The sequence below is a fragment of the Martes martes genome (assembly GCF_963455335.1).
Source record: "Martes martes genome assembly, chromosome: 18".
NCBI lineage: Eukaryota > Metazoa > Chordata > Mammalia > Carnivora > Mustelidae > Martes > Martes martes.
The window spans coordinates 5806994-5876542 of NC_137906.1; the positions used below are offsets into that span (position 1 = coordinate 5806994).

General features: G+C 59.1%; 1 protein-coding gene across 1 annotated transcript; it reads right to left on the minus strand.

Moving 5' to 3' along the window:
- Positions 1–5242: 5242 nt before the first annotated feature.
- Positions 5243–36223, minus strand: ELN (elastin; the record flags this gene model as incomplete). The annotated part of the gene is given in 38 exon segments (XM_080831060.1): positions 5243–6487; positions 7709–7759; positions 8319–8348; positions 8751–8795; positions 9177–9230; positions 9437–9475; positions 10029–10100; positions 10349–10408; positions 10505–10558; positions 11965–12003; positions 12693–12824; positions 13260–13319; positions 13413–13496; positions 14367–14423; positions 15261–15347; positions 15703–15762; positions 16014–16130; positions 16676–16729; positions 17681–17872; positions 18410–18463; positions 18547–18636; positions 20193–20240; positions 20534–20593; positions 20972–21013; positions 21576–21647; positions 22155–22184; positions 22505–22576; positions 23437–23484; positions 24172–24240; positions 24325–24393; positions 24635–24733; positions 25088–25123; positions 26312–26341; positions 28466–28498; positions 28990–29019; positions 30129–30179; position 36087; positions 36089–36223. Coding segments are annotated over 38 exon segments (2400 nt in total). The 3' UTR covers positions 5243–6443.
- Positions 36224–69549: the final 33326 nt, after the last annotated feature.

Consider the following 69549-nt stretch of genomic DNA (forward strand, 5'->3'; position numbering starts at 1 on the left):
GCCCTGAGGCCAGAGCTCTTAACGAGTGCCTGGGGCTGTTGTCCCCAGCCACATTCTACCGCCTTTCTGCACAGCATGTATCCAGGATTCTACTACTTCTCCCTCCTCCCTGGTCTAGCCGGGAGCACCGGGCAGTAGTCCCAGGTCATGTCCTCCTACTACCCTTCGGAGCTTCTGAACACATGGGTCAAAGCGTGACGTGTTCTTGCTTTTAAACCCAAAGCCCTACTTCGATCTTTACAGGACTTAGCCCCTGGCTAGTTCTTTGCTTTTATGTCTTCTCTCTTTGCTCACTTTTGTTAACCATCGTGGGCCCCTTCTGCCGTTCCAGCTTCCCAAGCATGTGCTCATCACTGGCTCTTTGACTGGAGGTCGGGTGTCCCCACTCATCCCAATAACTTAACATTCTCCGTCACTCCCTGGCTTCTTCCCTGGCTTTTATGTCTTTCTAATTTTTAAAAATATTTTTTTAAGTTTATTTATTTAGTTTTTTCTTTTTTTTAAAAAGATTATATTTATTTATTAGACACAGAGAGAGATCACAAGTAGGCAAAGAGGCAGACAGAGAGAGAAGGGGAAGCAGGCCCCGCATTGAGCAGAGAGCCGGGGCTTGATCCCAGGACCCCGAGATCATGACCTGAGCCGAAGGCAGAGGCTTAACCCACTGAGCCACCCAGGCGCCCCGAGTTTATTTATTTTTTAAAGATTTTATTTATTTGAGAGAGAGAGAGAGACAGAGAGAGCAGGAGTGAGGGAGGAGCAAAGGGAGAGGGAGAAGCAGACTCCCTGCTGAGCAGGGAGCCCCATGTGGGGCTCGATCCTGGGACTCTGGGATCACGACCTGAGCCGAAGGCAGATGCTTAACTGAGTAAGCCACCCAGGCGCCCCCCCCAAGCCTATTTATTTATTTTCTTAATAATCTCTACCCCCAGCGTTGAGTGTGAACTCACAACTCTTCCCACTAAGCCAACCAGGTGCCCCTATCCCGGCTTTTAATCCTCGTGGAGCTGATTCCCCTGATATTAGAGGGGATCCTTTATCAACTGTTTCCTGGGGCTGCTCTAGAAAATTACCACAAACTCAGTTTAAGTGAATATGAGTATGTGTGTGGGGTGGGGGGCAAATTAAGAAACTACAGAAATTCATTTGCTCCCTGTTCTGGAGACCAGAAGTCCGAAATCAGTTTGAGCCCAAGTCAAAGGCAGTGCACCTTCTGGAAACTCTAGAGGAGAATCAGTGCCTTTCCTCTTCAAGCTTCTCCTTTTTTTTTTTTTTTTCTTCAAAGATTTTATTTATGTATTTGACAGAGAGAGAGAGAGAGATGATCACAAGTAGGCAGAGAGGCAGGCAGAAAGAGAGAGGGGGAAGCAGGCTCCCCACTGAGCAGAGAGCCCGATGTGGGACTCGATCCCAGGACCCCAAGACCACGACCTGAGCCGAAGGCAGAGGCCCAATCCTCTGAGCCACCTAGGTGCCCTTAAGCTCCTCCTTTTTTAAACTGCAGTTAAAAAGCACATAATATAAATATACCATCTTAGTAATTTTTTCTTTTAAGTAGGCTCCACACCTAGCACGGAGCTCCAGTGCGGGACCCGAACTCATGACCCTGAGATCACGACCTGAGCCGAGATCAAGAGCCGGACACCCAACCAAGAGAGCCACCCAGGTACCCCCATCTTAACCCCCCTTCTTTTTGTTTTTGAGAGAGAGCGAGAGAGCGTGCTAGCTCACACGTGCACGTGACCAGGGGAGAGGGGAAGAGAGAGAGAGAGAATCTTAAACAGGCCCCACGCCCAGTGTGGAGCCCGGTTTTAGGGCTCGATCCCAGGACCCCAAGATCGTGACCTGAGCTGAAATCAAGAGTCGGATGCTTCACCGACTGCGTCCCCCCTCCCCGGGGCGCCCCTGTTTGTTAGGCTTCGAATTTTGTTCACGTGTTCTATTCCTGATTTTGTTGAGTTGCGTATCCGTGTCCTCTCACGGTTCCCCGGGCTTCTCGGAGACAATTACTTTGCATTCTCTGCCAGGACGCTCATGGCTCTACATTTCTTCAGAGCTGGTTACTGGAGATTTGTTAGTTCCCTTTGGCACTGTCGTGTTTACCTGATTCTTGGTGATGTGTGGAGCCTTGCATGGGTGTCCGGGCCTTGAAGGAGTAGACGTGCCTTCCAGGCTTTGCAGACTCTTTTTTTTTTTTTTTTTTAAAGATTTTGTTTACAGGCTTTGCAGACTCGTTTTAATAGCTCAAGACCTTTCCCTGCCCGTTCCCCGGATTTGTGGGCCTGTCTTGGGGATCGTGTTAGAGTGGGGCTGGAGCTGGGCTCATCTGTTGGGCCCACAGTGGGGTCTGCAGTTGGCTGGCCCGGCACCAAGTGGGTGGGCATCGCTTCTGCTGGGTCCCTGAATGTGCTTCCGTTGCGATGCTGGGTGGTCCTTGGGTGGGCAGGCCTGCTTCCAGGCCATGGTACAGTGGGGCTGGAGCCAAGTCGGGGCTGTTTTAGGGACTGTAGTCGGGTCTGAGGCCAGCAGGGCTGTTTACTGGGGGCCGGATAGGACCTGCTGCTCCTGGATCTCGTAGTGGTGGCGGCGGGCGGGTGCCAGGATCATGGTCTCCCTTCAGCTTGGGTCATGATCCCAGGGTCCCGGGATCGAGCCCCTCATCAGGCTCCCCGTTCAGCGGGGACTCTGCTTCTCCCTCTGCCTCTGCCGCTCCCCCTGCTTGTGCCCTCTCTCGTTCTCTCTCGCAAAAATAAGTAAATAAAATCTGTAAAAAAAAAAAAAAAAAAAAAAAAATTACCAGAGAAGCCATCTGGTCCTGGGCTTTTCTTTGTTGGGAGGATTTTTTTTTTTTTTTTTTTTTTTTTTTGGTTGGGAGAATTTTGGTTATTGATTCAATCTCCTTGTTAGTCATCTTTTCAGATTTTCTGTTTCTTCATGATTCAGTCTCGCTTTGTTGTGTGTTTCTAGGAGTGTATCCCTTTCTTCTGGGTTGTCCCAATTTGTTGGCATACCGTCTGTCCCGACGGTTATGAGGATACTTGCGGTGGCATTTAGGGCCAGCTGGGAAAATCTGCCGCATCCCACGAGCCTTCGCTGAATCACACCTGCGAAGACTGCTTTCCCACGTAAGGTAACTGTCAGGGCTGACTTACAGCTCTGCAAACTTTGCATGTTGACGTCCTCCCCCCCAGTCTCTCCTATCGTGACTGTGTTTGGAGAGAGAGCCTTTAACGAGGCAATTAGGTTAAAATGAGGTCATCAGAATGGGCTCTGGTCCAGCCTGACTTCAAAGAACCGAGGAGATTAGGAACAGATACAGATCAGAGGCCACCGTGGGGAGCCACAGGGGGAACAGGCCGAGGAGGGGAGTCTCCGAAGAAACCAAGCCTGTCCACACCTTGATCTTGGGCTTCTGGTCTCCAGAACTGTGAGAAAATAAATTTCTGGGGTGCTTGGCTGTGGCCCCCTGAGCAGACGAACACAGTAATATTCACAGGGCTGCGGAGCCGGTATCTTTGAGGCTCTCATCAGCCCAACACATTCACTGACCATCTTTCTACCGGAGCCTATAACCGAGGAAAGCCGAGGTGTTTAAGGATTTTTGTTCTTCGGACAGTGTTTAAGCCTCAGGGGAATTTACATTCTGGGATGGGGCGTGGATGGATGAGGAACAAAGCGGGGAACTGTCCCGTGTCTCGTGGTGGTGGGCGCTCTGGAGAGGAGGCAGGCGGGGACAGGTGAGGGAGGAGGGGACAGTTTGTCATCTGAGACAGGGAGGCCGAGAAGGTGACATTGGAGTCACTGGAGGCAACGAGGGAGCCAAGCTCGTTGCTAGGCAGAGGGAAGGGCGCTCCAGGCAGGGGGAGACGGCAGATGCTGACCCGCAGCGGGGAGGCCTCCTCCCTGCCAGGCAAAGCGAGGGGGCCCGGCCTGGCAGCGGGCTGGGGAGCGGGAGGCGTGCGCAGAACAGCTGGTCCGACTCAGGTGGGGGCTCCGAGGCTGCGGGAAGGCCTCTGGCTCGGGCCCTGATGCGTACACTTGACTTGACTTGACTTGGGTTTTAAAAGGATTTGTTTTGGAGAGAAGGCTAAAGGGGGAGCTCCGGGGAGAAATTGCTTTTTTCACTCCACTGTGCTCTGGGGTATGCTCCCAGAGCATCAGCCCACCGGCTTCTCTTTCCATCCCAGCCCCTCCTGGCACCGCGTGGGTCTTTGTGGGCAAACGCACAGATATCCACGCTCCCAACAAACAGCTCCCTCTGCATCCTGCTGCGTTAGGGGGGCTCCCGCGGGGCCGTGGGGTTGGCTCTCCGGAGGTCGGTCGGATGCAGGCGTGAGGCCATGTGGGCCCTGGAAGTGGAATTGGTGGTTGGGGGAGGGGATTCTAGAATCTGGCACCCAGGGCATGGTCTGAAGGGGAGTCGTGGGGGCACCTGGGTGGCTCCATGGGTTAAAGCCTCTGCCTTCAGCTCAGGTCATGATCTCAGGGTCCTGGGATCGAGCCCCGCATCGGGCTCTCTGCTCAGCGGGGAGCCTGCTTCCCCCCCCTCTCTCTCTCTGCCTGCCTCTCTGCCTACTTGTGATCTCTGTCTGTCAAATAAATAAATAAAATAAAATAAAAAAAAATCAAGGGGAGTCGTGGGCTCCAGGTGGGCCTGGGCTCAGGCCCCGTGGATTTCTGGCCCCAAGGGGAGGGGAAGGGCCTTGGGAATGGGGGCCTCTGAGGCTCCCAGCGCCACCTGCAGGATCTCGTTTGTCGTCTTTTAGCAAGAACCGAATCAGGGCCACGTGGGTGAACAGCGCTTCCTTCCCGGGGATGTCTCACAGGGAGGTCTTCCGTTTCGCTTAAGTGGGGCCACTTCTCCCCTCTCCACATGGCTGTGCACCAAGGCCAAGGGTTTGGTCTGGTCCTCTACCCCTTCAGCACTGCGGTCAGCATCTGGAGGCCACCTGCCAGGCTCTGTGCTCAAGGTCTAGGGCCCAAGGGCTAGGCCTAGGGAAGGCGTGGCTGGCTGGGAGACCCACGTGGGTGGGTCTGGCCCCGCCAAGGGGTTTCCTTGTTAAAGGGCGAGCAGAACTTGGGGGAGGGGTTGGTACACCCGGGGCCGGAATCCGAGGGCAGGTGGTTTTGGTAAATAGCTACCCCTCCTTCCCACCCCAACACACCTTGAAGAACAGAAGTTCCCATTCCCGCCCCGGGGGCAGATGAGAGAGGACAAAGTAGGCCACAGCAGTTTCCTTCCGAAGATTTTCATTTATTAGTCTTGTCTCAAGCAGTTAATTCTCTTTTCGTATTTCAAAGAAAAAAAATATGTATTTCATCCAGAGTTATACCGAAGTAATTAAAATTAATCTTCTACTGGGGAATATATCTCCCCAGATCAGAAGAAAAAAAGAATTTTTTTTTCAATTAACCACAAAAATAAAACCAGGAGAACATCAACAATCAAAAATCATCCCCAAATATCCAGGACAAAAAATAAAATATTTATTGATCTATCACAGCGAGACACAAAGAGACGGGCGGGGCACGGGTGGGAAATGCTCCCAAAACAAGTGTTCGAGGGAGGGACGGGGGATACAGTACTGCATGGGGGGGACCCAGGTCGGGGAGGAGATTCCTGCCGCCCCAGCTGGCATGCTCCTCGCACCCTGGGTACTCAGGCCCCATCGTAGGGGTGTGTGGGGAGGGGTGGAGGAGGGGCCCGGGCCGTCCGGACTGGTTAAACAGGCTGATGGTGGGGGCCCCCAGCTAGCTAGCGGTGCTGGGCAGTCAGCTGGGGACAAGGATGGATGGACGGATGGACAGATGGCTGGATGAATTCCACAAGAGCAAGAGGGCTGTTCCCAATGTTGGGGGGGGGTCTTCCCATCCGCCGGTGTCCCAGACTTGGGGAATAAGTCAGGGGCTGGGGGCTGAGAGGTGGTATGACCGAATCCAGCTTGAGCCTTTAGGTGCTTGGGTACCAACTGGACCGCAGCCGGGGTGGGGGGTGGGGGTTCCTGATGGGCAGGGGGGAGGCGGGACTGCCCAGGGAGTGTCCGCACCATCTTCAGAGGAGCCCCGGGGAGGGGGTTCCCAAGGGGCTGCCCTTCCCTCCTCCCTCCCCCCAGGAAAATGAGAGCACCAGCACGTAGCACCAAGTTCCCCTGGAGATGGAGAGTGTGTGGAGGGGGAGCTCCCGGGTGGGAAGGGGGTGGGGGCAGGGGGCTAAGCCCACCCACCCCTGGCCTCTGAAGTCGGGGGGGCCTCCTGGGTCCCGCTTGGCCACCACTCTTGTTTCCTCGCTTTGTGGATTTCCAAGGCCACCCAGCCTGGCCTGTCCCCTCCCGGGGTGGGGACTGGGGAGGGGCGACGGGGGAAGGGGTCATAAGGGGTTTACATTCTCCACCAAGCAGTAGCACCAACGTTGATGAGGTCGTGAGTCAGGGGTCCTGGGACGCTCACTTTCTCTTCCGGCCACAGGATTTCCCCAGGCAGGCCCCAGCTGGGCGAGAGGAGGCACCCATGACGGTCTGACCCCTCCCAGGGCCTGCTCAAGCCCCTGCCCACTCAGATCAGCTCCAGACTCTTCTTGGACCCACATCAACGTGGTGGGGAACAAAGGCTCCAGAGCCATGAGAAGCCTGGCCACAACCTCCTGCCAAACTCTGAGCCATCGCGCTCTGCCCTAATTCCTATCAGGCAGGGGGGTAGGAGCAGGGCCCATGGGATGGTGGTAATCAAGGCTCAGGGAGGGGAAGGGGCCTGGCCCGGACAAGGTCTCTATATTCTGAGTCCACTGCGTTTGGGAAGCCTTCAGCAAGCACACTGATTGGCAAGCCTTGTTCTAAGCTGTCAGGGCACCACCGTAGGGCCTGGAGTCCTACTGTCCCTGATGGAACCCAGTGCAGCTCCTTACCGCCACCTGGTGGCAGTGAGCCGCCGAGTGGGGCCGGGACAGGCTACTCCCGGTGAAGCTGCTCCTGGGGGTCTGGAAACCGGTGGGCTCAGGCCACAGGCAACAAGTCGTGCCCGACGGAGAGGTGGGTACCCCGGAGAGGGTCAGGCTGCCCTTGCCTCTGCCTCTCCCCGCCCTGGCCCCAGCTGCCCCATCGAGGCGTGGGGAGCTGGTGCGGATGGAAAGGAATCTGCGGCCTGAGCAGACCAGGAGGGAGCTGGGCCTCTTTGGGTCTCCTTTGAGCATTGTTGGGAGGTTCCTTGAGGGGTGGTGACCATTACCTGCCCCCCCAACTTCCAGAGGCATGTCTGCATCTTTGAGCGAGGGGGGGCTCTGCCTGGGCCCCGGGGTGGCTTCTGCCCACCCTGCCTGGCTAGGGGCACCTTGGGTCCCCACCCACCCCTCCGATTCCCTGACTGTAGGGGTCCGTTGTCCCATGAACCGTCTCTCTCTCCTGTTCCTCCCTTCTCTTTCCCTTGGCTCCTCCTGGTGGGGGTGGGGTGAGCCGCCGGGAGGGAGAAACTGCCAGGGCTGGCTTAGGGCGAGCCAGGAGGGTCCCAGGCCCGCTAGTAGCTCTGGGTGTCTGTGTCAGACGTGGACACAGGGATGGGGATGAGGCGTCTGGCTCCCCCCGACCTCCCCACTCCCTCCCTGCTAGGCCTAGACCAAATGTCGTGCCCCTCTCCCAGGCTGATGGACCCCAGCGGTCTGTCTCTGTCTGGCCCCCTCCCTGCACTGCCCTCTCTCAGGGGCTGGGTCTCTACTCACCTTGGTATCCCAGGGCTCCCAGGGCCCCTCCATAGGGCTTGGGAGGTTTGCCTGTGGAGGTAAGGGTGGGGGTTGGGAAGGGGGCCCGGCTTTGCTGCGTCACCCAGAACCCCCACCATGTACCAGGCCTCCAGAAGGTCACAGAAGGTTCTGAACACCTTCCTGCCCCCAGCCTGGCCTTCAGTCTCACCCAGCTGGAACAATGCTGTGCTCCTTGTGGAGGGTATCCTCCCCATGGAGGTCTGAGCTGCTAGGAGGGCGCCCCCCACCCCCCAGCCAGACCCCGGGCCACGCAAACTGCCCCACCTAATATGCCTGAGGCTTTGGCCTCCGTGATCACCTTACGCATTTCCTTTCCTTTTCTGTGGGGCTTCAGGCTCTCCAGTTACACCAGAGACCTGGCTGGGCCGGGTCTCTGTTTCCTGGTGTCCCATCACATGCCAGGCTGGGAGCCCCAGGAATGGGATCCTTGCCTCCAGCCCTATATCCCATGGCTGAATTTCCTTGGCATCAGAGAGCCAGCCCCAGGCCGTGGCCGCGGTCACAGCTGCCGAGGTAGCACCTAACCCCTCCCATCCCCCCATGAAAGTAGCTCAGTGCCCTGACTCACCACCAATGCCCAGGCCCCCAGCTGCGCCACCTGCGGGACAAGGAGAGGGGCTGTGAGTGAGTCTGCTCTGGGGAGCCCTCCGAGCCTCCCTGGGGCACCCCTCCCCACCCTGGGGGCAGCCAAGTTCTGGGCCTGGGTGTCAGGAGCCCTGGGCTCGGCCTCACTCATTGCATGACCTTGGGCAAGCCCCTGGCACTGTCTGAGTCTCAGTCTGCCGCATCTGGAACGTGGAGCTTTGGAAAAGCTGACGCTCCCTGGCTTTGCAGGGGTGGGGGAGGGGGAGGAGGGGAGGCCCAGCTTCATGTAAGGGAGGTCATGGGACTACCCCTGGGGCCTGACTCTGATCTCAGATGAAGCAGGCGTTGGGGAGGACAGCGGTGCAGCACCAGGCAGGGGCCAGGGCTGGGGCGGGGCCAGGGAGCCCGGGTGTACCTGGGTAAATAGGGGACAGTCCGAAGCCGGGTCTTGCTGCAACTCCTGTGGGAGGAGCTCGGAGTTGGCGTGGGGCAGGCCCTGCTTCCCTCCCCCGGCCTCCTGCCCAGGACCACCTCCTCCCTGCCACGTGCCCCTGGTTGGCAGGTCAGCTTTCCTTACAAGCCTTGTGTCTGCCTGGCATGGGGGGGGGGCGCCCACATCCCCAGCTCCTCAACCAGGTGTCTGTCGCCCACGGTGTGCCCGCTGGCCTGAGGTCTGCTGCCCCTTTCCTGGGGCAGGACGGTCCCTTTCCTGGACTGTCCCTTCCACCCTCTCGCTCATGTCCTTGTGCTGGCTACGGTTCCAGGAGCCACCCCTGCTAGCCAGACGGGTCTCCTCTAGACCCAGGCAGAGCAGAGGTTCTCCAAGAGAGGTGGCCCCTGCCTCCGACTTGGAATGGCCTGGTGGCTCCCAGGACACCTCCAAGGCCAGCGGCACCTGAGAAGAGGGTGGATGGGGGTTCGGACGAGGCACAGCTGAAGGGGCCCTGAGCATCCCCCTCTGGTTCTGGAGACGGGGACATCCTGTACAGGCCTTCAGGGCTCCTGTGAGCGGGACTGAGCGGGATCTGGGGCACGGACGGGGCAACGGGGGTGCGGCAGAAGCAGCCGCCCGGGCAGAGGGAGGCCGAGGAGGAAACTCACCATATTTGGCTGCTTTAGCAGCTGCGGCCGGGGACACACCTGGGGAGACATGGGGCCAGAGGGCTCAGGAACTGCTCCCCCTCCCAGAGCCATGTCCCCTCCTGGCCTGCTCACCCACTTGTCACCTGCCACCGTCCACCTGCCACCCTCCTTCATCTACCCATCACCCCCCCCAGTGAACCCCCCCCCCCAGTGCCCGCCTGTGTCCAGTCTGGAGCACGGGGACGAGATTTGGGCCAGTTTAGGCAGGGGGGACACAATGACAACCCACGAAAGAGTGGCATGTCAACACGAGCCCCCCGCGGAGGCAGAGACTTCGGGGAAACACATTTCCCTCCCGGCTCTGCCGTTCTCCTCCGGAAAATGGGCACAGCCACCAGCATCCCGATGAATTCCCACTTAAAGCGGGTGGGTGGGCTGAGGCAGGAGATAGACAGGAGGGGGCGCCCAGCTGCACCAGGTGGCCCCAGCGGGCGCTTGCTGAAGGTCCTTCAAAGGCTGGGGCCGGTGTGGCAGGTAGGAAGAAATCTCTCTCTCTCACACACATACACGTGTGTCCCCTGCACCCTCTGATTCCACAGCAGTTCCTCACCTCCAAAGCCCCCAACCCCTGGGATGGCTCCTCCGGCTCCGAGCCCCCCGGCTCCCAGGGCTCCCCCGAGGCCTGTGGAGAGAGCTGCGTATTAAACTATGGGTGGGAATGGCAGGTCTGTCTGCAGACGGTGGGGGGCTCCTCCCAGGACCCAGGTAGAACCTGAGCTCCCAGGGCCTCGCAGGGCTTCGTGGGGCCAGGGTGTGGCCTGGGCTCTGGGGAGATGACGCCCCTGAGGGCCCCGGGCACGGTCAGAAGCCCCACTCCCCAACCGAGCCCGAGGGGCTGGGCGGCCGCGCCCACCCCCAACCAGTGCTCACCATACTGGGCGGCTTTGGCGGCGGCTTTGGCAGCAGCGGCTGAGGCCGCAGGTCCGACTCCTGGGGACGCAGAAGGAGCTCAGGGTTGGGGGGGAGGTGGACTTTCCACTGGTCAGTCTTCCTCCCTGCCCAGCCTGTCCTAGGCTTTCGACTTACCTGCCACACCGCCTGGGATGCCTGCTCCTCCGAGAGCCCCGACCCCTCCAGCTCCTTCGGAGAGAAAATGGGAAGTCGGTATTCCGATTTCTTTAGGACGGGGGTTTCCTGGCCCAGGGGCGCTAGGCAAGCAGACAGGTGGCAGGGGCCATGTGACCCAGTGGGAAGGGGCATGGGATAAATACCTGGGGCTGAGTCCCAGCTCTGTCCTGCCCAATTGGGCAAGGGCCCCCCCCCCCCCAACCTGAGCCTTGGCCTGCCCATTTCTTCTCTTTCCCAGCCAGTTAGTGCTGGGAGCCACTGGCGGCCACCAGCTGCCGAGGGGCGAAGCTAGTCTTAGGTTCCGCCACCCCTGTGTTCGAATTCTGCTTTCTCCTCTCATAGCTGTCACCTCTCTGAGCCGCAGAGCTGGAGATCCTTACCCTGCTCATGCTGTGAGCATCTGGGGGAGCCAAGGGACACCCCCCACACCCAGTGCCCACACTCTGAGTTCTGAACCACCGCCCAGGGCCGAGCTGCCGGGTGTGGTCACGGCTAACACCTGATGCAACATTCACCGTGCTCTGCACTTTGCACAGAGTCGCCTGCTTCTCATTCGCTGCAGCAGGGACGGTAGGGACCCTTAGCATCCCCATTTTGCAGATGAGAAAATTGAGGCACACCAGAGGTTAAGCAATGTCCTCGAGTTTCCACCGGCAACACGTGGCTTGGGAGCCAGTGCCCTCAACGGCTTTGTTTCCCTGGCAACGTCTGTTAGACTCAGACAGGCCCGCCGCCGGCCGGGAACAGAAGAGGGGCCTGTGGGTCACCAGGCCCGTGGGGGGTGGGGGCTGAGGAAGCCGGGATTTTCCGAGGTGGAAACTGGCCCCAAGCGGGCTGGCCAGGGCTGCTTGGCGGTTCCCTGGCAGGGGCCCTGGTCTGGCTCCTCGGAGGCCAGGAATGCTGGGGCCACAGACAGCGTGGGTCTGGCTGTCCAGGCGGGGCTTGCCACGTCCTCCGGGCTCGCTGCTGAAGGTCCCAGCTGCCGGAGGCTTGCTGTTGTGCTGACAGCAAGGCGGGCGGGAGGCCGAGGGCCTAGGCGAGGTGTCCTGGCTCTGCTGGGGAGGCAGGCCTGGGCCCTGGCCCCTGGCCTTGGGTCCCATGAAACTGTCAGGGGCCAGGAGGGCCTTAGGGACTGTGGTCCTCCTCAAGGAGTTGCCACCATGGGTGTTGGAAATGTGAGGGGCATTTTGAGTTGTCCCAGAGCTGGGGGCATGATAGGCATTTAGCGGGTAGGAACCAGGTCTGCTAAACCATCATTAATGTGCCCTAGAAACCGCCTTTCCCTCCCCTGACCCTCCTAGCCCTGTGCTGTGGGATCTGGGGACTGGGCTGCAGCCCCATGGAGGGGAGACGGGTTGGTCAGGGCCGGTGGGGCAGCAAGCAGACCAACCTCGGGGGGCTGTGGGGCGTGCACTCACCATATTTGGCTGCTTTAGCTGCAGCCAGGGTTCCAGGGACTGGAGGAAAAGAGAAAAAAGGAAAAGGGGGCCGGTCAGCAGCCGAGATCTGTGCCTGGGCGTTTTGCCTCCTCCAGGGAGCCCTCCCTGACTTCCTCGGCCTTCCTCGCTCCTCTTAAGGCTCTGAAACCGTGGCGCCCCAGCCAGGAGCTCACCCTGCCGGGTAGAGAGCTCCGGTATCTAACTGTGCCACAGCCAGCCTGGTCTGGGGCTGGCTGAAGGCTGAACCATGCCTCTTCCTTCTGTCTGCCCCTTCCTTCCCCTCCAGGCACAGTGTGATCTGCCTGAGGCTGGATGCGGAGCCAGGCAGGAGGTGAGGACCTGGAGGTCCTAGTGGCCCCCTTCCCATAGCGTGCTGCTGGAGGGCAGCCAGACCGGCCCCCTCAGGCCCGCTGACCCCACGGACCTCCACCCTCCTTTCCGGGGTACTGGGTTACTTTTCCGTTTGGAACCCTTGTCACTCTTCTAACTGAGTGGGCAGAAACTCTGAAATCTAGCAGCCTGGGGTCCCCTTTGCCCAGCCTGCCACCCGTCTGTTACCTGGTCATCTCTGATGGCTCAGGAGAACCTAATGGGAGATGCACTACAAGGCCCTGAGTGAGGCTGCTTGGGATGTGCGGGCCGGAAGATGGGTCCCCCTCCTCTGAGCTCAGGGGGCACTTTCTGCCCAGGCCCAAAAGGCCCCTCACCTGCACCAACTCCAAACCCAGGAACACCAGCACCAACTCCGAATCCGGGAACGCCGGCACCAACTCCGAATCCGGGAACGCCGGCACCAACCCCAAAGCCAGGAACACCGGCAGGGAGTCCAGCTGCCGCCCCTGGGGAACGTGGGCAGTGGTGGAGGGGGCACAGCAGGCAGGAAGCATGCGCCCATGGTGGGGGGGTCCTGCCTGGGGAGCTGAGTCAGCCCCTAGCTCGGGGGCCCAGACGCAAGTAGAGGCCTCCTGCCACGGGACCTGCCCTCTAGAGCGCCACCGAGAAGGGTCTTCCTAAAATGCCCACTGACTGCCTGGTCCAGTCCCTCCCAGGCTGGCATTCTGGGCTACACGGTGGCTGTGGACATCCCCCGTGTCACACTGGAGGACAGGGAGGGAACTCGGAGGTCGTTTGGCTAGCGTGGGACCCAGGACTTGAACCCAGGTCTCCCTCATGCCCGATCTGTGTTTCCGAGCCCTCTGGTGGCTGCTCGGGGACCCACTGAGGCTGCGTGTCGTGGAGGGTGGGGAGGGCGCCCCTCAGGCTCCCGTACTCACGGTACTGGGCTTTGGCGGCTGCCTTAGCAGCGGCTTTGGCGGCAGCGGGGGTCCCTACTCCTGCGGGGAGAGGGAGGGAGGGAGTTCAGGGTCAGGGACAGCACCCGGGGAGGATTCGGAGTCCCCTCAGGCCTGCTCACTGAGGCAGCTCACCTGCAACACCGCCGGGGCCAATGCCAATGCCGGGACCGACGCCGGGACCCACACCAGGACCCACGCCGACCCCGGGGCCTAGCCCTGCGGGAGGAAGAAGAGCTCATTCTTAACCAGGTCATGACCGAGGACGGAAACTGACAGAAAGAGCCGCGGGCTCTCGTCCCAGCCCGGACCCAGGCTTGCCGTGCGACGGCCACCTTACTTTCCCTCCGGGGGCCGCACCTTCCTCATCCCTGCAAGGAGGCATATATACAGGACCGGGAGCTCTTAACCTCTGGGGGACAAGGACCCCTCGGGGGCTTCTGAGGGTGGCGGAGGCTGTTACACAGTAAAGGGAACTCGGCAAGACAGGTAGACCCGTGTTCAAAGCTCAGCTTAGCTGCCACTGAGCCGAGCAAATGCGGGGGGCATGACTCAAGCTCCCAGACTCTCAGTTTGCACATCTGTAAAATGGGACTGGTGGTACCCGCCCCATAGAGGGGGTGTAAGGATTGCCTCTGCACCGAGTAGCTTGGGCCAAAAAGGGGTCATTTGCCATGTGTGAGTTTGGGGGTCAGCAGACTTGAAGTCAAGGTGTTCTCTGGCCTAGACAGTGCTAGACTTTGTGATCGGAACCTTGACGTCTGCAGGTCCCTAAGGCCAAGGCATAGGGACCCCCCATTCCTGGCCCAGAGGCCGGCGGATGGTGGGAATCTGTAAAGTGGGGCTGCTGTGGCTTGCCATATTCAGGAAGGTGTGGGCGCCTGGGGCTGCCAGGGTGGGCTTTGGAGGCAGCAAGAGACGGAGAGAGCTTTGTCAGGGGGCGAGAAGCACTCTAGGAGGCTAGGAGTCCGGTGAGCCCAGCCTGAGGTCCAGAGGCAGGCAGGCCCCAGCCAGAGCGGGGCTGGAGCTGGGGGCAATGCTCCAGAATGGGGGCTGGGAGCAGAATGGGGGGTTCGGGGGGACACTTACCAAACTGGGCGGCTTTGGCGGCGGCTTTGGCAGCTGCCGCGGCTGGGGTCCCAACTCCTAGAGAGATGAAGAGTACGAATCAGGGGGCAGTCCCCGACACCCCGCTCCACATCGCCTTCCCCATCCCGTATCCTGGAAAGATCCCCTATAGGGAAGTGTCCCCTCCCCTAGAGGACCCTCCCCACGCTGTCTCCTTCAGCTGTAGACGGAGAGGGAAGCACCCCCAGCCAGCCCGGCGGCCAGGCCTGCCCTGAAGTGGGCCCCCTAGCCAACCTGGGCACTGTGACGTTCGGGCTCTGGTTATGGCAGAGGGGAGCCCAGTGCTGATGGGGAGAAGCCCAGACCCTCTCCTAAGCCTCTAGAAGTCTTGAGCAGTTTTCTGTGAAAGGTGGTGTTCATTTAAAAAAAAAAAAAAAAATCCTAACACTGCTTGTATCCCAAACTGGAGGAAACGGCTTGTTTGGGTGCTGGTGGGGAACCTCAAAAGGAAAATTTTTCTCCCAGAAAGAAGGCATGCTGAAGAGAAGTCAGGTGGGGACAAACAAGGAAGTCTGTAACTTAATCTCCGTGTAACTTTATCTCTTCTCTTTGGCCTCCGACTGGTGGGGGAGAATGAACCCAGGGTGGCCCAGGCAGGCCCTCCCACCTGGTCTGGGACCAGAGAGGCTACTGGAGTAAGGGAGCTTCACCGCCGAGCTGGATGACGGATGGCTTCCCGAGTCTCCCCAGCAAGCTAGGATCCCTTGGACGGTCTTCGTTCCAAGCAGGGGAACTTGCCCGCCCTCCTCCCCCTCTCTTGTCAAGTCTGCAAAAGGATGCCCTTGACCTGGGCAACGCCAGGGATCCTTCCATGAGACAAGCCAAACCCGTCTCGGGGTTGGGGACGCCGCTCACCTGGCACCCCTCCCGTGCCTGGGACACCTGCCACTCCGTCTCCAACCCCCGGCACCAGCCCTCCCAAGGCTCCGGCGCCTCCAGCACCTGGAGGAAAGAAGGGCGTCAGCTCTGTCCCTAGAAGCGCGGGCTTCTTGGGAGAGCAAAGGGCGATGAGGACTTGCTGGTTGGGGCTGGGGGCGATGAGCAGGGCCCCAGTAATCACAGTGCTGGGCGACGGAAGAGGGCAGAAGGGTTCAGAGTGGCTTTGGAAGATGGGGCCAGGGACCCCCGACCTTGACCTGGACAGAGAGGGAAGCAAAGGCCCGAGTGCAAGGTGGCTTCGTCCTCACGCTGGGGGAGGGCTCTGAGCTTGGGGCCTGGGCTCCCTGGGGGAGCAGGGCTGGGGAGGAGCAGAGGTCACTGGCCTTGGCGTGGGGACAGGCAGGGCTGGGGCACTCACCATACTTGGCTGCCTTGGCCGCGGCGGCTGCCTGGGCAGCTGCTGCTGCTTGAGCTGCAGCTGTGGAGGGAGAGAGAGAGAGAGAGAGAGAGAGAGAGAAAGCCCTTCAGAAACCCCCCTGGATCTCTGGGGAGGGGAGGGCTGGCTTTCAGCGCTCTTACCCAAAGGTGCTGGAGCCCCTCGCCGCGCCTCCCACCCCAGCTCCTCCCTGAGCGCTCTGAACCCCAGTCTGTGCTCCCCTGCACCCTTTCCCCCACAGCCCTACAAAAGAGAAGCTTCTCCCAGTGTCCCCATGTGGAATTCAGGCTTACGGGTAAGCGGGGCTCCAGGAACCCCTCCGACTCCAGCTCCTATACCGTAACCAGGAAAGCCCCCAGCACCAACCCCGAAAGTGGGAATGCCTCCAACTCCCACTCCGGCTCTGGCCCCTGCAGGGGGAAGAGAATCAGGTGGAAAAGCATCTCAGTAAGAGGGGCGGGGGAGGGACCGGCGTGGGGGCTGGGGGGATGCTGGTCAACTGGAAAAGAGGAGGCAGGTCTCCCCCAAGTCTGGTTCGTGAAGGACCAGAAGCCATAGAATGCACGCGCCCCTGAAGGGAGTCTTTACTGACTTCCCTCCCCACCGCCCCCAGTGCTCTCCAACCCCTCTCTTCACTGAGCACTTGGGGGAGGGCCCATCTCTAACTTGGAGAGACTGTGGGCAGGTCCCATATCCCTAAGCAGGCTCCTCTGAGAGGGCAGGGAGGATCAGGGATGCTGTCTCCATTGGGAATGCTGGACTGGGACTCTCCCATCACTCAGCCCTGTGGCCCCACGGTGGGAGACAACTGGAGGAGACACTGCGTGGGGGCCCAACAGTTCCAGGTCCCAGCTCAGCCAGTGACCTGCCGGTGACTTGCTGTGTGACCCTGACCAAGTCACTCCCCTTCTCTGGCCAGAACAGGACGGGGCAGCGCTATCAGCACAGGACTCACCGTATTTGGCTGCTTTGGCGGCTGCTTTAGCGGCTGCAGCTGGTGACACAGCCCCTGGAGAGATCAAGGGGGGCACAAATGACACAAGGGCCTACCTGTCCGTTCACCAACGCATATCCCCCTCTACTCAACTGTCCATCTGCCTACTTAACCATCCACTCATCTACCCATTGATCTACCCATTTGATCTGTCCCTTTGTCTATCCTTGGACTTCGATCCACCCACTCAACCAACGTGAGTCTCTGTCCATCCACGCACCCACTCACCCATCCACTTCGCCACTCCTCTGCCTACCTGTCCATTCATCTAGATAATCCAATGGGTCATTTTGCATTTGCCTTCTGCACACCCGTCTCATCATTTACTCATCCACCCATGTGCTTATCCATCCATCACCCATCCCTCCACCCACGCATCCATCTACCCATCCGTCATTCTCACCACTTATCTAGTGCCCTACCTGCCTTTCCATCTGTCTTTCCATCTCTGCATTCATCTCTCCATGTCTCTCCTTCTAGTTGTCTCTTCATTTACACATTCCCTCATCCATCAGCTTGTCTACTCATCTACATGGCCATTCACAGACATACTCAGTTGTCCATCTCGCCATCATCCATCCATCCCTCCGTCCCTCCATCCATCCATCCAACCATCCATCCATCCATCCATCCAACCATCCAACCATCCATCCATCCAACCATCCATCTCGCCATCATCCATCCATCCATCCATCCATCCACCCACCATTACTGAGCACCTATTCAGCTAAGAGCTGGGAGCACACACGGACAGCCAAAAGATGAATTAGAAAACTCGACACTGGCAGGGACTAATCAGGAGATCGTTATAGCCCAAGGAAGAGAAAACGAGGCATGGCTGAGGGTGTGAAGAGAAGAGGATAGCTGGGTGAGGTATTAGGGGCAATCCAAAAGTCGTATCAACGGTTTCAGTGGTTCTCTCTTACGTGTGTGTGCCCACGCATGCACCTGCACAGCCCAGCTCACCTGGTACACCCACACCTGGGACTCCAACACCTGGGACTCCAACACCTGGGACTCCAACACCTGGGACTCCAACACCTGGAACTCCAACACCAGGGACTCCAACACCAGGGACCCCGACACCTGGGACTCCAACTCCTGGGACGCCTACTTGGCCAAAGCCTGGCCCACCAGGCACCACACCTCCAGCAGCTCCTGTGGAAGGAGAGGGTTATTCTCCTGGTCTGGACTCTGTGGGAACCTCAGAGGGCCTCCAAGGGCACAGCTCTGGAAGCTGTGGGAGTGGCAGGTCCCAGGGCAGGATCCCACCCATCCAAGAGGCAGGGAGGCCTGTTGGAACCTGCCCGGAGCTCTGAGGGTTTGGATCTGAGGATGGGAAGACCACCATCTAGGTCTAAAGCAAAGTCCAGTCTCTCCGCTGGGCCCCCAGGCAGTGGGTGCACTGGCAGTGGGGTTAGGGTAGGAGGGGAGAAGCCAGGTGCTCCATGGGACATCCCTACCCCCCAGCTGGGCCAATCTGTGGAAAACAATGGTCTTCCAGAAAGAGTGGCCAGCATGGGCAAAGGCAGGGAGGTAGGAACATTGCATGTTTGGGGAGATGGGGGATAGAGGCTGCCCGAGATGGACGGAGGCCAAGTCCACCCAGCCTTGTAGGACTGAGCTGTCCAAGGCCCCTGTGGTTGGGGGCTGAGGGCACCGGGGTCCGGGCTGGCCACCCCATGGGGCACTCACCGTACTTAGCTGCTTTCGCGGCGGCCTTGGCTGCAGCAGCTGGAGTCCCCACCCCTGAAGAGACAGGCACAGAGGGTGAGGCCCTTTCCCTGGGGCCCTCTCCAGAACGCCCCCACCCCTGCTGGACAGATGCCCACCTGCGATGCCTCCGATCCCAGGAATTGCGCCGGGCCCACCGGGAATGCCGCCGCCTCCAACACCAGGGAGAACCCCGGCTCCCCCGGCACCTGGTGGGAAGGGGACCGTGAACATGTGGCTCCCAGGGCCCTTCCGGAGGCCGTGCAGGAAGGAGGCTTGGATGCTGGGATTTTAACCAGCACAATCTCCTCTGGGAATGCGGCCCAGGCATCTCCGGCTGGGCCTGCTTGAGGAGGCCCCCACCCCACTGTTCCTTGACTCACCCCCAAAGTGTCCATTTCAACACGCTCATTAAGGGACTTGTATGTTTTCAGACAAATCCCATTCTAATCACTGCCACATACTGAGAAACCACAAGCGGCCGCTCCCTGGGCCAGAGGGGCCCCTGTAGGAATGTTCAAGGCTTCCCCTCCCTGTGTTCCGACACTCGGCCAAGTTTGTAATCCAAGCGCCTGGCTGCCCGGCTCTGGCAGCCCCTTGTCGCCCCACTCTCCTGCTCCCACATTCCAACCATCTCCTCCAGCCTTGGGGGCCTAGAGGGAGGGCCTGCAGGGCCTGCATGGAGCGGGCCTCCAGCTTGCTGCTCTCCCTTCACTCTTGCCCCCTTGGGCTGGTGGGGAGACGTCCTTTGTCCCATCAGGGTACAGGAGGGGCTCCCATGGGACTGGAGGTGAAGGCAAGGATCTCAACCCCAGTAATGTGATTCTGAACTAGGGGGCGAGCTGGGGGGGGCATGGATGCTCACTCTGCCCACCACACGGGCATGGGGAAGGCCACGCCACGTCTGCAGGCCAAGGGATCGTGCGTGGGCTTGAGGAGCAGGATAGAAGTTTTGTAATACACAGGACATTGATACTGAACAATTACATGGTTTAAATACTCATGTAGGTACCACCTGGAATTATCCTTCTAACCACCATAGTACCCATCCCCTCTGCCTGGATTTCTCCTTCCTATTTTAACCACATGGCAAACTCCAGAATCAAATGTCATCTTCTCTGAGAAACCATCTTGATTTCCCCCATGTAGAAATAATATCTCCCTTTTCTCGACTCCCACCACCGTGCCTGTATTTTCTAGCAGGGCTCTTATTTGACCCTGGTCTCTGAAATAGTTAGATGGATGGATGGATGGTTGGATGGATGGATGGATGGATGGTTGGATGGATGGATGGTTGGATGGATGGTTGGATGGATGGAGGGTTGGATGGATGGATGGTTGGATGGATGGTTGGATGGATGGATGGATGGTTGGATGGATGGATGGTTGGATGGATGGTTGGATGGATGGATGGTTGGATGGATGGATGGATGGTTGGATGGATGGATGGTTGGATGGATGGATGGATGGTTGGATGGATGGATGGTTGGATGGATGGTTGGATGGATGGATGGATGGATGGTTGGATGGATGGATGGATGGATGGATGGGAAGAGGGATGAGGGATGGATAGGGATGGTTGGAGAGAAGGATGGAAGAAAGAATGAGTAGATGGACAGCTGGAGGAGTGGGTGGTCTTGAAAACATTAGATAAATGGTCGTGGGAAGGGGCTGCCTCAGTTAGTGCTCTGCAGGGCAGGCTCTCAGTGATAACAGGGATGGAGAGGCTGGGGGCTGGCAGGGGCTGGCAGGGGCACTCACTCACCGAACTTTGCTGCTTTAGCTGCTGCCGCTGCAGCCTGGGAGCCAACTCCTAGGGTAGGGGAAGGAGAGAGACGCTGACAACTGTGTTCGTGCACTTCCAGGGCCCCCCTGCTCCAGCCCCACGAGAGCCAACCCTTTCGCAAAAGGCGCTGGGTGAGGGGCTTCTTAGCAACAGAGCTGAGGGAGCTGCCCTCGCCCAAGATCATCCTCCAGGCTCAGACTGGGCTCTGGATGCAGGGTGGGCTGGCCTGCATCCTGGAGAGACCCTGGCCAGCCCCCGGGGCTCTGGACCTTGGGAGATTGGTGCCCTTTGGGCTGAGAGTTGGCTGAGGGTCTCCTTACCTGTCCCCGTCGGGTACCCAGCCTTGCCTGCAGCACCAGCCACTCCTCCGGGCCCGTAGCCTGTGAAACAGAAGAGGCTCAGTGGGTCTCTGAGCTGATCTCACTGCGGCTGTCCACCCCCGGTCCCCCGGCCCCCCGGCCCTGCCCTTCAGGGGTCAGGCTGCCCAGAATCTCTACCCTTTCACTCCCAGCCAGTGTGAAAAGAAACACAAATGGGGGTGGGGTACTTGTTCCCATTTTACAGATGAAGAAACTGGTTTGCCCAAGGCCTGGGACTAAACGTGAGGGCCAGGGTCGAGAACCAGGCTGTCTGAGTCCAAGTTCTATGGGATTCCCTTTCCAGCCTCCAGCCCATCCCCGGCTGGGCGCTCCCGTTGCCGGGTCCCTGCCGCTGGAAAGAGCTAGAAAAACCCATCCCTTCAGGGGGTTCTCACTCACCGAAGGGCAGTTTCCCAGTGCTGTAGGGCAGTCCATAGCCACCTGAAGAGAGGGCAGGGCGGCCTCAGGGGTTGCTCCTTGGCAAGAGACAGCCCTATTCTGGGTAGGCAGCCCTGCCTCCCAGGTACTGAGGCCTGAGAACCTTCCCAAGCTGCTCTCAGAGGCTCTCAGGAGGGCAGAGGCCCTGGGAGGAGGAGGGAGAGGGCACCCCTGCTCCAGGGGCTGATGGCACGCCCCTCTCCCTACAAATCCAGGACCTGCCATGGCCCTAGACTCTGAGTCTCTTTCTTATCAGCCTCCCGATGGACGGGAACTGGTGGCAGGGGCAGGGGGCTGGCATCAGAGGGGTCTTTCCGTCAACATCTGTGGTTTCCTATGGGGGCTACGGCTCTCTGCACCTGTGCACGTGGAGGAGGCCGGCTCCTACAGGACGGCCTCCCTTGCTGGCGACCGGACGTGGGCGTCCATATTCAGGTGTCTCACCCACCCCCTTCCCCACCGCCTCACAGAGACACCAGTGGGCGACAAAGATGTCCCCCACGCGCTGGATTCTCAGCAGGGAGGCCCGGGGAGTGGTGCGTCCCGAGTCCTCCTTCTGACTCACCTGGCAGCTTGGGTGCCTTGATGGGGTACCCCAGTGGGACGCCAGGCTGCTGGCCCCCAAAGGGTCCGACTCCTGTGGGAACAAGGAGAGCGAGCTCAGGTCCCGGCCGAGGGGGCCAGCAGCCCCGCGGGGCCCGTTGGCCTCACGCTCCACGTTCCGCTCGGAGGGAGCTCCAGAGCCCAGCCTGTCTTCCTGCCTCTTTGTCACCAGTCAGCCTGGCCCTCCTCAGTGCCCCAGGTCACTGCCTCCAGGAGACCGCAGGACTCTCTCCCCCGCCCTGGGGCTCGGCCACCGTCCGGGCCTGCAGCTCTCACGGCATTTGGCACGGATGGGTGGGATTTCTGGGCTCATTTGGCTGCGGCACAGATGGAGGGGCTGGGGTTGGGGAAGCGGCCGGTGATCGAGGCCACATTGTGCTGAAGCCAGTCCAAGGCCTGGGGCGGTAGGCATGGGGGAAGCCGGGAGGCCCTGCCGGAATGTCGGGTGCCCAGCCCCTCCCAGGGCAAGGGCCCTTCCCTGCCTGGGTCTGCCCACCCGCCCGAGGTGGGAGGTGGGGGGGGACACCCCACTCTGCCTCACCTGGGATTCCAGCAAAAGCTCCGCCTCCACCTGCAAGGACAGGGGCCGTCAGCTCAGCCCTGCCCCCACGGGCCCCGGTCGCCGAGGGACCCATAGATGGTGCCAGGCAGCCGTGGGGGACAGGCCGACCAAAGCATGGCCCCATCTGCCTGGACCTCCCAGCTCACACCTGGGGGTTTCTGAGAGGGGTGCTGCCCATCTCGGCCGGCTACACCCGGGCTGGAGCCCCAGAGGCACACACCCGGAGGGCCCTGAGCCCCGAGTCCCCATCCCCACCCCCACCCAGGGCCACAGGGGCCTGAAGGAGGGTGGGATTCCCGCCCTGGGCTCCCAGCCCGCTGGCCGCGTACCTGGGGCCTTGGCCTTGACTCCAGTTCCAGTGGGAACCCCAGGGAGCACCCCTACACCCGGGAACCGAGCTCCTGTGGGGCAAAGGGTGCAGCTGGCAGTGACGTGTGGGAAGACAGGCCTTGCGGGCCCCCAACCTGCCCCGGGTCACAGAGCTGAGCTTCCGTACTGACCATCGGCCAGGGGCACGGCTCACGGGGTGGGGGTGGGGGGCCGTGTGGCCGTGGGTCCCTGTCTGACCCAAGGTCAGAAGCCCTGAGTTTTAATCCCACGTCCTAGCCACTCGAGCCTGTGCCTCAGTTGGTCCTCTCGCTAAACTGGAGGTAATTTGTAGGAACCCTGCCCACCGTCCCCGGAGAAGGCAGAACAATCGGTACTTCCCCCCCACTCCTGTCTCCACTGGGGCTGGGCCACCTCAGCCAGAGGGACAGTGGGGTGGGGGGTGGGGACAGACACTCGGTCAGCAAATCCCTCAGAGCGGGCTGAATCTGGGTTTTTGGGGGAATTCAGGAGGTCACATGCCGGGTGGGGTGGCCAGGCCCTGGCAGGGGAAGGAGGGCGAGAGGGCAGCTCAGAGGGGGTCTCCTGCAGGGCGGATGTGCTGGGCGGGCCCCCTGGTGACTCAGAGCTTTTAGGGAAGAGCTGGCTACCCTGGGACTTGCTGTGTCCCCAGGCAGGGCGGGGGGAGGGGGCCCTTCCTGGGCTGTGACGATGGTCTGGGTTTGGGCCTAGGATCAGGGCTGGGGACAAGGGTGAAGCTGGCTAGCCTCTGTGGGGAAAGGTGACTCTGGTCATCTTCTGTCTGTTGGTCTGAGCTTTGATGCTTGGGGGACAGAGCCGGTCAGAGCCCGGCTGGGGAGGTCACGGGCCACCTGGGAGGCCGCCGGGGGCTTTTTTCCTTGCCCTAGGGTCCGCTCCTTCTTCTGGCCCTCACCTGTGCCTGGGAGCACTCCGCCTGGGTAGACGCCGGGCAGCCCCACACCTGTGGCCGAGAGAAGAGGTCTGAGCTGTGAGCAGAGGTCTCCGGGCCCGTCCCTCCGGAACGGCTCCGGGGCTGCCAGACCCCAGCCGCCCTGGGGCCCAGGGGATGTCGCCAGAGACCCAAGCGCAGTGGCCGCAGGTCTCCCACGAGTTTCGGAAGTCATCTGCAAGCCGTTCTTGCTTGTGTGGATTTATCTTGTCTCCTGGAGCCTGTTTACACGGCCGGCTCGGCCCACCTCTGGACTAACAGCCTCCAGATGTTCCCTCCCTGCTGTGTGGACTCAGGCGGCCTTTTGTTCAACCTGAAGTCACTTCCTCAAGGGCTTGGGTGCAGGGAGCAAGCGGCAAGGGGGGGTCAGCGTGGCCTGGGCTCAGCCCAGCTCTGCCGGGACTGCCACGGGCCTTTCCGCCCTGCCTGTCCCCCCACCCCTTGCCCATCTGGCGCTTGAGTGCCTTCCATAGAGCAAGCCTCTGAGGTCCCTTTCTGGTCCAAGATCTTGAAGAAGGGCCTGGAAGGTAGGCCGGGGCCCCTGTCCGGCGTTTCCGCCAGGTTACCATGCATGGGGCCTGGCTGGCTTCCCCGCCCGCGGCTGCCCGACCTCTCCCTTCCCGTGGGTCTGGTGCAGAGGCGGGACCTCTCCCCTCCCCTCCCGGCCCTCTCCAGCCCCCCCAGGGACTGCACACTGACCAGGCACTTTCCCGGGCTTCGCTCCGGCTCCGACTCCGACCCCGGCTCCAGCCCCAGGCACCACCGCGCCTGGCATGGGATGGGGGCGCATCAGAGTGGGGTCCCCCCGGGCCTGCGGCCTTCCCCTGGGCAACCCCGCTCTCCCCACCATACCTGTAGACACTCCTAAGCCGCCGACGCCAGCGACACCACCGAGGCCGCCGACACCGCCCAGCCCGGCCCCTGCAGAGCGGGCAGCGGGAGAGGCCAGGGGTCACGCAAGGAACGGCGGGAGGCAGGAGGGCCCTGGGCCGCCAGCTGAAGGCCCCGCACTAAGGTCTGGCCCCGGCTGGTGGCCTCCCCGAGGCCCGGTGGATTGGGGCTGAGAATTCTGCCCGCCCACCTGCCTCCCGGGAGAGGGTCTCGGCAAAGCTGGGAGCTCACAGAGGCCAGCAGGCTTACGCGGCCTGTCCCCAGGGGTAACACTCACCAGCCTTGGCTGCCTTATAGGCCGCAGCAGCTCCCGCCGCTCCGCCCGGCACCAGAGCCCCGGGGAAGGTGCCTGCGGGAAAGGCCCCGAGCCCTGCCGAGCAGAGGACCAGGTGAGGCTCTGAGGCCCAGCCCCACCGGGCCCTGTCCCTCCCTGGAGGCGCCTTTCAGGTGGCTTCCAGGCCAAGCAGCGACCCCCGCTCCCAGGGCCAGGTTTGGGGACGGAGAGCAATGAGATGGCCCCTGGGGCTTCTCTCCGGCTCTCACCCCAGACCCAGCCGTGACCTGCTCAGACCCCGGGCGGCTGCTCCAACATCACGCCCACGCTAGCGCCCAGGACAGGCCCGGCCCACCATGCCTGAACCCCAGCTGCCCTCCCCACCGAACAGATGCCCTGAGCTTGGCTCTGGCCCCTCGACGGGCACGCTGCCTGGATGTCCACACTAACCTGCCCCCAGGCCAGCGCCTGCGAGCCCACCAGCACCTGCGGGGAGAAGGAGACCAAGCCAGTGAGGAGAGGAGAGGCTCGCGTGCGGGCGTCATTCTTGGGCCTGGGAAGGGTCTTGGGGAGGGGGATTAGGAACCGAGCAGGACCGTGTGCGGAGCCCACAGCCAAGCTGGACTCCAGCAGGTGGTACGGAGGGTCCGATCCTGATAAAATAGGGACCCGCCACGAGTTGCCATGTAGGCGTGATAGCATTGACCCACGCCCCTTCATACCCCCAGGCCAAACCTTGCTTCCCCTAGGCCGGTCAGCAAAAGGGGGTGCCCAGCAGCGGTCTTACCATCAACGCCCCTCTCCCCAGGCCTGGGCTGCTTCCTCCTAGGGGTCTCCTGGCTCAGCTCGCTCCTCCTCCCCTTTATCTGGAACCCCCTTCCATCTCCCACCATCTGTATGTCTATCCAGCCTGCCCTGCGTCCAGGAGCCTCCTCGCTTGCAGACGGACACTAAAATGTTTATGAGAAGCCACATGGGTTCCTCTGGCTCTCTCCTTCCCACATCTGGGCCCAATTGCTCCTTCTCCCCCTCCAGGAGACATTCCACGGCTTTGGCTGGGACCGATGGGCAATCAGGTTGGAGTTCATCACCGAGCCAGGTTTGTTTCCAATTCTGTGAGAATCTTTTCCTGCGAGCTCCAGTCCGGAGCCCAGGGGCAGGCTTCTCTGGGGACAGACCCCAGGCACGGGGGACGGCTGAGCCCCAGAGGGTCTCCCTGGCTTTCCCTGGGTGTGGTCCCCCTTCCCATGCCATCTCTCCCTTGTCCGAGCAGACCGGGTCTGGAACTCAGCCGGCCCCTCTGAAAGGTGGGTCTCTAAGCTCGGCCCCTCTCCCTATCAGGCAGGTGCGGTATGTGCCCAGCCGGGCCTGTGTTTCCTTAATACCGAAGGTCCTGCCCTTCCTCGGTGCTGCCAGGGGCTCCTCTCAAGCCAAGCCCATTTCCTGAGCTCCAAGAGGGCAGGCAACAGGCTCCGGCCTTTCCTGCCCACAGAAGGGCTGGGAAGAGAAGCTAGGGACCGAACAGGAAGTGGGAAGAAGCTGGGGCCGGCGGGGTGGGCAGGCCGCCCTTCTGCTCTGCCCTCTTCCCATGCTCCCCCGCCAGCTGTCTGATCCCGGGGTCACCTCCAGCGTGACCAGTCCCACCCCTGCTCGCCCTCCCCCCCGGGGACTCACCTGGCCCGAACGCCCCCAGGAGTCCAGCCCCTGGAAAGGAGAAGAGATGTGAGGAGCTCGCTGTAGCTGGGGGAGCCCAGGAGCCCGGCCCCCGGAACCCTCTCTCTTCCCAGAGTCACAGAGCCCTGGATTTGAACCCAGCTGCTTCTACCTACTCAGTGTATGGGGGGAGCATGTCACTTCCCTCTCAGAGCCTCAGTATCCCCACCTGCGGAATGGTCAGCAGGTCCCCGACCTTCCCGGGCCCCGTGGGCTGGTGAGCAGAAACCACATAGTGTGTGACACCTGCCAGGGCACCCAGTGGGTGCCCCCCAGCTCCCTCCGGCCGGCGGCTGGCCCCCAGCTGGTGCCGGCGGGCGTGGGTGGTGCCGCTCCCAGCTGCCCGGGCCCCCGCCAAGAGTCCAGGCAGGCCCAGCCCGCGGACGCCCGCGTGGAGCGGCTGCCAGCCCACCCACCCTCTACTTGTCAAGGGATTAATTGTTCCCAAGCATGACACGCGCCGTCTGTGCCCTGCTCCATCCTGCCTGGGCAGGCCCGGATGTCCCCGAGGCCAGGCCATGTGGAGCTGCTCCGGGAGGGGCGGGGAGGTGGGCACTGTGACCAGAGCTGGGCCTTTGTGGCCCAGGGTGTTGAGGCTGAGAGGGGACGATCTCGGGCCCTCGCCGTCAGAAGGTCACGTTCTGACTTCCCGTATGGTCTCCTCCTCCACCCCGAGCCCGAAGTCCCTTCGGGTGTCTACACTAAGCATTTCACCCATGAAGGCCTCCATTTAGCTCTCATCCCTGATTGTCCCCTGTGGGCGCGTGTCCCGGTCCCGGTCTCCCCTCTGGTGCTTTATTGCCACCTGCCACGGGTCCCCCCGCTGCCGGTGGGATCCACTCACCGCACCCCCCAGCTTTGCAGTCATGACCCCCACGAAGTAAAGTCCTTAGTGGGCTCTCCGGGCTAAGTAGAGTCCTACTCCCACACCTCCGCCGCCTCCCTGCCCTCGGCGACCCTGTGAGGACGGCTCGCCCCTCCAGGAAGATGGGGTGCAGGCGTTGGCAGACCCAGCAGTAAAGCCCCAAGACCCCCGGCCTCGCAGACCCCTACAGACCCCAGGAGAGCCCTGGCCCAGGACTCCTGCTGCCTTTTCCTCTCTCTCGCTCGCCTGGCCCAGCCCTGGAGTTTCACAACCCAGATGGGCTTGCAGGGAAGTAGGATCTGGGTCTTGTGGACTCATCTGGACTTGGATCATCGAACGCTGGGATTTCGTAAGAGCCGTCGCATTTCCAAAGTGTCCTGGAGCCTCTGGCTTCAGAGCCGGGGAGACGCGGAGCAGGGGGCGGGGTGGGGGGGGCTGGCCAAGCCTACATGTGCAGCATCTCACACCGATGGGCCATAAATCTGGACCATTTCCTCCACCTGCTCCTTATCCGCCAGTGTTTCCCAGAGGGACCTGCCCTCTCCCTTTCCTGGGGGGTGTGGTTTTTGGAGCTGACGGGGGACCTCAGTGGCAGATCAGGGCCTCATGGGCAGAAGCCTGGACAGATGGAGCCAGATCTTCTTACTGGAAACCTCCAAGGTTTACACACGGCTGGAAGGGGCCTGCCTGGTCAGGAGGGGAGCTCATCTGGGCCCAGCCTCTGGGTTTGGGCTAGGATTAAGTCCAGGCCTCGGTCTTGGGTCAGGGTTCAGCCCGGGGCTGGGATAAGGGCTCCAATGGTCACTGAGGTCAGAGATGTCTAGAAGTTGGAGAAAGCTTGGTCTGGGATCGGGGACCATCCAGGCGGGGTCTGGAGCCCACCATTGGGATCAACACCAGAGTGACATTCATGGGCTTGGTGGTCACTGGAAGGTCAGGCCCTGCCTCCCCCGCCCCCACCCCCAGCATCGGGGGCTGTTTCTGAGACCCCGTGCCAAGGGGGCTCTCCAGAAAGCAGGGCCCACGGGTATTTGCAGGGTAGACCCTGGACCCTCCCCACCCGGGGAAAGACATCCAGCCTCCTGCTCCTAGAGGTCCTGGGGCCCAGCCCCAGCCAGCTTAAAGCTGCTGCTCACCATCCCCCTCCCTCCTCCATCCTGTTGCTTCCCTCCCTGGGTTCACAACTTTAGAGGCCCTGCCCTCCCCTCCCCTCCCCACCCCTCCCCTCCCCCTGGGGCCTCAGTTCTTACCAGTCTTGGGTGGTTTGCCTCCAGCCCCCAGAGCTGCAGAGTGGAGAGACGGGAATGAACAAGGAGCCCCAGGCCGAGATTTTTCTATTTCTCTCCCTGGGGCCATGGGGGGGCGGGGGAGGGGGGTGTCTCACTCCCCAGGTCCTGGAAGAGCTCATGGGGATGGTCCTCCCGTGTGGCCGGGGAGCCGCCGGGAGCCCAGGGTCTGGATGTGTGGGCAGGAAGCCTAGTCTCAGCCCTGACTTACGGCTTCTACTGTCTCAGACTCAGTTTCCCAGCCCCAGAAGGCTTTGCAGGGGTGTTGTGGAGGGTCGAAACCCAGGGGAAAGGAGGCCACCAGGGAAAGAGGCTGGGGAGGGACTTGGGAGGCCAGTGGGTTCTGGCAAGTCTCTCCCAGCTGGACACTGTCCGTAGACTGAGGGATGCCTAGGCCTTCTGGGGTTCTGAGCCCCGGGGGACCTGGGTGGACCTGAGTGACCGCCGGACCCCATCGGCGAGGAACCAAGTTTGGATTCTGAGCTTACCTCCTCCTCCCAGACCTCCGAGACCGGCACCTGTGTTGAGAGAGTGAGAGGGAGACAGATAGAACCATCACTGTCTCTGCCAGAAAGCTGCCCGTGGATCCATGGTCAAGTTCTCACTGCCTAGCCGCTTTGAGCAACCCTTAACCTCTGTGAGCCTCCGTTTCCCCACTGGGCCAACAGCCCGGTGCCTCTTTGTGTCTGGGAGTGAGCCAGCAGCTGCCCTCATTTCATATCAGTCCTGAACCCTCAGATGCTTCTTTCTTCCTTTTTTCTTACTAGATCATCTGTTTATTGTGAAAGGATGTAACCCAGGAAAGGCCAGATGGAAGAGGTGTGGGGTGTGGGGCGGGGGGCGGGGGGCGGAGGCAAGGTTTGGAGGATGGGGTGGGACTTCCACGCCCTCTCCGGGCACCTCCTCCTGCTCGTCCAGGGGTCCCCCTCTCTGGAAGTGCCCCTCCAATACTTTCTAAGTATTGAAAATATTACTTTTGATTTTTCAGTCTACTTCAAAGCATGATGCTTTTTCTTTTTTTCTTAAATTAAAAGAAAACGTGCCGCCCCCCACCCCCGTGCCAGAGCTGCACCATTCTCCCCCTTATCTTCCGGGGTGTTCCCAGTCTCCAGCTGCACGTGGTCCCTGCCTTTATATTGTTAGCAGCCGGAAAAGCACTGTGCTGTCTGGTTGAGCAGGTAGGGCACTGCTATATTTTTCAGTAGCCGCGTATTAATTAGGACAGATTCGACTCAATCACACCTTCCAGTCAGGGGGGATTTTTGGTTTATGTCTTTGCAAATAACCCTCTGATAAACCTTGTTCGGGATCTCTCTTTTTTTTCTCTACCTTTGAATTATTTCGTTTGAACGGATTCTCAAGAGTGGGGTTCACGGTTTGAGGGGGGGCGGGATAAAGGCGCCCACTCTTGTACAGCCTTCCAAGCAAACGCTGTCTTTCATCTCTCAGCAAATTTATGCTCGAGTCCTTGTAGAAGTGTCGCGCAGACGGCTTTTAGAGTGGCTCACGGGTCTGCTGCGGGAGGCGCGCCCGGGGCCCTTCCCGTCTGCGTTGCCACGGGGCGCAGCTCTTATGATCCGATCAGGATCTGCCTTACCTGGGTGCGTGGAAGTTTTGTGTACATTACCTGGGTAATACACGCCTCCAGGAACTCCACCAGGAACAGCCCCCGGGACCCCTGGAAGGAAGTAAGTAGAGTCCTCCACCAGCCAGAACTTAGGGGAACCCTAATGAAGCCGAGGACAGAGGACTGTAGACTGCTGTGTGTCTGCAAAGAACGTCAGCCACGCAACTGAGGATCATAAAGCCTTTGCTCATTCACGATGAGCATGGCCCCACGAGGTTGGAAGGGCAGAGATTACTACCTTCGTTTCAACGGATGTAAAATCGGGCTCAGAGAGGTGAAGAGGGGTGCCCGGGGACACACAGGTGGGAAGAGATGGAGTCTGGATTCAAACCCAGGCCACCGCTCTGAGCGGGGTGGTGGGCACTGTGTTCCCTGCTTCTCTCCCCATTCCCGGGACAGGGCCCGGCAGGGGGCTGGGGCCCGGAACCTTCTGCTGGGTGGCCTGTTGTCTCCAGCCCGGGGCAGCGAGAGCCCGGCCCGAGCCGTGGGAGGGCGGGCCGGGCTGTGACAGCGAGCAGTAAGGAAGTGTGGCTTCGGGGAGCACAAACGCAGCCATTCCCACACGGATAGGACGGCGTGAGGTCAGCGTCCTCGGCCACTGGGCAGCGACGGCTGGGTGGGGTTCTGGCTGTCGACACAGCGCTGTCTTAGGACGTGCCGGGGCCCAGAGGGGGACACCATGAATGACCAAAGTGAATAGTTTCCTAAGGAAAATCTAATTCACTGGCCAGGCCGGGGGCTGTCTGCCCGGCCGAGATCACGAGTTCACTCCCCATGGACCCGCACGGCTCTCGCTGGGGAACGCCGTGCTGCCGGGCCCGGGACCAGGCCTGCGCGTGGTCATGGCAACAGACAATCCCGGGGCAGACCAGGCCCTGGCTGCCCCCCCTCAACCCCCACGGAGTGGCCCCAGCCTTGACTAGCAGCCCTGCCAGTGCTCCGGCCGGGGCCCCAGGACCACCCCGCCGACAGGGGCGTGGGTGGGGTTGGGGGACAGGGTCGGGCAGCCCTGTGGTGTGTCTGGAGACCTCATGACAGATGTCTGGTCTCCGTGGACTGCCGCAGCTGGGCCTGCTGGCCCCATGGCCCCGTCAACCGCAGCAACAGCCCAGCAGGGCGGGGAATGCCAAGCTGTCATGGTCACCCCGTGCCAAAGCCCAGCGCTTTGGCACTCCAGCGCCACGGGCCCCCCCCAGGGCCTGTAGCCCCCCGGGGCCCGTCATCCAGACCTGGAGTGTGCAAGCAATCAGGGCTGAGCCTTGGGGACACAGAGTGGCAGCCTCTAGAGGCTGGGCCCGCTGGGAAGGAGCGCTTGGACCCTGTCCTCTGCTGCCGACCTCGCACACAGCCTGCCTTGGGCCTTTGATGCCTCCCTAGGCCCCGGCCTCCAGCTCTGAGTGTGTCTCCTCCGTGCCTTTCCCTGTCGTAGTCGGGTCTCTCTCTGCTTCGGCTCTCACCCTCCTCCCCTTTCTCTCCCTCCCGATGACAACAGTACCCTCTCCCCACCTCTCTCTGCTCTCTGGCTCCGAGGCAGGCTGGCTGCTGCGGGAGCTGTGTGTGGGGGCTCGGAGCCAGGGGCTTGGGACACGCCCGTCTGGCCTCTAATCCTGGCCGTGCCACTTAGCATCTGAGTGACCTTGCACAAGTCACTTAACCCCTCAGAGCCCCAGTTTCCTTGTAAGCAATGGGGGACTGATCACCTCGGCCTTGCAAGGCTGTCGCAAGTTGTCAAAGGGTTCAAGGGAGAGACCTCCTGCCCTTGCTCTAGCAGACAGCGATCACCCCCACCCCCCAAAAAGGAGGTGAGTCTCTGTCCATGCTTTGCTAAGCAGTGCATGGTCTGGGGGCAGTGCCCAGCAGATAGTCAATAAACCAGCTGGTGAATGAGGTTGAGGGGAGTCAAGGATGTTGCCTACGGGTCGGGGTCCAACCTATTCTGTCCCAACCAGCCTGGGGGGCCCCCCACCTTGGGCTTGGCTGAACCCCGAATTCCTCTGTCGAGGTTCTGCTCCCCACGCCCATTGGCGGCTCCTCGTCTACCTGTTCTCTCCCCAGCACCTGCCCATCTCTCTGCAGCCCTCCTGGCCCTCCCCGGCCCCCCCATGATTCAGATCCCGACAGCGACTGCTAAACTCCGAGCCTCAACCACGCCGGCTTGGGGAGCTAGAGGTATTTTGCTCCCCATTCTGCACGGAGCTAAGGGAAAAGGGGGGCAGGGCCGGAGGATCCCAGCCCCCCTCCTCTCGCCAAGTGCAGGAGAGGTGAGAACAGATTAAGACTGTCGGCCGTCAAGGGCCTCCAGCGGGTCATCCTCCTCCTCGCCTCCTTGGCCAGAGCTGTGCCTCCCGCCAGGAGCGCCTCTCTGCTCCCCGAGTCCTGCCCTTCCTCCAAGACTGATCTCAAATTCTTCCCCTCCTGCCTTCTCTGAGCCTGCGGTTCTCACTGATCAGCGGGCCCAAAGCCGTTGGCTTGGAGCACGCTTGTCTTGTTTTATGTGGGTTTGGCTTGTTGTGCAGGCTAGCCCATGGTGGAACTCGTCTCTTGCCTCCTAGACTCTCAGAGATCACAACAGTCTTCTGGCCCAGGCAGAAACTCCTTCCGCAAACATCGCCCTGTGCTCCTGCTTGCATGCCTCCGGTGACGGGAAAGTCACCCCCTCCCGTCTCTACCTGCGGAGACGTCTTCTTTCTGCTGAGATAGAAGCAGCCCCTCCGTCTCTCCAGAGCCCCAGAACCCCAGGTTCATCTCTCACCCACAGACGGCCTCTCATTGCCCTTTCTTTCAGGGTCTAACTCGAATGTCGCTTCTGCTATGAAGCCTTCCTGGCTTTCCCGGGACTCTTCCGGGCACCCCTGGGACCCGCAGTCTTATCTGCTTCCTCCATCACCCAGGCACGCTCCACCCAGGAGACAAAACATGGCGTGAGTAGCGAGAGGGAAAGTTAAACCATAAAAATATGCACTAATTGTAAGAGTCAGTTGGTCCAAGTAAACACATTCTGAATCAGAAGATGAATCGTCTCAGAAATTCACATTCCCACAGTCCCCTTATTTGATGTGACTTTGGCAGGAGTCTCCCCCTGGGCCTAGGAGATAAGTAGGGCAGGGATGTTTCTCCTCATTTTATGGCCGGTGAGATGACGCCCCTGGCCCGGGACCCACAGCGGACCCCAGTCGCACGCAGCGTCTTTCGCCTGGGCCCCGGGCTTCAGGTTCAAAAACGTGGAGAAGCCGTTTGGGAATGAGCATAGGACCAGTAGGCCTTGGCAAGGGGCTCTGCCAAGCCCCAGTCCAGGGGACTGGCGGGGGAGCAGATAAGACCTCACGAAGCTGTTTATTGTTTGCCTGGAGAAAGGCTGCCAAGGGCTTTTCGAAAACAATCTGTCCTCTCGGGGGTGACTTTGTCCCCTCCCTCTCCCTGGGCACGTCTGCCTTTCAGCCTCCGGCCCCAGCAAACTTGGAGAGCAGGATTAGCCCCCCAACCACAGGTCGTCTGCCCCGGAGGCTCATCCGAGTTACCTGGGCAGTGTTTACAAAACCTCTACAATCCAGTGCCCTCCTCAGACCAAATAAAGCAGGAATTCTTGGGTGGGACCCTGGTATCAGCGCTGTTTAAAGCTCCCCAGTTAACTCCAGCCGGCAGCCAGGGTCCACAGTCCCTGTTCCAAATCATCCTTAGTTCCGGAATCAGGAAAAGAAAAGGCTGATAACATTTCTGGGGCACGGGGGAAGGAATTCTCCCCGATTTAATTGTTTTCCGACTCTTTTTAGATGGCATGGGGGCTCGGGGGCGGCTGGCCCTCCAAGCTGCTTTGGACCTACCCTAAATGGGTCTAGACAATCCTTTCCATCACAGTTTTCCTAGGGAGCCCCCTCCACTGGCGATAGAGTATTTTGGAGGTGAGGAACCCATGGGAGTGATAGCCTCTTGGTGGAGGGTGGGGCGGGGGTGGGGGGACCTGGGCTTCCCAGGAGAGCTGGGCAGGAGGCTCTGTGTGTGTGTGTGTGTAGGTAGACGGCCCCTCCCACTCCCCCCGACCTAACCCTAACCTCTCTTGGAGGCTCTGGGCAAAAATCCCAACAGATGTCATGGATTCCCACACCCCTGACTGGGACCCAGTTGCTCTACCACCTGGGACCGAGCTGAGATTTATGCTTGCAAAAAAACCAGACAAGGACAGGGGAAGGTTAGCAGTGTCACCGAGGACACAAGGAAGGGGTGCGTTCTGCTCAAGGGCGTGCCCACTCTAGAAGACTCATCCCCGGGCGTGCTCCTCCCCAGAGGCAACCTGGTACCCGGCCCCCGCCCCTCATTTTTTGGCAGAGAACTGGCTGGGGCTCACCCCCCACTCCCCTGCTGCCTTAGCCCGTCTCAGCCTCTATTTCCCTATTTGCAAAAGAGGATAATATTCTCGACTCCCGGGATTTTTGAAGGGCTTAATTGCCATGCTCTGGGGAGGCAGGTGCTCAGGGGCCACGCCTGGGGGAGCGGAGAGGAGGTTCAGGAAGACCCAGAGCTGCTGCTTTTGGGGGTGGCGCTGGGGTGGCTGGTCCTCTGGGGTTTGTCTCCCTCCCCCTGCTGGACCCATCCGATAGTGCGCGAGTCCCCCTGCCCCTCCTCCAGGTCCAGGAGCTGACCCCCATGCAGGAACCCTCTGCTCCCAGCAGTCCTGCCCAGCTAGGCCGTCGCACGGAAACCTTGTAGCTGCCCAGCCCCTTACTCCGGCCTTCCGCCGTGGCCCTGCTCCCGCTGGGCCCCCCATGCTGGCCCCCCGCTGACGGTCTGGTTCTTATGGCAAGGGGGACGCCCCCAGAAAGCTGACCCCACCCAGGCTACCCCACCAAATGGCTCAGGTATCTGCACCCCTCTCTTTCCATGGCCAGGGACACCTTCGGGGGCCCTGGGGGGGCCACTCCTGGGGGCCCTTGAGGTGCGTAGCAGCCCCACGGGGGGGCACCCTTGTCCCCTGTGGCAGAGAGCATGCCAGACGGCGCGGGACTGCCCGGAGGTCCACTTTAGCCTCTGCCACTGGCCACCCTCTCTCTCTGCCAGGGGGTGAATACCTTCCCCGGTTTCCCCGATCCTCATTCGTGCTCTGTACCGCGCACACACACACACGCACACGCACACATGTGCACAGTGACCATCCGCACCTGGAGAGCGCGTTTCCCACGTGCACATGCCTGTCGGGTGGCAGACTTTTGCACATGCTAACAACACTTTCGCATACCTTACAACTCCCGTCCCATCGCACGCACGCACACACGCACACATACACCTGCTCAGGGATGAACCTGTGAACAGACATTCCCCCTCTACTGTCTGACGACACATTTGGGCACATACGTACATGCCCACCTGTGCGATCACGTGCAACACACTCGTTCCCGTGCACATGCACGCACACGTGCACACTCACACTCACATACATGCTTGGATGCCCCACCCCTCCTCACCAGGGACAGAGCATGGCAGTGGCTTTCCAACCCACAGACCCATAATCCACTGAACTCTGACCTTCCTCAGACAGGTGTCCTGACTTTCCTGGGGGTCAAGGAACCTGTTGAGGTCACACAGCTCACTGCGGCAGAGCTGGCCTCCAGCCCAGGTCCCCCGCCCCCAGGGCACATGTGCACGCCTGCGGGATCCACAGGTGTGCAAACTGCTGGTGCCCAGCGACCCAACGGGACCCCACCGGCGGCCCCTCCCCAGCGTGCTCAGGAGCCCCCCCCTCACTGGGACAGCACCCCGGACAGAGCAGGAGTCCTCAGCCCTGTTGGGGCGGCAGAACCAGGACTCGGTTGGGACCATCCCGAGTCTTGTGACAGGTTCCTCCTCAGCACGGGCTGGCTCTCGGGAGGGGCGGTTCCAAGGATCCAGTGGCTGAGGGGCTCCCGCCTGGGACCCCCTGGAGGACGGCAGGGTGAAGGGCGCCCTCTGGGCTGTCAGCCCGGCCACCTGGCCGGGCGGACCCCCGGGCTGCCGGCATCCCCGGGAGCAGGGTGAGGCCTACCTCCAGGCTGCGAGGGGTGGGCGATGGCCAGCAGGAGCAGGAGGACTCCGGGCCGCAGGGTTGCAGCTCTCAGACCCGCCATCTCGGGGAGAAATGCCCCAGCCCGCTCTCTGCGCCTCGTTTTATCCCCAAAGCGTAATTGCTGCCTCGTCGCGGAGAGGGAAGGAGGGAGGGAGAGAGGGCGGGCGGGAGGGCGGGAGAAGGGGGAGGCCTGGGGGAGGGGGCCGCGGGGAGGGGGGCAATTACGAAAGGCCCGGCTTACAAGCCTCCCAGGCTGGGTCTGACTGGACTGGACTGTGGGCTTTTTTCCTTAAAACACACTCACGCGCGCACGCGCGCACACACACACACACACACACACACACGGTCCCCCCCATCTCTCTCCTGCTTTCCCTCTGTAGCTGTTCTCTCACTGTTGGCCCTGTTCCCGCCAGAAAGTGCGAGGGGGGCCTCTGCCAGGACAGCCCTCGGGAGAGGAAGCAGGAGGGAGGGCCCTGCAGCCCGGCCAAAAATCCGGCCCCAGCCAAGGCCCGAGTGGCCAGGCCCCCGCCCCTCCGGCTGGGCCCCGGGCCCAGCGTGGGGACACAAGCCAGCTGTCCCGCGCCTCTGCCCCCACCCGGCCCTCCAGACTCCCCCAACACCCCCAGGTCTGGCCAGAGATGGGCCCTGCCCGAAGCTGGGGAGTTGGGGTGTTGGGCAGGTCTGGGGTCCAGGGCCCGGGGCCAATGTCTGCTGAGGTTGAGGGGCTGTGAGCAGAATGGCCTGGGAGGTGAGATCATGTTGGCGCTGCCCCGTGGGGCATCTGGGGAAAGGAACGGAGACCCTGACACACTACAGGGCTCCATTCTCTATAGGCTAAGGTCACAGTATCCTGCCTGATGTTGGGGAGGGAGTGCGGGGCAGGTCCAGGATCCCTAAGTGCAAAGGCAGAGGGGCTGCACTGGGGGAATGGCCTGGGAATTAAGGCCATGTTGGCGTCGTCCCCTGGGGCATCTGGGGGACATGTGGGATACCCTGACACACCACAGGGATTCCATTTGTCATGGATCAAGGTCATAGTCCCACACGCAGGCCTGTGCAGACCACAGTGTCTGGTGAAGTTCAGGCTGGATCCCCAGGTGCTCTGTGGGGCACCAAGGGGTTGCGGACCTCACCTGGACCGAGAAGTGACTCAGCCCACCTTTATCACCCAGCCCCCATCTGTCTCACTGCTGAGCACCGCTAGCGCCCACACCAGACTCGGGCGGTCCCCAGACAGCTGGTTCGCTCCCGGCCCAGGAGAACGCCTGGGGGCCTGACATTCCGCTGGTGGCCAGGAGGGGGCAGCCCTGTGCCGAAACAGCGCATCTCCGAAGGACTCCGCAGGTCCCAGCCTGCCTGGGACACGAGGAGGACCCTGGGGAATTTTCTGGGGTCGGATAGGATAGGAGAGGGTCATGCCTCTCCAGACCCTGAAAGTGGGGGAAAAAACTCAAGAGCCAGAGGACTGGGGAGGGAAATGGATACTTGCCTTCATCGGAGCCTCCGAGGGGGAAAACGTCGAGGCCACAAGCTCTCTGAGCTTTTCCCTGCCCCCAGATGGACAGAGCATGGGGGAGACACAACCACAGCTCTGAGCAAGGGAGCTAAGGGGCCCCTCCTCCAGCCGGGAGCCCCGCGGCCATCCGGGGGTCTAGCGGCAAGGCCGTGCATCGGGCTCCGGCGAACCTAGCATTAAATTCTAGCTCTAGCGCTTTCTACTGGGGTAAGCTCTTCACAGAGCTTGCATTTCATCTCACGTCAGGGGCCCGTAAATATCCCTGCCTAGGAGGGTGATTGCGGAGATAAATAAAATGTGGTCATATATTCCCGCACCGCGCCTGCCGGAGCCAAAGTGCTCCGTCCTCGTTGGGTCTCAGTACCAGCCGTCACGCTGTGGCTACCACTCGTCCTGCAAGGACTGCTCCCGTGTTTGGTGTAACTGGAAGGCCAGCTCTCTGCGGGACCACCTTAGACCCCGCGGCCATCCCTGCCTCTCCCTCTGGTCTCAGGAAGGGGGAGTTTGGAAGGGGGGGGCACGTGAAGAGAACACGCTTGAATCGAGTGTCCAGGCCATGCACAGCTCTTGTTTCCAGCGTGTGTACTTCGGGGGGACTTTGGGGCAGTGGATAGAGGTTATGAGGCCGAGCTGGTCTTTGTTGGTGGGGGTAGGGGCTGCTCAGAGACAGGGTCCGGCGGCTCAGTGCCTAGGGCGAGTCTGCGTGTGGGGAGGGGAGGCCGGCGGGGTAGGGGTGCATCTGTGCGCCTGCCCCGTCCTGGGAAGGGGGAGCGGAGGGGGTGCTGGGGAGGAGCTGGGCCCCACTTCTCTCGGGGCAGTGACGTGGGCAGGAACCGGCTTTCAGACTTGCAAACCGCAGTCTGCTCAGAGTCTTTATTAATTCCAGGACCAGGAGAGAGGCTGGAGCCAGAAGGAGAGTTTTCTTGCTGCCCGGGGACCCAGGAGAGGTGTGGAGGGGGCGCTGGCAGGGAGAGACGTGGGGCTGCTGGGCCAGACCTCTCTCCGCACGGCCGAGGCCCTGTGTGCCACCCCCACCCAGGACCCCCTTCTTCTTAGCGCCCCAAGCTCACGGCAGCAGCTCCAGTGAGTCTCAGCCTAAAGTCCGCACCCGGCGAGAGGGGCTTTAGTTCAGAACCCACCCACGGAACTGCTTCTTCAGTGCAATTTAGCCCAGTGCCCTCCATACAGAGTTAAGGACCGGGCGTTACAGTTACCAGCCAACATTCGTTCTCTCATTCCCTCGTACATTCCAGAAACCCGGCCGTCCTCAGTTGCTCTACGCCCACCTCCCTGCATAGCTGCGTAGGTTAAATAAGGCCGGGAAGGTGGAACCACCCACGGACGGCCGCGGGGCGCATCGCGGGCCGGGCGAGCCTGGCTTCTCCGTTATCACCCACGAGCCTCCCTGCCCGCTCACTGCCGGGCATCCAGGTGCGTCACTGACAGGCCGTCTCCGTCCCCCAAGTCCTCCGGGTGCACCTGTTTAGAAAGGACAGCACTGCCCTCCCGGCACGGCTCTGAGCGCCTTATTGCTTTGCCGAAAGCCCTCCCTTGCCCTCCGGATAAAGCTCAGCCTTCTGAGTACGGCCTTCAAGGCCCTGTATGACCCAGCTCAGTGGCTCTGACGCTCTCCTTCCCTTTGGCTGGCCTCTCTTCTGGCTGGTGGAGCCGCCCCCCAACTCCCAGACTTGTCCTGGAGGGCTGGACGTTGGCAAGGGTCCCTAGTCTCAGCTTCTGTCCCTGCATTCCTGTGTCCTTGGCGTCCCTGTCCCCAGACCCTCTCTGAGGGCCGTTGGTGGGAACATTTGTGGCTGCGCTTGGCGTTTTATCTTAGACCCTCTGGCCTGGCCATCACTGAGGGTAGTTTGAGGATGGACCCAGTTCTGTCTCCCGTGTCATCATTGGATGACACGGGATAATAGCACACTTGTGCCTTCTGGGAGGTGGGGGGTAGGGGCTGCTGGTGTGAGCGGACCCCGGAGTCTGGGTGTGGTTTCTGCTTTCCCCCTGTCTACACATGGTCCTTTTATTGGTTGAGTACAGGATGCTCTATCTGCGTGGGGTCTGGAACCAGAGAGAGGGGGAGAGAGACAAACACTTGCTTTAGGGCTAGACTGGGAAGAGCCCGCTGTTCATCGGACCCGGGACCTGTGCTGTGCTCCGTCCCAGCGCATGGGGCCCTCCGCTGTCAGTCATCTCCACCTCTGTGTGAGTAAGGGTCCTTTCAGACAGTCCTGTAGTAAATAAAGTCAAGGTTACACGGGTAACGAGAGCATGAATTTTTCAGATGGCCCCAACTGAGGTTTCGGAAGGAATAGAATGTTGGCTGGGGGCGTGGATCCGAGTGTAGACGTTTCTGGAGAGAATCAGCCGCAACCCCAAGTGACGTACCCGTTCCCTCACCCGACCCACCCTCGCTCATCGGAGAGACCCAGCTGCAGACATAAAGCCAGACCCTGCCCTTCCTCTGATTTAAAAAATTTTCCAATAGCCCCGTAAAATAAAGAAAATGTAAGTAAAATGAATCCTAATCATATGCTATATTTAACTGACTATATCTAAAATATTATCATTTGGGTTTTTTTTTCAAGATTTTATTTATTTATTTGACAGACAGAGATCACAAGGAGGCAGAGAGGCAGGCAGAGAGAGAGGAGGAAGCAGACTCCCTGCTGAGCAGAGAGCCCGATGCAGGGTTCGATCCCAGGACCCTGGGATCATGACATGAGCCTAAGGCAGATATTTAACCCACTGAGCCACCCAGGCGCCCCTAAAATATTATCATTTGAACAGGGAATTGATATAAAAGATATGGAGATGTTCTACATTCCTTTTTTTGGTATTGAGTCTTAAAACTGGCCTAGGCAACAAATACCGTAGGATCAGGTAATTCCGCCTCTGGGTATCCGTCTGAAGGAAACAAAAATGCTACTTTGAAAAGACATCCGCACCCCTTGTTCATTGCAGGATGATTTACAATTGCTAGACAGAGAAGCAATGTTAAGTAGCCACCAACGGGGAACGGACAAAGAAAACATCATAATGGAGTGTTACTCACCCATAAAAAAGAAAGGAATTTCCGTTATTCGCAATCACATGGATGGACCTTGGGCCCGTTATGCCCAGTGAAGTAAGTCACACAGAGAAAGATAAATACGGTATGATCTCACTTCCATGTGAAATCCAAATTAATAAAAAAAACCCAAACTCACAGATTACGGTGGGGCGGGGACGGATGGGTAGTTGCCAGAGGCGGGGGGAAATGGGGGAAGGGGGTCAGAAGGTACAAACTTCCAGCTCTCAGATAGACGAGCCCTGGTGACGTCACATACGGCTCAGTCACGGCCCGTGAACCACGCCGGATGGCGGACTTGGAAGCTGCTAAGAGAGCAGATCTTGAAAGTTCTCATCAGGACAGAAAAGGTTGTCACCGTATCTGGTGGCGGATGTTAATCCGATGGCAATATGTGCCAATATCGCGTTATCATGTTGCGGTCCTGAAGCTAATACCTTGATATATGTCAGTTACACTCAAAACAAAACAAAACAAAAACCATCAACTGAGCACATCACAATTTAGGCTGGTGGTCTTTGGGGTGCTCAGTAGACACTTGTGGCCAGTGGCCCCCCGGAGTGGACAACGCAGGGGAAGGTCATGAGGGGACTGGTGAGGAGGAGCTCCCACTAATAAGAGTATAGGTAGGACAGCGTGAGGGTGAGGGAGAGAGGCAGGGAGGAAGGGACGTCCTTGAGGGTGGGCGGGGCCAGACGTGGGGGTGGGGGGAGGCCTGGAGCACAACCAGGACAGGCAGCCCCAGGGGAGAGGCCCTACCTCATGCTGGTGACCCAACTAGAGCAGGTGACTGCCCATGGCAGGGGTGGGGTGGCGGGGCCGGGGGTAGGGTGGGGGCGTACCGGGCAGCACCCAGAGCCAACACTTTGGCCGGAAAATGAGAGAAGCCTTCTGTGGCTTGTCTCTGCCCAGAGGCAGCTGGGGACCTCTCTGAGCGCGGGCCAGGAAAGGAGAGGAACTTGCCAAGCGGACAGATGTCAGACTTCGCAGGAGGTAAAGGGTCTGCCGTGAAAAGCCGATTGATGGGAGGCTGCGGGTCTGGACTGCTTCGTCACGTGGGACTGGCCCGAGGGAGGAACAGGCGGTACTTGGAGGCGGTTTTGGGGGAGCTGGGGCGGCAGCTGGGATCCCAGGGCGGGGTGGTTTTTGTACATCCCAGGCTGGGATGCTAGGAGGAGCTTGGGGGTGCCGGGGTGGGGGGTGGCGGCGGTCGTCATGATCTCGGGCAGATCACCTAGCAATACCCAATAACGGTGACATCAGCGGTAATTAAGCCCCAGAAATACAGAGACAGGGGCTTCCTAAGCCTTTAAGATTGAAAACGCGTGTCTGTAAGCACCAGGTAGACAGCCCGTGTGCCGATGCAAGACGGGGTCTGTGACACCGTTTCGGTGACCAAAGCAGATGACCGAGGCTAGAGGGAGAGAGGGGAGGGCCAGGGGAAGCCTCCTTCTCACGAGCACCCCCCTTGCATGCCCCAGTTCTCCAGCTCCTCGTCTCTGATCCAGCAACCTCTGTGCAACGCCTCGCCTCTGCCCAGGCCTGGGTGTTTGTGCGTCTGAGTCATTTGTCAGTCTGGGTCCTTGGCCGGTGCGAGCCGGGGGGTAGGTGTCCCGGACAGGCCGTGCTGTTCTGCTCCGTGCTGTTTCCATATCTCCTCCCGAACTGTCTGCTGCCGTCTGGGGGGCGGGTGGGGGGAACATGGCTAGCCGGGCAGACTCTGCAGGCCCCCCTCTCCCCAGGGACCCAGAACACGCCTTTCATTTGTTTGACACTGGACAGTTTACAAAGCACATCTCCATTTATGATTGGGGATATTATTATCCCAAGTATAAACACAGGGGTTAGGACCCCTGTCTACAGACTCGGACCGCCAGAAAGAGCACTCTTTGTATCTGATGTCGATCTGTGTAACTGGACTGCGGAGCCCCTGTCACGCGGGCAGGCGGCAGTCCATTCCAGAGTCACCGGCTCTCTCTGTCCAGTCCCTGACCAAAACCCAGGGGGCCCCTGGCCTCGCCGACTTTTATTGGAGCCTCTGTGTCTTTGTGTACCCTGGGTCTGTGATGAGGCTGGGGACCCCAGGGCCGGGCCCTCTCTGGGGATGCTGGCCAGCGGTAATCTCCTTCTGGACCCACGGGGAGCTCTCCCACCCCCCGGGGTGGGGAAACCTTTCCCGTCTTGCATACGCACTCAAAGAGAAGGCAGCTTTCTGCCTGGTTTGGCTTGTAGCCTGGGGAGCCGTGGGAGGGCCGGGATACAGGAGGGACCCACACAGGTGTTCACAGCTCTGTTAATTATCCTGCTACCCAGGGGAGCAGAGTGAGTGTTTTGGGGGTATGCAAGCTCACCCGCCAGCATTACGGTCTGGAGTGGAGGCCTCTGGGGCATTTCACCCTGCCAGTCACCCCACTCTCTGATAGGGTGATGGCCCGAGCTGGGGGATACGCTCCCCAAAGCAAGGTCCTCTCTTCCCGGGGCTGGGCACCCCAGTTGTTCCCACGCTGGCTCTGGAAGCTGGTGGGCAGAGCTATCCATGCCCCTCCTGCCCAGTCCGTGCTCCCTCTGCCTGGCTCATGGCCGTGCTCCCTCCTGCACGCCCTTATCGCCTCACCTCCTCCAGCCCATCGTGCCCAGGAGCCCTTCCAAGAGCCTGAGCTGGGAACGCTGCTGGGTGGGTAGCTCTCTTCCTCCTGGGTTTTGCTGGTCTCCATCCCTACACCACGTCTGGCCACTCCCTGCCTTGGGCAGACCCCCTCCACCCATGCCCGGAACCCTCAGCGGGCCTGATCCCTGTGGCGCCAGGCGGGTCCCACGGGGCGGGCAGGGCAGCTGCCAGGATGCAGGGTGGGAGGCAAGTGAGGCCGGGCCAGGGGCTCCCGCTGGGCCTGGGTTATCTACTCCCTCGTTGCTTCTGGTCTCCACATTCCTGAGCTGCCGGCTTTGGCTGGGCATTGGCCTTGCTTGGGAGCGGGGACCGGCAGGGCATCAGCACCTGCTATCCTGGGAAAAGGGGATGTAATCAGGAAGGCTTCCTGGAGGAGGTGATACCAGACTTGAACCTGTTCCCTTCTCTCAAACGGAGATGCGTTCTGGGTGGTGGTTGCAAAAGCAGGAAGGCTGAAGGCGCCGGCCTTTGCCCTTCGGCCCACCCACAGGCTGCCTGCTTGCCTCCTGCCTGGCGGGGAGCTCCCGGAAACACAGTCCCAGCTGTCCCGCCCTGCGTGAAGCCCGCCAGTAACTGACCCTGCGAGGAGGTTGGCCCTTCCAGCTCAGCCTTCACGCTCTCCCAGCACTTTTCAAATTGCAGGCTGTGACCTAACGGTGTGAAATTGGTTTAGTTGGGGGCAGGAACAGCATTTGCAAATGGACGGAAGAGGATGAAACGGAAAAGAAGCAAATGTCACACTTGCCACGCGATCAGCCTTAAGTCTTACAGCCTCGGTCGGAGTCACACGATTGCGCATGCGCACTCGATTGTCATGCCTTGTCCGCTCTGGCTGTGCACTAGAAGCCGTGGGGGTGTCTAAGTCTCACTGCCCGGGCCACGTTCCAGACCAGAGTCCCTGGTGAAGAACCCAAGGAGGGGGGTCTTTCCAGGAGCTTCTGATGCACCGAATTGCTTAAGAAACACTGAACCAGACAGCGCATCTCTGCAGGTGACGCTCCCACAGGGGCCCCAGCTGTCGGGCCAGTGGTCCCCCGAGTTTAATGAGCATGAAAACACTGGTTGTCCAAGTGTGGTCCCTCCCAGCACCATCAACACCACAGGAGAACAGACCTGTTAGCAGATTGCAGGCCCCGCCCCAAATCGGCTGACTCGGGACACTGGCGTGGGACCCACGATTTGTGCTATCACGAGCCCGTCAGGGGATGGGTGAGCACCTTGCAGCAGGAGAACCGCTGACCTGACCTCGACCATCAGGCCCGTCTGTGTGAAGGTCACCTGTGTCTTCCAATCACAGCTCCTGGTTCTGGAAAGAAGGTTTCCAGGGGGCGTACTAGTCAGCCACAGGCGGCCACAGCGAAGGACCACAGATTGGGGTAGGAATTTATTGTCTCGTTGTTCTGGAAGCTACCAGTCTGAGGTGAATGCCTTCAGTGTCCTACCTGCAGCCTCATCAGCCTTGTGTCTTAAATGGTTGGGTTCTCCCAAGGCCCCCCTCCTTGGCTTGCAGACGGGATGGCTGGCTTCTCCCTGCGTCCTCCGTGGTCTCCGCTCCGTGTATGTCTGTGTCCTCATCTCCACTTCTCTTAAGGGCACCCGTTCCCCTTGATGACTTCATTTTGACCTCATCGCCTCTGTCAAGACCGTAGTCTCCTCCTTCTTTCCAGCGAGGGAACGTTCTGGACTATAAGCCCTCTGGACGCTCCGATTCCTTCCCTCACTCCCCAAAGCAGACCCTCCGGTTCTGATTCTTGCCTGGGCTTGAGGGGTGGGCTTGAGGGGCTCTGTGCCCTCTTGAAACAGTATTTGAGACGCCCTCTAAGGACCCAGTGTCTCTCACCGGCTCTGACTTCTTTCTCCGAAGGATCTTTCTGAGTCATAATGTGCCACTGGATGGGCTGAGTATTCAGGAGGCGAATAGGATTGTTTCCATTCACTTTTTTTTTTTTTAAAGATTTTATTTATTTATTTGACAGAAACAGAGATCACAAGTAGGTAGAGAGAGAGGAGAAAGCAGGCTCCCCGCAGAGCAGAGAGCCCGATGCGGGGCTTGATCCCAGGACCCCGGGATCATGACCTGAGCCGAAAGCAGAGGCTTAACCCACTAAGCCATCCAGGCACCCTCCATTCACTTCTTTAAAAATCTTCTTTGGGGGTACCTGGGGGGCTCAGTGGGTTCAGCGTCTGCCTTCAGCTCAGGTCATGATCTCAGGGTCCTGGGATCAAGCCCTGCATTGGGCTCCCTGCTCAGCGGGGAGTCTGCTTCTCCCTCTCCCTCTGCTACCGCATCCCACACCCCCATGCTCATGCTCACCCTCTTGCTCTCTCTCTCAAACAAACAAATGAAATCTTTTAAAAAAAATTCTTTGATTCAGGCTGAGCTGCCCACTCGTCTCCCATCAGCCCAGACTGGTGAGACCTCTGGCCACCCAGAACTGTGTGTGGGAGGGCTCATGACAAAGGAAAAAGGCATCTGAGCGTGATTAGGGGAGGCCCGGCAGGAGGAGGTCAGGAGGAAGTGGTGCCAGTCTAGGAAGGCTTCCTGGAGGAGGTGAGCCATGGCTTTGGAATCTAGCCTATTCTGAGCTCCTGCACAACTATCAGGAACCCTGGTGGGAGTTCCATGCCCTAACTGGTTTAATCTCCAGATAAATGGAGGAGGTGCTGTTATTGCCTAGTATTAATCATATATATATATTTTTTATTTTGTATTTTTGATGCCTTGATATCTTGGGTCTTGTTGACCTTGGAAAGACCAGCCCTCCCAGAGCTAGCTAATTCCTACAGATAGGAAACAGCTTTTCCGGGGGCTGCTTTCATGGATAAAACCAACCAGTCCAGAGCCCGCACCTCAACCACCAGCGTCAGGGGGCTCCCCCGCTTCAGGGCCTTATCCACCTGCCCTAATCCCCCCTTGGCCAGGCATCAGACAGTTAGGGACACTCTCTACACCCCAAAGCCCACTCAAGTTATTCAAAGTAGCCAATCTGATCTAGCCTCACCTGTTCCTTCCCAGGGCAACCACAGCAAAGCCTCCGGCCCCCATTCGTTCCCCACTGCCTCCTGGCCAGCCCTGCTGGCTCCCTGTAAGGCATGCCCCTTTCTCCTGGGAGCGAGGGAGACCTACCTTTCCAATGGCGATCATCTCCTGATCTGTGGGCCTCACCATACCTGACCTATATTTTGGAACACCCTCCTCCCATGTTTGAAAGAGCAAACGGAGGCCCAGAGAGGTGAAGCGAGTTGCCCAGGGTCCCGCAGACGGGATTTGAACCTCGTTCCAAGCCCAGCATCTCTCCGCAGCCCCTGTCCTCAGACAGAGCAAGGCCCAGGAGGGAGGGGGGAGGAAGCTCTGGGTTTGAGAGGAGCCCAGTGCACCTGTCCTGGAGTTGGCCCTTTACACTGGGGTCGTTCCCACCCCCTGCCCGCTCCGTGCTTTCTCTAGGCTGGCCCGTTGCATCCCGTCTCTGGATTCTTGAGGGAGGCGGGGAGAGAGGGGGGATGAACACCAGCTCCTTGGGCAATAGGGGGCTGACCTGCCTCAAAGCCTGGCCCCACTCCCTCTGGATGTCTTGAATTTCTTGTCACAGCCAGGAACTCCTTGGGCGATGGGGCTATGTCCTGACCCCTCTGTGTCCCCAGCACCCATCGTGACCCAAACAAGAACACATACCTAGAGCAGGAGGGTAAGTAAATGGATGATGGCTCCTGCGGTCTGTCCCTTTCTGTCTCTCGGTCTGTGTCTCTCCGTGTGTGTGTCTCTGTGTCTCCTGCCAGTCTCTGCGTGTTCCTGCCTGTGTCTTTCTCTGCCTCTGGGGACATTGCCTGTGTGGGGCCCAAGACTTTAAAGTCCCCAGGTTTGCATTAAGTAGTGTATCCTGTGCAGAGAGCCCAACGCGGGGCTCGACTCTAGGACCCCGGGATCATGACCGGAGCTGAAGCAGACGCTCAACCAACAGAGACACCCAGGCGCCCCTCCACAAGAGAATTTCCAAGTGAGAACAGCACAAGAGAAGTGCACAAAGTTTAAGGGGGCAACTTGAGGGTTTTCACCTGTCTACGTACCAGACCAACAACCCCCTCATCCACATCTAGAACATTTCCAGCCCAGTGGGGACTCTGTGCCCCTTCCAGACGGTACCCGCTGGAGATCACTGCTCAGCTAATGTCTGTCACCACAGACGAGCTTTGCCTGTGCTTGGACTTGGCAGTGGGTTGAGTTGTGTCCCCCAAAAGATATGTTCACGTCCTAATCCCTGGTGCCTGTGAATGCGACCTTATTTGGAATTATAGCCTTCGCAGATATAATCTAGATGAGGTCATACTGGATTAGTGTGGTGGTGTTTCCAGAAGAAGGCCGTAGGGACATAGAGACATAGAGACATAGAGACGCAGGGAGGAGATGGCCACGTGAAGATGAGGGGATGCGCGGACACACAGGGAGGAACACAGGCATGTGAAGACCGAGGCAGAGATTAGAGTGGATCACCTACGAGCCAAGGAACGGCAAGGATGGCCAGCGACCCCCAGAAGCTAGGGAGAGGCGACCAAGCGTTCTTCCCTGGAGCCTTCAGGAGGATTGTAAGCCTTCCACCACCTTGAACTTGGCCGTCTGGCTCCAGCACTGTGAGAGAATGCGCTTCTCTTGGAAGACTCCCCATTGGTGGCCATTTGTTATAACAACCCCAGGAAACTCACACAAACTTCAAACGAATGGAACGCTACGGCCTGTGCTTTGGTGTCTGGTTTCCTTTGCTCATATCATGTCTGTCAGATTTACCCGTTTTGCTCTGTGTAGACATAGCGCATTCTTTTTCGTTTCTGGTTGTGTTTCATCTTATGAATATACCACAATTTATTTACCCGTTCTAATGTTAATGAACACTTGGGTTGTTTCTTTTCTTTTCTTCTTTTTTTCTTTTGCTATTATGAATAATGTTGCTAAAGCTATTTCTGTCTTTTTGTGGGTGTATGTCCTCATTTCTCATGGGTCTAGAGCTAGGAGTGTAATTGCTGAGTTTCACGGTAATTATATGGGTAATTTTTTAGAACTTCCGGAAAGCCAAACAGTGGTTGTGTGGGGGAGTCTGGCTGGCTCAGTCGGAGGAGCGTGTGACTCTTGATCTTAGGGTTGTGAGTTTGAGCCTCATATAAGGTATAGAGATTACTTAAAAATAAAATCTAAAAAAAAAAAAACCTAAAAAAAAAGGGAAGAAAAAGTGGTTGTACCTTTTTCTATTCCCCCCAGCAGTGTCTGAGTTCCAATTGGCCTTTATCCTGCTAACACTTAGAATTGTCGAGTCTTTGCATTTTAGCCATTTTGTTGGGTATATAAGGGTATCTCATTGTGATCTTAGCTTTCACTTCCCTGATGAGTAATGATGGTGAATGCTTTCTCATTTGCCTTTTGGGCATTTGAGCGTTCTTTTTTTGTGAAGTGCCTGTTCGAGTCTTGTCCATTTTTGAAAATTGGGTTTTTTCTATTTTCCTATTGAGTTTTAGATGTTCTTTATATATGCTAATATGAGTCCATGGTTGGTTATATGTATTCGAAAGACCTTCTCCCACTCTGTGGCTTGCCTTTCTTTTAATGTGGTCTTTTGGTGAACGGAAGTTCTTGAATTTTGATGAAGTCAAATTTATCAACCTTTTCTCTAGTGGTTAGTGTTTTTTTCTATCCTGTTTAGGAGATCTTTGCCTACCTGAAGGTCATGAAGCTATTCTCCTAGTTGTCTTTTATTTTTATTTTATTATTTTTTTATTATTATTTTTTGAAGATTTTATTTATTAATTAGTCAGAAAGAGGGAGAGAGAGCACAGGCAGACAGAGTGGCAAGCAGAGGCAGAGGGCGAAGCAGGCTCCCCGCCGAGCAAGGAGCCCGATGTGGGACTCGATCCCAGGATGCTGGGATCATGACCTGAGCCGAAGGCAGCCGCTTAACCAACTGAGCCACCCAGGCGTCCCTCCTAGGTTGTCTTTTAGAAGCTTTATAGTTTTACCTTTAACTTTTAACGTTGACCCAAGAGCATTTTTTTTTTTAAAGGTTTTTTATTTATTTATTTGACAGACAGAGATGACAAGCAGGCAGAGAGGAAGCAGAGAGAGAGAGGAGGAAGCAGGCTCACCTGCTGAGCAGAGAGCCCGACGCGGGGCTCGATCCCAGGACCCTGGGATCACGACCTGAGCCGAAAGCAGAGGCTTTAACCCACTGAGCCACCCAGGCGCCCCGACCCAAGAGCATTTTAAATCTCAGAGGACCAAGGCTTCAGCCTGCCCGTTCACCCCCTCCCCAAGCTTGGCGGCCCAGGCGTCTGGGAAAACTCCTTCCCTCCTGGGTCACCAGCTGCCCTGCCTCTTTCCCTGGCCCTAGCTCTTCCTCCAGGCCCTGGAATTAATAAAAACTCTGAGCTGCCTGTGGTTTTTGGAATGAGTGCTTGTTCCAACCTCTGTCAGGATTCGGGCAGCAAGTGGGGTCCCCCATCCCCTCTCCATATGTACTGCTTTTCCCCTTGAGTGTGGGACAATCTCACCCATTTACACAGTTACGGGGTCCCCAGATGGAATCTCCAGGGAACCTTCTTACTAGATCTTTCCTCACTCCTCTCTAAACCCACCCCGCCATCTGGAAACTTCCTGGTCACTTCTCTCCCCTTGTTCATAAACTCAAAGCTAGAGGAGCTTGTGTCTCCTCCCCCCACCCCCAGGATGGCAAATACGTTCCATCAGCAATCATGACGACTGCCTGGCGGCGGTGGCCTGAAAATTAAGAAAGATCCCAGTTTAGCTAATGAGAACCATTAGCTAAATGGTTTCCAGTTTCCAGTTGCTTGGAAACATCTGCCTGGAAGGAAGCACTGGGGGTCGGGGAGGGGGGTCGTGCCTTGAATGTCTCTGATCTAGTCTGAGTCCCCATGAGGATGAATCCAAAGTTGAGTTTCAAGGATGCCCTCGAGGGCACTCAGCGGTTAATTCTGAGCTCCGGTTTGGAAGTGCTGGCCCGACCCGCTCAGCAGAGGGGCCCTGATTCTTCCATCAGCAAATAGTGATAGAACACGTGCCATGTTCCAGACCCCGCGCTGGGCATGGAGAGCACGATGGCCCACCTACCTTGGGGTGGGTCGAGTTCCCTGCGCTTTTCTCGATGCCAGTAATCAGTACCGAGAATGAGCCCGTCGGGGACTTTGCGTGACGGCCGTGTGCTTCCCTCCTCCTCCCTCCAGCCCCGGTCCTTGGGGTGGGATCACAGCACAACTTCTCAAGAATGGAACTTGGCAGCTAACTGGGGATCCCCCCACCCCATACTGTTGAACTATGTCTCTGCAGGTGACTTTCAGGAAGGAGATCCACAAGCAAGACCTATGAGCTCACACCTATGAGTCGAAGGGTGTGACAACCCTTTAAACAGACCGGGGGGCTCCAGGGTGTCTAGAAGAGTCCTTGGGGACTGCTTGGGCACTGTTCCGTGGCAAGCCTGCTGGTCCTGCCCTGTTGCACCGACTTTCTCACCCTGAGGGGGCCCCAGGATTTTCCACCCTTCTCCAGCTGTGACACACGCACACACCCCCACACTCTCACACTCACACACACACATGGGGATATGCACATAGACAGGCACAAACATTCTCTCTCTCTTCCCCACTCACAGGGTAGTCAATAGCCAAGGTTCTGGGCTTTCGGGTTTCAGGTTCAAGTCCCCACTGTCCCACTTTGAGCTATTTGCCCCTGGGTGAGCCGCCCACCGCCCCCCCACCCCAGCCTCGGCCTCCCCACCCATCAGCGGGGCCTGGGGTGAGGAGCCAGGGGTCATGCTTGCTCTGTAGCTTCCTCTTCCCCGCGGGTCACTAGCTCAGGGCTAGTACAAGAAGCTGGGGTCCCTGGGTTTCCTCTGGAGATTCATGTCAGTGCCCCCTGCCCGGAGCTCGGCACCGAGCCGGGAACATAGTGGAGACAAGGCCTGTCACGGGAGGGAGGCGGGAGGGAGGGCCCGGATTTTGCTCTCAATCATCCGGTGGTTTTCCCTCCGGGAAAGCCTTAATTTGTTTCAGAGGCATAAAGGGGCACACAATTCTGCTGTTTCTGGACCAGCTAAGCTGGGAGAAAGCCATGGTGGCCTCCGCTGGACCAGAGGGGCCCCAGGAGGCGAGCCCCAACCTGCTATGGGGCCGCTGACCGGAGCCCAGCTGGGTCTCCGCTGCCCTCCTGGGCCCCATGTTCTGTGTTTCCATCATGTCCACTGCCCCGGCTGGGCCCCGGCCAAGCCCTCACTCGCTGGTGAGAGCCAAGCCAGGGCCGTGCCAGGCTCAGTGGAGGCCCTTGGCCAAGAACAGCAGAGCCGTCCTCAGGAAAGCTGGGGATTAAGCCGCAGGCCAGCGGGGACTCAGGTATCCGCCTCCCGCCCCAGCCTGGAGATGAGGGGCACGGCGACCTCCCAGCTGCCCAGGGCTGTGATGTGAGGGGACGGCTGCGAGCCACCCACCCGGGGACGTGGGGACACGGCACTGCCTGGGCCAGCTTGCTCGAGGACAACCTTCGGGAAGAAGCCACGGCCGTGTGCCTCCTGCCTCCTGGCTCCAACAGTCCTAGGTCCCAGGGCCTGGAGCGCTCTCTCCCCCAGCCCAGGGCCAGACTGGACCCTGGGTGACGGCTGCCCAGCTCCTCTCCCTGCTGCCGGCTGAGCCCTGCCCCACACTTAGTATCTCAGCTCCTCTGACTTTCCTGCGGTGGGAGCCACCCGAAGTATTGGGGAGGAGGGTGCGGATGGCTCTGGGCAGAGAGTCCCTTCTGCGGGGGCCACCTCTGCGCCTAGCCTGGGTGATACGGGGCGGACAGCCTGGCCATGCTGCGGACCCTGAGGTGAGGGGCGGACTCCAGCAGCGGCCGTGGGCCACGGAGGTCCCCACCTTGCTCAGGCATGAGTCAAAGGACTCGGGCTCTCCTCCTCGCCTGGGCTCCGGTGCCCCTCCCTCCCGTCTACAGTGCGATTCTCCCTTTCCTGTCCTGTCCAGATCCAACCCACCCTGTAGGACTTACTGCCTCTGGGAAAGGCCCTTCTTTGACCTTGGGCTGGGTTGAGGGCTTCCTCCTGCGCACCCCCCCCCGGGCCCTAGTGGTGTGACATCGATCCCCTGGACGGCCACCATCTGCAGACCCCTGTGTCTCCCTTAGACAGGAGCCCCTTCGAGGCCACCCCTCCCGTCTCTACTCCCAGCCCCTCTCTCTTGACCTTAGCGCTCTCATTGCCCTCTGGACTGTGCCTGCCCCTGGCTGGGCCCCACCAGAGCAGGTGGCCGCCCGACCTGGCCTGGTCCTCTGTCTGGGCCTCCTCTCGGCCCCTCCCTGTAGGCTCAGGCCGGGGCGGGGGGTGTCTGCATGGACGCTGACTCAGATGTTATTTTGGGCTCCCCTTGGGCCCGGCAAGCTCTGGGGCCTCAGGCCTGTTTAGACGGCTGGGCCGGATGTGACCAACTCCAGGCACCCGCTTCTGCACAGGGTTGGGGGAGAGACAGGCCAAAGCAACTGCCGGCGGGGCCGGGGGCAGGCAGGAAGGACAGGCCTGGCGGGTCAAGGGCTCCAAAGGCTCACCGAGGCCCTGCTCACCTCCCGCCTTGTTCTGCGCTCCGGGGGTCCCCGCCGAGGCCCTGGGCTGGGGGCCAGGGCCAGGTGCACCAGGCCTTCGGAGGTCCTCGCCTGGCAGATTCATGGTCTCGAAATCCCCCAAACTAGGATGCCAGTCCGAGGGGCGAGGCCCCCGAGGGCACAGCCTTGATGCCCCCCCCAACAGACACACGCCTGTGCCCCCGTGGCAGAGGCTGGGGGCCCATCGCAGCCTGGGTCTCCGGCGGGGCCCCTTCCCGCCGCCCCACGTCAGAGTTGTCACCTCAGAAGCTGCCCAGACGAAAGCCGAAAGCCGAGAGGCAGGTGTCCTGTGGGCCCCGGGCGAGCGCCTTCCCCCAACAAGCCTCAGCTGCTCTGCCGGTGGAAAGAGGGGTTTGGTTTCACCACATTTTGGACACTGGCACCCGGTTAAGCCGTGGGCCAGGACAACCCCAGGTCTGCTGTTCTGAGGTGGCCTTCCAGACGGGGCGGCTGGTGCCTCTTTCCCTGAAGTCATCCGTCCTCAGCCCCGGCCGCGGGCCCCAGCCCAGAAATGTCTAAGGAAACATGAAAATCTTCAAGCTCTGTCCACCACGTCCCAATTGAAAGCAGAAGTTGAAGCTCTGTTGTTAACTCCCGCGGAGCAGGTGACCAGCCTGGGGGTGCGGCTGGGGGGGCCCAGGTGGCCCTCGGGGCTGCCCGCTCTGGGGACTCCGTTGCCCGCACGTTCAGGACTGGGGGCTCAGTGTCGGCCAACCTCGTGCCTGGACCCAGGGACAAAAAAACCTGCGGCCTTGGCGGGAGCCCTTTCAGAGGGAGGGTCGGCGGCTGCCCATCTGCTGGGTCACTGACTCCCCAGCCGCTCTGGGGGACCAGGGAAGCACACCCCGCCCCTGGAATGTTCCAGAACCACTGGAGGGCCAGGCCTAGGTTCTCTACAGGAGAGGGGAAGAATGCAGACAGCGCTCACCCCCCAACCCCACCTTTATCGGTCACCGGCAGCACCAGGCCAGGGACCAACGTGAGATGAGAGAGGGTCGAAGGGGAAGGAGAAGCTGGGGAGCGGACAGAGGGGGCGTCCCGGGCCCCGTCGCTAGCTTCTGGGCTCAAAGCAGGAGGAAGGAGGAAGCTCTTGCAAGCAAGGAGCCGGCAGGAACACAGGCTGTGACCCCCGCCATGAGGTGTGGGCGTGGGGATACCGGTAGGCCCTTCCTATGCTGTTGGTATGAGCTGTCCAGGTCAAGACCCAAAGTTTCTAACTCTAGATGCTTTGGAGTTGGAAGGCTCCAAGGGAGCCCATTGTGTGGAGGGTAAAACTGAGGCTCTCAGAGGTGCATGGCTTGCCCAGAGTCAGTGCGCGTGGCTAGTAGGGAAACTGGCGTCCTTGTCTCTGTCTCCCAGACTCAAAGACAGTGCTTGGCCAAGCCAGTCCTGGGTGTGGGGAGGTGCAAATTGCCCCCTACAGGAGCCTGATCCCAACCCCAGAGATATTCCCACCAGGCCTCTGGGCAGGTGGTGGAGGAGGGTGGCCTTCCAGGGCCCGGGGCCCCTTTGGACTGAGGACACGGCTGGCCTGGGCGGCCCAGCGTTCCGGCAGCGGCCCAAGTATGTGGACGGCAGTGTGGACAGCTTTCCCGCCACGTTCCCAGAGCACGCACCAAGGGAAACATGGAATGTTTCTTGGATGACACAGTCTCCGTCCAAAATCATGCATTCCTGTGGGAGGGCAGTGAGGAGGGGTCGTGGCTGTCTGCAGGGGCAGCAGCGGGGGTGGGGGCTGCCTCGGCACAGTGCAGTCCTGTCTGCCGACATGGGTCCCCAGGTTGTGCCCACGGCCAAGGGAATCTGGGTTGGACGCACTGGCGGGCAGCCGTGCCATTGGCACGCGCGTGCGGTGGCTATGCGTGCAGTCAGTCAGCAGACACCAGCCTCGTGCGTACAGCTGACAGCCTGCTTCTCTTTCCCGGCCCGGGGCGCGCAGCTGGTACCCCTCCCTGCCCGATGTGGACATCTGGTATAGCCCTGCCTGTGTGTGTACCTTCTGCTCCGAGCAGGTAACAGGTGTAGCCCCTGACCTTGCCACAGTGACTTTCCCTTGTCCCCGTGTCCTGCCCAGGCCCCCAGCCCACTGGGCTACCAGTGGTAGGTCCCGTGCCTGAGGACCGGGCATGTCCTCAACCTGTTCTGGACACAGAGCCATTTAAGGGAGTCAACCAGCTTGGGCTCGACCACTGTTTGAGTTGGGCTTGGATATTATGCACCCCCGCCCCCACCTCTAGCCTCAGGCTCCCCCTGTCTCAGCGGTCCCGGGGATTCTCTTCACATGACCACTGTGTGCAGGATGGAGGCCAATGGGCCAGGACTGGGTTGGAGGGGGCTGATGGAGAGTGGGCAGGGGAGGGGTTTGTGGTGGCGGGCCCATCCCTTCTGAGTCCCAGGGCAGGGCCTCTTCACAAAAGGAGGGAGCCTCTGGCTTTGACCTTGGAGATTCTAAGTCCTGGACAGCCCAAGGTAGAAGTTGGGGAGCCAGAGAGGGCACACGGGAGGCACCTACCCTAGAGAAGCCTTGTCAATGGAGGTGCACCCTGGTGAGAGTGCTGGGATGACATTGGGGGTCTGTGGGAGTCGAGGGCCACCATTCCTCTACTTTTGAGCGGCAGCGATGACTCTGTAAGAGAGGACCTTACGAGATGGGTTTTGAAGGTTGAATAGGAGTTTGCCAGCAGCCGAGCACGGAGAAAGATTATAGAGCTAAGTCATCATGGGTGCCAAGGCCCCCAAGGCATCAAGAAGTGTGGGCACACCCCAAGAAGTGTGGAAGGTTGGGAAGGCTGAGCTTGAGAAGGGCTATGCAGAGCCGTGAGGGAGGGGAGACTAGAGACTAACGTGGTCTGGGAGCAGTGAGGAAGAAAAGCCTCAAGTCAGGGAAAATTCTGGAGCAGGTGTGCCTTGAGAGAGGATGCAGAGGTGGGCAGGGTTCAGTGATGATACAGAGTCTAAGTGTGAGGGATGGGGAAGGTCTGAGCAGTGGCGTGGAGGTGGCAGTGGGGAAGAAGGAGGGGTTCAGGCCGTCTGGTGGGGAAGGTCCATCCGAGATGGCCGCCCTGTCCTGCGCCGGTCTAGGCATCTCTGGCTGGTACGAGGAAACTGGGGTGCCCCCCCACTACGGTTTACATCGCTCACATACTTCTGGGCTCTTATCTACAAGGGTCTCTCGTGCAGGCCCACCTTGCCAAGTGGCCCCATCACTGCCTGCCTCATAAATCAGGCCTGTCTCTCCCAACGCCTCCCTGCTCCCACCACACCCTCCTGGTGCCGCCTGCCCCGCCCTGAGTTCCACCCCGCCGGGGAGGCAGAGACGGGCCCCGAGGCGTGCGGCCCTACGCAGGAGCTCTGGCTTTGCAGGGAGGATGTCCTGGGTGACCTGGTTTTCAGGAAGCATCCTCACAGGACTGTGTCTAGACTCCACGTGAAGTAGAGCCGGGCTTCCCGCTCTTCCAGGCCTCACGTCCCTTCCGTAAACTGGGTACATTCGCTCATCGGTTCAACAAACACCGACTGTGTGCCGGGCCCCAGGTACGGAGATGAACCAAGCAGAGCCTCCGTCCGAGTCCAGCAAGGAGACTCTTGTAAATGGGGCTGTGGGAGCCCAGAGGAGGGACTGACCCTACGTTGGCAGTCCGAGAAGGCTTCCTGGGGGAGAGGACCTTCTAGCCCTGATTTCAAGGGCAAAGAGAAGTTTGCTAGTTCAAAGGGAGAGAGGGGGCATTGCCATCGGGACGACCACAGTTCAGAAAGCAGAGAAGCAAAACACAGCAGGCTAGGCTGGGTTTGGGGTGGGGACCTTGAAAGCAGGGGGCCAGGCGCGGAAAGCCAGAGGTCAGTGGGAGCCATGGAAGGGTCATAGCGGGGGAGGGGGGTGCGGCACGATCAGGTTTGCATCCCGAATTGACCCTCGGGTCGTTGCCCCCATGTGCAGAACGTCACACAGCGATACTGAGAAAGGGGCTTCAGGGTCCGGGAGGGTTCTGGAAAGAGGGTCCAGATGGTTTCACCAAGGAGACGTCAGTCAATCTGGGCCTTAAAGGAGAAGGAGGACGTCTGCACGGGGTATCCGGCCCACCTCTGTGTCGCCACACGGACTCAGGGCCTGAGAAGGGAGCGGGCAGAGGAAGAGGCGTCCCTTCTTGGAAAGCGGGATGGTTTGGGTCTCCTGCCACACCCAGGGGGTCCCCACCCACACCGGCTCGGCTGGCCCAAGGCCTGAAGGGCCGCCTCCGACAGGACTGTGGCTCAGAAGGCTCCTCTTGACCCGGTCCGAACGGGACGGCTTGTCCCCGGCACCTGCACCTACCTTGCTTTCCCACCGGCCGTTTCTAGAAAGGGCCAAGCACAGCTTGGGGCCCATCCCTCTGGTCTCCGTTTCCCAGTTACCCAGCATCAAAGGCGTCCGTCTGGGAGCCCGGCAGATGCTCCTGAGGCCACCACGGTCTCTGGGAGGACCGCAGCTGCAGCGGGCCCGAGGCATTTGTTTTCTGGAATGATCTCCTTCTAGGTTCTTCTTCCCAGCGGTGGGCTCCGGAGGACGCAGCTGGGGTGAGGGCAGAAGGAGGGTGGGGCAGGCTGGTGCCCGCCTCAGACGAGGACGTCAAAAACCCGTGTGAGGACCACTACGTGCGGCAGCTTTGCCGAATCTCAGACATCAAAGCATGCGTTCCAGAAGATTCTATTTCCATCCAGTTCAGAAACAGCCAGTCGTCTCTGGTGGGAGAAGTCAGAGAGGGCTTCTCTGGGCTGGGAAAGCAGGGACTGGAAAGGGGGTAGCAGGCAGCTTTTGGGGGGGGCGGGGGGAGCCTGGCAGAGTTCTGTAGGCTCCCGGGGTGCCCCCGACACAAATGTGAATTTTCACAAATGGAACACATTTGCTCAAAATGAGTCGCAGTGTTTTACAACACACTTGTGTTTAAGTACGTATGTGTATGTGTGCGTCTACAGATCATTCTGACGGAAGCTGCGGTGTATTTGGGACAGTCTGACTAATGTTTTCTCTCCCGTGTTGTTGGGTTCAATGCTGGGGGTGGGGTGGAGGGAGGTATGGATGACACCGTGGGTGCCCCATGCCTGCTCGGCCTGGACAGAGACCCCCAGATGGGCGTCCCCTCCCATCGCTGCTAGCTGGCGAAAGGAGGCCGACCAGGCTGTAAGCCCCTCAGGGCCCCCCTGTGCACCCCCAAACAGATAATTATTTATCAACTAGCGGACTGACTGGCAGAACGTTGCCCAGCGCTGGTTGGGATGCCCAAAGGCGGGCTGGAGGACGGTTGTCCCCGTTATCGGGGACCTTCTGGGAAAGAGCATTCGGCTCAGCTGGCATAGACTCAGGCACAAGGCAAGGGGGACAGGTGGTTGGACATTTGCACATGCACGGTCACAGATACATGTGGGCACCCATGCACAGCTTGGCCCCAGGCATCCAGACACACACTTGTCCTGCCGTTGTGGGACGAGCGTCCCTTAGGGACAATGGCTGGTGCTGGTATTGGGTGGCCCGTGGTTGGTCAAAGAGTCAACCCTTTGGTCAAAGGGGTGAGGCACAGATACCCAGCGCACCCCAGGGAGACCACTGGGGTATAGACATGCCCGGGGGAGGGCAGACCCATCCCAGCCGGTTCTCTCGATGGGGTCTCAGCCTGGCTGTGTCTTGGCTGGAAGGTCTGGCTGCAGAGGACCTTTGGAAAAACCAGAGGATTCTGGGAGGAGCAGCGGGGTGGTGGGTACAGATCGATGCCCACACTGGAGATCTCAAGTGAGGACCCTCTGTACCATTAGGATGTCACACGTGCCCCTGTCCCCTAGCCCCTGCCACCTCCTGGGGACCTGAGCCTTTCACGTCCCCCAGGCCTGGTGGCTGGCCGGCGTCCTTCAAGGGGCCTGCATTGCCTGGGTGGCGGCGGCTTTGCCAGCGACCCCTGCCCTCTCCCTGACCCCTCCACGACCCCTCCACTGTCTCCTGCTTCCCACCCTCTTTGCATCCCAGCCCTGACCTCACGTCTGCAGGGCTGCGGGCGGGGGCGAGATAAGGCGGGTGTTGCACGCTGCTCCCTCCTGGGGACCGACGGGAAGGGCGGGCCGGGCTGCCAGCCTCAAGAGCGCCCATGACTCACCAGGTGGGCAGGGCCGAGGCTGGCATCCGGGAGGAAATGCCACTTCCTCTGGATAAGCCTGCAGGCCCTCCAGATTTGCCCGATGGTGTCTGCATTGGGGGTTTTGTTTCAAGAAGTCCTTCCACTCCTGCGTGACAAAGATATTCTCCAACAGTTTATTCTAGCAAATCAGAGTCTCGCTTTTCATATTTTGGTCTGGCTTTAATCCCTTTGGAGACATCTTTTTAGGAGACAGTAGGCAGGGATCCAGTGGTAATTTTTCTCCATCGAGCGAGCCCATTCCTTCAGTCCCGCTAACCACTCCAACCTTTCTCCGAGGACCCGTGGTGCGTTTGACTCTCTTTGAACTTGCTGATCGGCTCTGCCGCCCGTCTGGATGTTCTCGAACCCAGACCCCATTACTTTCCTTCCTTCCCACGGCTTCGTGGTCTGTGTTCACAGCAGGCTGGACAAGGCTTCCCCTCTTGGTTCTATTTTCCGAAGTCGGCTATATTCTTCCATATATTGTAGAGTAAGCTTATCAAGTTCCTCAAAAATATCCAGCCGGGACTCAGGATCTTGGTTCAGCGAAGGACAGATGGGAGGAGGAGGAGATCTGTGCCTTTTAAGCAACAAGGGACTGCGGTCCTAGTATATACATGGGATGCCCGCAGAGCGAGGAGAGAAAGACGGCACCCCCTATAGAAAAATGGGCTGAGGGTATGAACTGGCGATTTGCAGAAGAGGAAATGGAAACAACCAGAGAACAGAAGGAGTGACTCAAACTCACTTAAAATCAGAGAAATGCAAATTAAAAAACAATAATAAGATACTGCTTATCACCCATCAGGCCGCCCGGCTGTGCAGAGGTAGGAACTGGCCAGTGCAGGCAGGATGTGGGCCGGAACACCTCTCCAGGTGTCCATCGCTGGGGCGTGCGTGGAAAGTGTGGCCACACCCACCCTGGGGTGCCACGTGATGGTCACATGTGAAGCCACAAGGTCGGTGCAGGATAAGACTAGGTTGTCGGAAGCTAAAAACAGAGCACGGCTGGAAAAAATAAGAAAGAAACATGTAGCCCCTAGCCCAATTCCACTCCCATAAATAAGCAGGGCTGAAAGGAACAGGTCCGTGAAGCCCCTGGGGCACAGGAAGAGGGTTGCTAGAAGGGTAACGACGTTGAGTGCTGACTTACCACGGTGACCGTTCCGTAACGCACGTACCCATCATTGTACACCTGAACTAATGCAATATCCTTTTGTTTATTATTCCTCAATTTAAAAAAATCAATCAATCGATCAATCCATCCTCTGTGCCAAAAAGAGATTTAAGAATAGCATAGACACTGGAGGTTTGGACTCCCTCTGCTCCAGGCGCCCAGGGATCAGAGGCTCTGGCAAGACCCTGGGCCCTCCAGGAGCATCTCCCATCCCGTCTCGACTCATGGCACACGGCAGGAGCCCAGGGTGAAGTGGTAATTAATTGGGCCTGGGAAGGGGACGGTGGGGAGGAAGCAGGCAGGGTCAGGTGGAGACTGAGAGGTCGACCCCTTGAGGGAAGCACAGGTGGGGACCTGAGGGCTGTGTTAGTGGACACTCTCTGTTGGTCCCTGGATGGGGCAGAGCAGGGCTTCGTTTTCTGAGCAAGAAACCCAGACACGAGGTTTGCCAGAAGCCTTTTTGTTTTTCTGAATTTGAGAATTTATTTATATGAAAAGTCTTACCAAGGTATAAACATTCTGGGCCTTTGCACATGCTGTGGACTTAGCTGGAATGTTCCCTCCAAGTCCCCCTCCCACTGGGTGTCTGCCTGATGAACTCCAGCCACCCCTGGGGGCACCTCCTTCAGGAAATTTCTCTGACCCATGTCCTTCCCTGCACCCTGGGGTGGTCACCATCTGTCTCCATGTCGGTGCTCCCCACTTGGAGGTGCTCCTCCGGGGCAGGGGGCTGCCTGGTTTTACTTTCCCAGGTGCCCGACACTCCATGGGGCTCAGAAATGTCAGACGCACGGATAACCGGTAGACATTTGGTTGCACCTGCCCCGGTTCATGGTCAAGGCGGGGGCTGTCATCCCAGCACCAACCAGGTCACTGGGGTTTGACTCAAGGTGGTCTCCAAGCCCCTGCTCTCCACCCGGGGAGGCTGGGATAAGCTTATTCTCCCCTGCCAGAGACTCAGCGTTCTAGGCTTGTGACAGGAAGCCCCGGCCCCTGGGCTGCTGGGCATTCACTGTGCCTCGGTCATCCAGACCCCAGCCTCCAGAAGGCAGAGGGGACACTGCGCAAATCAGGCTCCCATGTTGGGGGGCTTTGCGAAGGGCCCAGGGCTGCTCTGTCCATCTCAGCTGTCCTTGGTTGGCTAGAAGTATGGGGCACCACAGGTAGCCTGCTCACCACCATCCCGGGGCCACAAGGGGACCCCTTTCAGGCCCTCCATGGACCCTTGGGGAACTCCCCCTCCCCCCCGGTAGCTTCAGAAGTTTGTCTCCAAGAAGGTTCGCTCTTTCCAGACAAGGGGCCTTGTCCGGGCCAGTCTGGGGGACTTTTGTTTAAGCCCCTGGTTTGGGAACGTGAGGGAGAGAAGGGATTTTTTTTTTTTTTTTTAGATGCATGTACTTTGGTTTTCTGTGCAACCAGCTCCCAAAGTCACTGCTCCCCTCCTCGCTTGGCAGGGCTGCCCGCCTCGTGCTGTTGACCTTGGCTGTGGGTTTGCGGGGGCTGGAGCTCTCACACCATAAATTCCTGTCTTCTAGGAATCCAGCCTGGGAAAGAAAGGAAACACGGAGGAGAATATTTGATTAACATTTTTCCAACGTGACCACATCACAGAGACGTGTGGCCGGAATTCTCACCCTGGACTGGGCGGGGCACGCCTCGGCTCGTGCCCAGCTGTGGGGAGGGTGGGCTGGGCTGGGGGCCCGTCTGGCCCAGAGGAAGTGTGGGGTCTGAGCTGGTGTTGTCCTTAAGGGTGGAGGGCTCTTGGATGGGAGCCGGGCCAGGTCAGACACCTGGATCTGAGCACCTAGGAGAGCTCACCTTTGACCTCAGTAGTTCTCAGCCTGCACCCTGAGCTCGAGGTGCGAGGCTCTGACCTCGTTTTAACCATCAGCTCCCCACTCTGGACAGAGCCCTCTCTGACCCCAGATTGAATCTTGATCCTAACTCCAGACTCAGACCTGGCCCAGTGACCTCTGACCCGAGCCCCGGGCCGACGGGGCTTTCTTCTGTCACCGAGCTCTCCCGCAGAAACCTTTCATGCCTTCCTGTCTGTCCCCAGACTCAGGGCCTTCGTCCTCAGAACTAGCCTGGGACTAATTCTACGGGACTGTCATCAGCCTCACCTCTCCAAGTCTCCGGCCAGCCATCCCCTCTCCTCCTCCGACCACCAACTATCATTGGCATTTAAAAGTCTCGCACCCCCGCAGAGCCCCACTCATGCCTCTGGCCACCTCATCTCCCGCCTCCCTGTCCCGGCCACTCTCCAGAAAGCTGTCTGCACAGTTGTCTCCACTCCTCACCTCCCTTACTCACCAGCCCACGTCATCGGCTTCCCATTCCCACCAGGCGCCCGAGTGGTCCCCACCCAGGTCAGTGGAGACCCCATGGAACCCAGCCGCACTGGCAACTCCCTGTCCTACCAGGCTTCTAGGACCCCAACTCTTCCCTCCTTGGTCCAGATGGACGGGGTCGTCTCTGCCTGGATGTCCATGTCTAACACCTGGGTCTCCACTGTCCAAACCCAGATGCCTCTTCTTCCCCCCAAACGACTCCCCCTGCAGTGCTCTGGCTCAGCGACCCCTGTTGCTCAAACCCGAGTCACTTCCACACGTCCCTCTTCCTCACCGTCCCAGGCCCGGCCCACCCGCACGTCAGGACATCTCGCCACATCTGGATTTCTTTCTTTCTTTCTTTCTTTTTTTTTTTTAAAGATTTTATTTATTTGTTTGACAGACAGAGATCACAAGTAGGCAGAGAGGCAGGCAGAGAGAGAGGGAAAAGCAGGCTCCCCGCTGAGCAGAGAGCCCGATGTGGGGCTCGATCCCAGGACCCTGGAATCATGACCTGAGCCGAAGGCAGAGGCTTTAACCCACTGAGCCACCCAGGTGCCCCCACATCTGGATTTCTACTCCATTGGCACCCCAGCTAACTCCACCCATGCCCACACCTCACCCATCACTCCCTACCCTCGTTTCACCCCTCGCCCATTACCCCTGCACCCTTCCCCCTCCAAGCTGCCATCTGATTTCCATCCGATCTCCAAGGACAGCTTTCTGACTCTACCCTCATCCACTCCTGCCTCCTCTAATCCAGCCCGACCTGTTAAAAATGCCAGTCTTATCATGTCACTTGCCTACACCCCACCACTAACTTTCCACTCCCCTGCAGCGATCTCCTTGGGCTCTCTTGTTCCAACTCAGTGCCAGCCATCCCGGACCCACAAGGGTGTACCTTGTGTCCCTCTCCCTGGAGTCCTCTCTGCCTCGTCTCCGGGCAGCCGGCAGCATGACTGGTTATTGTCTGCTCAACCGTCAGCTCAGCGCAGACCTCACCTCCACCAGGACGCCTTCCCCTCCTTCCCAGGGCTGGTCTGGGGTCCCCTGCTGGGCTGCCATGGGGACCAGAGAAGCACAGATCATGTTAGTTATCATTTCCTGGCTCTCTGACCTCAAATTTGGAAGTCCCCCCCCAACCAGGACCAGAGACCGTGTCTGGGTAACCCCCCCCCAACTGGTTTTCCTGAGCCCAGGCACATGGTGGTCCCTCCAAACCATTTTAAGAATAAATGAGTTAGGGGTGCCTGGGTGGCTCCGTGGGTTAAAGCCTCTGCCTTTGGCTCAGGTCATGATCTCAGGGTCCTGGGATCGAGCCCCGCGTCGGGTTCTCTGCTCAGCAGGGAGCCTGCTTCCCTTCCTCTCTCTCTCTCTGCCTACTTGTGACCTCTGTCAAATAAATAAAAATCTTAAAAAAAAAAAAGAATAAATGAGTTAGAGAGAGGGCCAGAGGACCCTCAGAGACCAGGAAGACATCAAGGCTCAAGGGGGGTAATGGGAAATGGGGAAGAAGGGCTGGATGTCTGGGGAGAGAAAGAATAGGTTGGGGGGCTGGGGGATGCCCCTTAATCAGGGGAGATCTTTGCAGCACCATGACATGGAGAGGGTCTTCATTTGATAAAGGGGATCTGAGGCCTACAGTGGCCAGTGGCAGAGCTGAACCCTGGACAAGGACTCTGAACTTGGGATATGTTCTCAGCTCCCAGAAGGTTACAAGTCCTTTGGCTTTGACCTTCACTTCCTGGGCTCCCATCTTCACCCCTGGCCCTCCCCACCTGGTAGCCCACCTGGCCCTCCCCACCTGGGAGCCCACCTGGCCCTCCCCACCTGGGAGCCCACCTGGCTCTTCAGAACCTCCTCCACCACATGCTCTCAACCCCCACCTTGGACTCTCTCGACCTGATTCTTCCATTGGACTCACATTCCCCAAACCCACTAACCTTCCCACCCCTCCCACCCTTCCTCTTCCTACTGCCCACCTCAGTCCTGTACCTGAACCAATCCCCCCACCCAGGATCATTTACACATTGATGCAGCACGTATTGAAATGGTGGGGGTGAGCCAGGCGTTAAGAAAAAGCCTTTGATCTTACACCACCACCAAAGGATCCTATTTTCATCTGGAAAAATACAAGCGAATTTTTTTTTTAAAGAAATCCAAGACAGGAAGAGAAATGAAACAGAACAGGATCCTATGCATGTTGGGAATAAGAACAGCACTTACTGTCCACTGTGTGTCGGGCACTGTGCTGAGTGCTTCCCAGGCATGCTGACCACAGCCCCTTGGGGGACTCTCCACTACCATCCCCACCTCAAATTCCTACGTGAAGGGACTGCAGCTAGAAGACTTTCTGTCCTCTCTCTCCTCCCTTGTTTCTCCTCCAGGACTTGTCCTTTCTACTGTGCTCTGTAGTAACTTTATAGGGGAAAGTTCTGCCTGGCTGGGTAGAGGGAAGCCTTGGGGGGTCCAGTGCTACCAATGAGTGGGGTCCAAGTGTATCTAAGTCAGGGATAAAAGGCAAGGATGTCTACTGAGACTTTGCTTTTGGGCTTGATTTCCCCCAACCTTTTTTTAAAAAGTAGGCTCTCTACCCAGCATGGAGCCCAACACAGGGCTTGAACTCACAACCCCAAGATCAAGACCCGAACTGCAATCAAGAGTCAGATGTTCAACCAACTGAGCCACCCAGGTGCCCTTGGCTTGATTTTCTAATCATTATTCTTTTTATATCTTTTTCTCGCCTTATTGCAATGGCTAGGCTCTCTAATACAGAGGAGAGCCAAGTGGTGGCGGTGGACAGCTGTCCTCAGTAATAAGGTTAATGTTTAATCTCTGTCTGGTAGATTCCTGTAGCTATCTCTTGGTTTGTTCTGAATGTGTGAGGGAGACGTTCTTTATAGAACTCCTAATACCCCATTTTACAGATGAGGAAGCGTGAGGTAGCTTGCCCAAGGTCACACATTCATTAAGCGGCAAAGCTCCTGTATATATATCCCAGTGAGTTCAACTTCAAAGACTGTGGTCTTAGCTACTACGCTATAAAGCCTTCCATAAAACATGTTCTAAAAGAACAATAATTTAACAGTGCGGTACTGGAGTAAGGTCAGAAATATGCACTATTGGAACAAAATACAAAGCTGCAATTTTATATAAGAACCAATTATATATAAAAACGCAAGACTTGGTAAAGCATTTATAAACTGAATTATAAAATGAATTGGAGGTACAGCAATTTGGGGTCCGAGGAAATTAGCTAACACGTTATATATTCAACACTAAAATGATCTCCAGGCAGATGACAGAGTTAAAACTTACATAAGTAAGTAATAAAATTCTACAGTAGCTGGTAGGAAACATTGCAGTCTTTCTTACCTTCTGGAAAAGCATTTATAAATTTTTCTTAACTTCCTTCACTTTTCTTAAACTTCCCAAGTGGTTTATAGGTTTCCAAGCAATAGAAGAAATCACGAGGAAAAAGATGAATCTTCTTGGCTTGGGGATGGGCAGTGTGGAGGGAAGGGGCCGTCCTCCCCGCGTGATCACTTGGGACAGAGCTGCAGAGACTAGCGGTATAAATCATCTTTGAAGACCTAGAAATATACACCAACACGCTACTGCCAAGTTGAAGGGGTCTGGAATCCCCGGGCAGCCCTTGAATGCCCACAGAGGTCCCAATGTCAAGACACATTCGCACCCTTGGTTCTATACCAGAGCCCCGGTTTGCAATCATACCCCCTTGGACTTCCTTCCATAGACGCATCTTCCCTTGGCTTCGCCACCCCATTGATGTCCCACAAAAGTGCACCCTTGGGGACTTGCTTTGAGATGTCTTCATACGCACAGGCCCTTGGAGACCCAGTGGGAAGAGGGAGCCCATCCCGGGGCACAAGCCAGGGCTCCATCCGTCGGGGACCCTCTGGGTGGTCACCTCACTCCATAGTTGGCAGCTGTGGGCCCTGCCAGACCCCACTGACCAGTCCACTGGCCCAGAGTGGGAGACTGCTTACCCCACGACTCTGCTGCAGCTCCTTCTGCCCCCCTCCCGTTCCCCGTTCCCCCAGCCTGGACCCCTCTCCAGCCCAAGCAGCACAGGGCATCTGTACCTGCTCCGAGCCCCATCCAGGAGCCCTGAAGGATGAGTGACATGTTCCAGGCAAGGGCCCAGGGTCCGATCACACCTCCACTTTGTACTTCCGGGGTCTGCTCACCCACCGCGCCCTGCACTGCCCCTCACTGCCTTCCAGTTGGTCCAGCCCCAACTCCTGACCTCTGCCCGGGCTTGCCTCCCAGCCCCAGAACTGCCCCCCTAGAACTTGAGTTCTAGAGCTAGGGCTCTTGAGTCCTAGACTGCGGTCCGGTCTCCATGCCCGTGTGACCCCCTTCTCCGGCAGGCCAGACAGACCCCCATGCCCTGCCTCGGTGCCTGGCGACTCTAGACAGAACTGAGGACAGCGCCTGGCACCTAGGAGGCCCTCAACAAGTATTTGCCAAATGAGTCAATCCCTCCACAATCCCCTTGAATAGCCCAATGCGCTCCCTGACCCATCCCCTTAGCCGGGCCCCTTCAGGTGGGCTGCTTTGGGCCAGGGGCAGAGACCGTGCTTGACTGGACTCTGCCTGGGCCCCCTTTCTGCCCCTACCCCGTATGTATGCGGTTTGCCTCTCCCTTCCCCGGGGACAGTGCATCCTTCCCAATTCAGTACACCTTCTCCCAGGCGCACAGAGCAGGGCCTCAGAAAGGTGCCCTTCCTGCTGTCCGAGGTTTTCTGCAGGCCTGGCTCACCTGTAGTCACTCTGTCCCACCTGCCAGCCCTGGTCTCCCACCCGGACCCTCAGTGTGTGCACATCACCCCCAGGGCTGGCTGGAGGGTTTCTGGGCTGCTGCAAGGGCACACTGACGGTCTCCCCTTCTCAGCCCACCCTCGCCTCCCCCTGCTTGCCGTCCTGCAAACTCGTGCTGCCACATGAAAACGGGAATGAGGGGGTCAACGTGGCTCCACCTTTACAAAGGGTGTTCGGGTAGGGGGGGCCCAGGGCTCCCCGGGCACCTCTGAGGGTCCCCCAGCACATGACAACCTGTCCAGCATGCCCGTAAGAGGACAGAGGAATCTGGGAGCAGACTGGTATTGGGGAGATGGCTCCGCTCACCCATGGCACCCCCGCCACCTATGTGTCCCCTAGCTGGATGGTTAGCGCATTCCCTCCCCCAGGGACCCCTCTGACCAGGGACAAAGCTGCAAGAGGGGTTCAGGCTTTTTCTGGGCTTCACACGCACTGACTTTTCCAGGGAGTTGCCCCGAAACTGGGATTTCACAAGCCCTCTCTCCAGCCCCCCACTGGACAAGTAGCCGGTTCTCGGGCACCGGGCCCGATGGCTGCCCGACCTGAGGTCTTCGGGGAGGGGAGAGCGTGTTTTTAAAACACACAGAAACCCCATCCTGTCTGAACCGAACATTTTCTCCCGCTTGTTCAACGCCACCATTTACATTCTTGGGCTGGTCAGCGGCCAAGATATTTATAGTACGTCCCTGGCTCTCCATCCTGCCTAATTGGCGTGGCCGACGGGCCCCCATCTGTCATGGTAAGTAGGCCTTTCACCGGCCCCCGGCGGGCTCTCAGCCGGCCCCGACATTCCCAGGCCTGCGGGGAGGGCAGCCCCCCCATCACCCCCCACCCCCGCCAGCTCTCCGTGCCCCTCACCAGCGGGCCTGGCCACGCCAAGGGGGGCCCCAGAGCAAACGTGTGAGTCGGGCCCTTGGCACCGTCCCACCCGAGAGCGACCGGACAGCGCGTCCCCAGCCGTTCCCAGGCCTCCCCGCTGCCGTCAAGCTTCCCATCGCCCCTCGCTCCTTCCTTCTCACGTGCGAACGTGCCGTTGTCGACCCGCGGTCGGCTGACTTCACGGGCTCCCTGTCCTGCAGGATTTGAAGCCTCGGCTCCAGCAGCCCCGGGGAGGACCATCTCCAACCATTCACCCTAGGGTGGCTCCAGCCACGCAAAGCCACGTGCGGCCTCCCACAAGGGAAGGTGTCCTCCAGCCCTTCGTGTGGGACGCTGCCCACCCCTCTCGCCTCCTTACCCTCTGCCCCTCCTCTGGTGTCTGCCTTAGATGCCCCCTCCTCCATCCGGTGGGGGCTGGCTGTCCCACCTGGGCCTCCCCCCACCCTCCCCACCACACCGTCCAGCACATTCGTTAGTGAATTGTCCTTGCTTGACCTTGAAGTCTCCGGGGGCCAAAGGCAGGGCTCCTTCGTGCTCCCCAGTGGCCAGAGAACAATCCTCAGCACTGCTGAGAAATCCGCCTATTAATTTTTCCTTGGGTGCTAAGGACTGAACAGGTTTTGTTCCCTAAAACGCCGTATTTTCGGAGGAATCCCCCCAACGCCCCTGTGGCCGTGGTTTTGCATCTTTGAAACTGGGATGGTTTAATTGTCAGTTTTGACCTGTCTTAAGGGGCCATAAAACAATGGCGGATCTCTCCACGGAGGACTTCTCAGACTGGATGGGACTAGAGGAACGACGCTGATGACAGTGCGGGACGGAGAGAGCAGAGTGCTTAGGTCAGACCTCAGATCTGACCGACCTGGGCTCCGAACCCGGCCCTGCCCTATTCAGGTTGTGAGATGCCCGGGGACTGATCCTAGCTTCTGAGCCCCCGTTTCCGCAGCTGAAAAATGGGGAGCCTTGAGCGTTGAGTCGTTCTTAGGTGGTGATGTGATTGCATTCGTTACGACAGAGTACTAGGTTCTCGAACAGGACGGCCCCTGCTCCAATTTCTAACTCACCCACCCGGGATCCGAGCTCTGAACGTGGTGGGATGGGGATGGGGGTGGGCAAGGC